Source organism: Orcinus orca, chromosome 10 (assembly GCF_937001465.1).
Source record: "Orcinus orca chromosome 10, mOrcOrc1.1, whole genome shotgun sequence".
In the NCBI taxonomy this organism is placed as follows: Eukaryota; Metazoa; Chordata; class Mammalia; order Artiodactyla; family Delphinidae; genus Orcinus; species Orcinus orca.
Genome location: NC_064568.1, coordinates 14,868,260 through 14,940,348, shown reverse-complemented (window position 1 = coordinate 14,940,348; position 72,089 = coordinate 14,868,260). Strand labels below are relative to the sequence as shown.

Below are 72,089 nucleotides of genomic sequence, written 5' to 3'. Positions count from 1 at the left end.
AGATACATGCAATTTTAACACAATAATCTACTAAATTTATGCTAAGGATGATGGTGGAGAGAGAGGAAAGAAATTTAGCTTTTGAATAAGTCTGAGGGCTGTTGGAAAAAGGTGAAATTCATATGGTAACATGTCTGAACATATATATTCATTCAAAGGAAATAAAAATGATCTTCTCAGATAAAAGAAGCTAGGGTGTATGTTAATTGCTATGGATAAAGTAAGTGGAAGGACAAGAGAAGGATTTTTTTAAGAAATCGATGAACCAGGAGAAGAAAAGAGGCTGACATTAAGAAACCTCTGTCGTTGTGCATGAGGGATGCCTTTCTGACATTCCCAAGACTTGGGCATTGAAACTCTGTATAGTTGTATAGTGCCTAAAAATACATTAGTTAGACCCTTGCCACTCGAAGCATGATTTGCAAACCATCAGCATTAGCATCATCTGGGAATTCGTTAAAAATGAAGACTCTCAGGGCCCAACCCAAACGTATTAAATTGGAATCTGCATTTTAAGAAGTTCCCAGGCACATTAAAATTTGAGAAGCACTGGAGCTGGACTATAAAATGCAAAAACTTGGCCTAAGATACAGTACTCCTGACTCTCCTCATGATTTTAGCCTCTCAAGATACTGACTGTGGACAAAAGACAAACCCAAAAGCCTGGTTTACAGCAGCTTTTCATAAACAGCACACAGAGGGAAACGAGTACAGAAGAAAAGAAAACCAGGAGCTCTTGAACTTTCACCTCTTTTCAGAATTCTTAAAAATTCAGACAGCTGTCCTTTGAAAAGGCATTTTCTCTCTGGCAGTTGAATCCCTGTAGTGCGACTTGTGAGAGGATCTCAAAGACTCCCTCGTGCACAGTTAAACTGGGCGGTCTGTGTCAGGCAGCGACGGGTCAATTTCCCTGCCATCCCAGCCCACCTGCTTGACGAGCTTGTTCCCACATCTCCTTCAGCAGAGAAGCCTCAGAACCACAGAAGACAGTCAGTGGCTTGACACTGACCATAAAATCCTTACAGAAAGTCAACTTACTATTGCACTTCCACACGGAATTGCTATTTCTGAGGTAGGGCTAGGACAGCACTGGATATACCAAGAAGTTTCTTCCCAGAAGCAAAACGCTGTTCTGAAAGTAGTGTTGGGAGGAGGCCGTTCCTATTTCTTGTGGTCAGAATATTCAGATTGTGCCTCTATCTGCCCTGTTGAATACGTTTCCAAATCTCTCAGGCTTTTGTCTCTATCCTACGGCTAGAATTTACTTTACAAAGCAAAAAGTCCATTCAAACTCATTTTTCTCTCCCCTTTACGTGGATTAATTTTGTAATCAATTGAATGGCATGGCCATGCAATATCTATTTTAAATCTGTGTAGGCAGAAAGTCTAAATGGGCAGTGCTAATCTTTTAAAAGCAAAATGAAGTTTTCAGTTTGGAATTGATTAGATTGTTAGGGTATTAAGCCCTTTCTAGTAATTCCCTGCAGCAGGAGGCAGTTAGAAGGAGAGGATGGGGTTTCTGCTTTGTAAATAAATCTTTAAAGTGGACTTGCTATTTCTGTGGGAAATTACCATGGATTTGGTGGTTGGCAAGATTTGGCGTTTTTCTGCTTGGGAGAAGAGCAAGCTAGACCTCAAATCTATATCCTATTTTCCTCAGATTATCAACATGTTTTGAAAAATTAATTGATTCTTCAGCATAGTTAGAATGAAAACTTGGTAAATGTTATATAGGACAATAAAAGTAGATATTACAGTGCAAGGAGGCTGTGCAGATGATTATACAGAAAGAAAAATATGCCATTTAAAAAAATTTAGAATAGTTTTCATTTATAGAAAAATTGCAAAGATAGTACAGAGTTCCTCTTCCCTCCCAATTTCCCTTACTATTAATATCTTACATTACTATAGTACAATTAATAAGCCATTATGAGTGGCTAAATCTATAATTTATATTCATAGTTCTTTAGTTTTTATCTGGTGTCCTTTTTCTGTTTCCAGATACCACATTACATTTCTTTGTCATGTCTCCTTAAGCTCCTCTTGACTGGGACCATTTCTTAGGCTTTCCTTGTTTTTGATGATCTTAACATTTTTAAGTAGCACTGGTTAAGCATTTTGTGCAACATTGGTCATCTGAGGTATGTCTCCCGTTTTCCACATGATTAGACTGAGATACAGGTTTTTGAGAGGAAGACCACAAAAGTAAAATGCATTCCCATCACACCAGTCCAAGGGTGCACAGTATCCACATGACTTATCACTGCTGAGGTTGACTTTGATCGATTGGCTGAAGTAACGTTTGTCAGGTCCACTGTAAAGTTTCTCTTTCCTCCTTTGTGCACTGCACAGTTTGGAAGGAAATTACTAAACAGCCTGCATTTATGAAGCAGGGCATTATGCTCTGCCTTCCTGAGGTGAAAGGGGAGAGTATCTATATGATTTATTTGACATTCTTCTACACTGAAAACTTGTTTACTCTCCTTATTCATTGATTTATCTATTTATTAAATCATCACTTATTTCATTGTGGACTCATCAATGTTTACATTAGAATTTGACTTATAATCCAATACTTTCATTTCGTTACTCACATTGTACTGGCTTTGGCCATTTGGAGATCTTTTGGTTGGCTGCTGGAATACACCATTCCTAAAAGGAGAATGGAACAGAAATGAGAAATGAGAAGGCTGGAAAACAATAGTTGTTGTTGTTGTTGTTTTTAAAGCAAGCTTTTTTTTTTTAATATTTATTTATTTGGTTGTGCTGGGTCTTAGTTGTGGCAGGTGGGCTCCCTAGTTGTGGCATGCTTGCGGGATCTAGTTCCCCCACCAGGGATGGAACCTGGGCCCCCAGCACTGGGAGAGCAGAGTCTTAACCACTGTACCACCAGGGAATTCCCAGGACAACAATAGTTTTTAAGCCACAACGTGTAGTAAAAAGACCCTGAGATCTAGACAGAAGTTTAGTTTGGAGTTCCTGGTTGACTAGGCTTTGTCAACCACTAGCAATAGGATCATGCCTCAAGTTACTGGTCTGTACACCAGGAATAATATTAATGTTTGGGCTTCAGTCAAAAATGAGATAAAAAATACTTTAACCTTCTGTTAAAATGGAATATGAGTCACTGTTGAAACATACTAAGTGGGAATTCATCATGCAAATGTGATATTTTATAACGATATCCAAAAATTAGTAAGCATAACTGACACAGAAATGACTGTAAATCTCAGCATTGCTTTTCCACAGGATTGCTGATAGAAAAACAACAAAAAAGAATAAGAGTTAACTGAGCCAATAGATAGGGAGTCTTTCAGATATCTCAGAATCACGTTAGGCCTGGAGAGCGGCAGTTCAGATTAGCAAACTTCAGAATATCCCACTGTCAGGTCCGTAGAGCAAAGCTTTGCACTCAAAAGAGCTAGAGTTATTTGGTAGCAATTTGCAGTTTGTAAAGCCCTTTCATTATGTTTTGAAGATATGAATCTCAGCCTATTTACACTGATGTGCAAAAACATGTTATATATTTTTAAAGACTATTCATATTTTAATCCCACCAAGAATATGTAAAATTTAACCTCAGTTCTTTTCAAGGTTCCTCCAAACTTAAAATGTGTTGTGGGTACATATGGAATCTTAAGTAGTGCCAAGATGGAGTAAAGGTCAATGAGTCATCGGCACCAGTCAGTAATGAGACAATAATAGCATCAACGCTCATGGTTCTCTGAGTTGTCTATGCCTTTTGCCTCTGTTCATCTCTATGCACCATCTACCCTTTTTCTCAGGTCTTGATGCCTCTTCAGAAGCTCAGCCCTGGACCTACTATCCTCTCTACTTTCACCATTTCCCATCATCTTTGCTATGGTTCTATCTCTGAGGCAAGCACTTTCTTTATGTCCATTGCATTGTTTCTTTTACTGAGGCTAGAAAGAGCCAGGAAGCCCTTTCGGCTGTTTCAAGCTTGTTCCCTGATGTATCCAACCATTAAGCCAATAAGCACAATCTCAAGGAGTGGAAAAGTGCAATATACAGAGAGAGAAAAACAAAACATATCTAAAAATTGCTCAACATTGCTAATATTAGAGAAATACAAATCAAAACACCTCATACCAGTTGGAATGGCCATCATCAAAAAGTCTACAGATAATAAATGCTGGAGAGGGTGTGGAGAAAAAGGAAGCCTCCTACACTATTGGTGGGAATGTAAATTGGTGCAGTCACTATGGAAAACAGTATGGAGGTTCCTTAAAAAACTAAAAATAGAACTACCATATGATCCAGCAATTCCACTCCTCGGCATATATACGGACAAAACTCTAATTTGAAAAGACACATGCACCCCAATGTTCATAGCAGCATTACTTACAATAACCAAGACATGGAAGCAACCTAAATGTCCATCAACAGACGAATGGATAAAGAAGATGGGATACACACACACACACACACACATACTGGAATACTATACAGCCACAAAAAAGAATGAAATAATGCCATTTGCAGCAACATGGATGGACCTAGAGATGATCATACTAAGTGAAGTAAGTCAGAAAGAGAAAGACAAATACCTTTTTATCACCCTGAATCATTTACTCTTGAAGTAAATTTATTCACAATTCCATAAATGCTTATAATGGCCTTCCATATTAAAAGTAGTATGTTAGGCACTGTGGAGCAGAAGTAGGATCACACAGCTATTTTGATGAAGCACCTTCATTTTATAGATGACAAATTTGCATTCAGAATCATTAAGGATTTTAAATATGATCATAGAGATTGGTAGTGACAGTCAGCATTCATAGTCCAGTTCAAAACTCATTAAATTCTATCTGGTTTCTTTCCATCCGAACAAAACATACCCCTGCACTTCAAGGAAATTTGATGGTGGTTTGAAGAGATAAACAATTGTCAGTAATATCTACAAGATATTGGTATATGTGAAATATCTTATATGAGTGACATGACATGATGGTGAAGTTGAAGGACATATCCCTCCAGCTAGAGGGATCAAGGGCATGGTCAAAGTTGAAGTGAAATTTCATTTAAAACTGAGGAACATTTGGGATTTCAACAAGTGAATGTTTTAGCCAAAGACACTCACAGAAGAAAAGGCAGGCGTAAGAATTCCACAAAATCACCCCAATGAGTCAGAGAGTTTGGGTACCATCAGTGGAAGCAGAGAAGGAAATTAAATGCTTCAGTTCAGGGTGAATATCTAAAAGAACATTAAGTAGTTACAGTGGGATGTATGTGGCTGCACAGCATCAAGGACAAGGGGGTTGTAATGGTCTTTAGGGACTTCTAGCAGTTCTTGTTGGTCTCAGATGAACTTGGAGATCTGGAATAAGTACTTTGTCCTGCCTCTGGCTTGTTAGATCTACTTTTATCTTTTCAAAGCCTCTCTGTATATCTCTTTCTTCCTGACATAGTCTCCATCTTCTCAAGGCTTAGTTACATATTTTTGCATCTCTTAGTACAGTTGAAAGAAACACAAGGAAAGGATTTCTCATGAATTACCTATCCCTCTAGAGATGGAGGGGAGACTTCTGACAAACTACAACTTTCAGAGAAATTATATAGTCCCAAGTATAATTATTTTCCTCTTGGGAGGAAAAACCTGAATATGTTCATCAAGTAAAATAAAAAATTGAGATCCTTTGTCATCTGATTAATGCTGTTTTAAAAATGCAAATGATATGTGCTTAGTATTTGAACATGGGCTCCATTTGCCCCCCGTTTTCTCTTTTATTGTCATGCTTTTGCAAAACCAAAATTACTAGAATGGAAGCTCCATGAAGGAAGGTGCATTATCTATTTATCTACCTTGTTAACCACTATATCCCTGTGGCCAAAAATATACCTTGCACACAAGGCCAAGTGATAATTAAGCTGGCTGTTTTTAGCTCAGTCTGTATTATATTTAATGCTTTTTTTTTTTTTTTTTGCGGTATGCGGGTCTCTCACTGTTGTGGCCTCTCCTGTTGCGGAGCACAGGCTCCGGACGTGCAGGCTTAGCGGCCATGGCTCACAGGTCCAGCCGCTCTGCGGCATGCGAGATCTTCCCGTACCGGGGCACAAACCCGTGTCCCTTGCATCGGCAGGCGGACTCTCAACCACTGCGCCACCAGGGAAGCCCTATTTAATGCTTTTTTGTGAAAGTCTGAATCTAATGGTCTAATCAATTGTTCAGACAAGAGATGCATAAATTAATTGAATTAGATAATCCCAGTGATCTCTCAAAGATTAAATAACAAAACTATAAATGTACTCCATTAGAGATTCCTTCATACAACAGCATATTACAGCGACTCTGGAATTCAGTTAAATGAAGAAGCAAAACGTGGTATTTGATGGCTGTACAAGTCCTTTATTGTTTCAAATACACGCCAACACCAAGCACATCATTTTGATTTTATGACAAGATGCAATATCCAGCCACCTGTGAAAATAAAATATATTTTTCAAATTAAATTTCTTTCTAGCAAGGTTTATTATGCATATTCCCTTTGTTGTCTTATACTAGCCACAGATGTTACATGTCAGGCATGATGAAGAGAATATCTTTAGATTTTTTTTAAAGGGAGTTTGACAAGGCAGACTGTATCACAAAGAAAGGATTTATGATGAATAATTATGAAATGTACTGACTATTCTGATTCATTTATATCAGGACTGAGGTTATAGACAACTAAGAGAGTAGTATAATTAAATGATCAATCAGAATTAGTCTAATTGCATATACAAAAATCAAAATAAGGTGCTTCTGTTGGTTGGGCTGAAGTTTTTCAGGTCAAATTGACATTTAACATAATTAATTTCAATTCCTTAAATCATGGCATGCTTAAGATAAACACTAGTTACAAAACTAATGGCTACAGAGGGGTTTGAAATAAAATAAAAGTAATGGTAACCCCAGTCTCTCTCCCACCTTTTTCCTCTCCAGAAATAAAGTCTTCTGTTTCTGATTTTAGGTTGTTATGAGGGCTATCTCTATAAAAGGGTGGGCAAACAAGAGATTATTTTTTTTCTACTTGGGTGTCTGAAAATGTCTTTTCTTTCTTCCCTTTCTCCCTCCCTCCCTCCTTTACTTCCTTCTCAATCCTCCCAAATTTAAATTTATCTGTCCATAACTTTTAGCATTCACAATAGGTGATGAGACTTTGATGCTCTTCTCATTAGTAGTGAACTCACTTTTCTTTTCTCAGGACATTTTTGGGACTTTCTTTTTATTTTTAATGTTATGAAATTTCAAGGTAACATGTCTGGGTTCTTTCATTTTTTCTTTTTGCTGCATGCTCTGGGTTCAATTCTGAAGGTTTAGGTCTTTCTTCATCTCTGCAAAATTATCTTCTATTATTTCCTATTCTTTATTTCTAATGTTCTCTCTGCAATATTGAACTTTCTGAGTTTGTCCCATTTTTGTATTTTTTTCCTTTCCTCATATATCGTAAGAATTATTCAACTTTATTTAGAAGTTCTATTGTTAATTTTTGACAATTATATTCTTACTCTCTAAGAGAACTTTCTTGATTTAAAAATTTTATAGCATACCATTCATTTTTTATGGTTGTAATAGGTTTTAAAATCTTTATAGATTATAACTTTAAATTTTTTCCTATAAATTAGGTCTGTTTCCTTTGAAAAAAGCTTGTCTATTTATTTCTCTTGTTTCTACTCTTTCAAGTTGCTGCTTTTAGTGATCTTTGGTTGTCACTTCATACTTTAAAAGGACAGTGATACTGGCCACAGATTCCCTAAAATGCTCAGATAAGAAAAGAACCAGTGTCCTCATTAAAGACCTTACATTTTCCTAAGGAGATAATCCGGTTCTTTTAGAGAAGAGTCATTGGCTTTTGGGATATTGTTTCCTTCATGGTAAACATCTTTGCCGTTTACCCTCTATGCTCCTTTGGGCGAGAAAATATTGTCGAGCTGTGACAATTTATAGGACCTTCCAATTAATTTCTGGTTTCTCTCCCATTGTGTTCCCAAACTTTCAGTACCTGATTACTCTGAAGTCAAAGGCTGGAAAGGGGTTTTGTTGGGCAGATTCTCCCACTTCTAAGGAAAGTAATTTTTCTACCTGTTCTACCCATTTTACAACACCTAGAAATTTGTTGAAATGTTTCCTTTTTTTGGTATGCTTTCTTTTCCTTTGCATTTCTAAAGTTATTTCCATTATTACTTTTTTTTCCAGTGGACTCTCAGTAGTGAAGTAAATATGTAAGTCTAGTTTACCATATTGTATTCAAACTGGGATTATGCTTTTAAAAATAAATCCTGTATGACAACTGTTTACAGATCTAAGAATCTAATATCCGTCTCCTAATAACCCTCCATATTTACTCAAAAAGTTTGATTTTCTCTTATTTCCTAACCGAGTACTTTTAGACACTCATATTTGTAGGGTCAAGATTATCCTTATAAATAATGATGTATCTAGAATGGATCTATTTGGATTGACTGTATTTCTCAAGTTAGAATTGTTAAAATTTTATATGAAATCTCTGTAGCTTAAAATGGTAAGCTAGTTTGACACAGGCCAGTTCTCACACTAAAAATCAGTAGAAAAGAAACGCAAACTTACTCTCTCACAGTTTCCACTATCAGCACAGATTATATGGGCCCCTTGTTCAGGGTCTCCAATGTTGAAATCAAAGTGTCAGCCGTGACTGTGATCCCATCTGAGGCTGGGGGTCCTCTCTTAAGAATGTTCAGGTTTTGGTTCTGTGTGGCTACAGGACTGACGTTGCTGTTTTCTTACTGGCTATTGTCTGGGAGATACTACAGGTCCTTAACATATGTCCACAGTTTCTTCCCATGTGCCCCCCCTCATAGTCCTTCTCACAACATGGAAATTTGCTTTGTCTTCAAGGCCAGCAAAGAGCATCTCCCTTGCTTTAAATCTCTCTGACTTCCCTTGTCCTTGAGCTCTAAATCCAATTTTAAAGAGTTTGTATAATTAGGTCAAACAACCCTGACCTACTCATCTGATTTAGAATGAATAAGAATAAAACCTCTTTTGATTAATTTAAAATCAACTGATTAAGGACCTTAATTACATTTGTAAAATCCCTTTGTCATAGAAAATAATATAATCAGGGGAATAATACCCCATCATAGTCACAGTTCCCTCTCTCATTCAAGGGAGAAGATTACACAGGGCATATACACCAGGGGTCAGGAATCTTGGGAGCTGTCTTAGAATTCTGCCCATGGCACCAGTAGACAAGTCCATATAATCAAAACGAAGAGAAAGAAAAATAAAATAAAACAGATTCCCTGGATAACTTCCAGTTATTTGGATATACAGATTTTTAAATACCAGTGTTTTATATACTAAAAAATTGTGTAGTCATAAAAATGTTTAGTAGAGAACTGGAAATAGGATTGCCAGATTTAGCAAATAAAAATATAGAATTTCAAGTCAAATTTCAACTTCAGATAAACAGCAAATACTTTTTTAGTAAAAGTATGTCTCATAAAATATTTAGGACATACTCATACTAAAAATTATTTCTTGCTTATCTGAAATTTATATTTAACTGGGAACACTTTCTTTTATTTGGCAACACTAAATTTAAACTATAAAATAAATTAAAAATTTGAAATGTAAAATATAAAAAATATAATTAAGGACTCAGATTCAAAGAACAACATGTTAGATACAATTGACAACAGGATTAATGAACTGGTAAGTAGGTCAGAAGAGACATATACTGAAGCATTAAGAAGAAAATAAAAATAAGGAAAAATCCAGAAAAGAACATAAGAAACACAGGGCATGGGAATAAAAGTCTAAAATATTTATTATTGTGGTCCCAGATGGAGAACAGAGAGAGAATGGGGAGGAATACTTAGGCACTGTTTTCTACATACCAGGGACCATGCTAAGTGCTTTACATGTATTAACCCATTTAATCCTTACAACAGTCCAGCAACATTATTATGTCCATTTTACAAATGGAGATAAAGCAAATCCCACAAAGTCACCCAGGTAGTAAGTGGTAGAGCCAGACATTAATTCATTCTCTTAATCACTATGCTATATTGCTTACCTAAATCATGAGGAAACCAGTGTTAGAAAATAAATTTTTGGCCACTGTTGTTTTGTTTTTACTCATAGGAACTGTAGCAAAAGAATCTTGATCCCTACTGCAAAAATATAAGCAAGTAATTTCAATAAAAATTATAAGCATTGATGTATTTGGGTTACTAAGGGCACAAGGAGGAGGGAATTTGGTCAATAAGAAGGATTTGTTAGTAAGTTCCTGTAGGGGATGACCATGAGCTGAGCCTCTAAACCAAAAGTTACGTTGGTAATTCTAAGACTTGACCATGCATTAGAATTGACTGGAGGGCTTGTTAAAATGCTAAATGCTGGATCCCAACCTCAGAAATTCTGATTCTGAGGTCTAGGCTGGAGCCATAGAATTTGCATTTCTAAGCTCCCAGGTGGTGGTGATACTGTCAGACCTCATTACCAACCAGAGTTAGGTGGAAAAGAACAAAGTTCCAAACACAGGGCAAGAAGAAGGGTTCAGTGGAAGATTAAACACTATTAGTATAGTAAAGTCACACAAGAGAGGTGAAACAGAAGTCAGATTATAAAGTACCTTACAGTCACGCTTAGTGGTATGGATTTATAACATAAAAATGCAATGAGCCAGCCTATAATTCTTTTGAAACCTCAAAATTTTATTCAAATGTAATAATAACAAAAACAACAAGGCTTGATAAGAAAAAAATAGGGGTTCTGTGTGTGTATGAACATTTTGGAACAGAGGGTCAGAAGAAGCTAAAAAGCTTGCATTCCTAGACTCTTGCGTGTACAAATATCTGTACCTAACAATGGTTATGTCTTGCTTCTTTCCTCCCTTTTCCTTGAATACACACAAACTTACTCTGAGTGAAACTATATCTGCTGATCAGGTCCATCTGGCTCAAATAAAATGTTGAACATCCTTGCCAAAAGCTTGAAGAGAATAGTGTTGCCCTTCTAAGTCTGGTGACATATTTTTATTTATGAAGATGGAATCACTTTGCATGAAATGTGATCTGGACTTGAATACTAGATTATGAGACGGGGTGCCAACAAAAGCAGCATTCCATGTCTCAGGTAGAAATGTAACCTGCCACCCCCTTCCCCAACCATACTTTCTCAATCCCTATGTATGATGTGCAGGTGCATGTGCCCATGCACATACCACAAACTGAATTTGACTATTGTTCTTTCTGACTCTACTGATTGGGTATATGATTAAATTAGTAGACATGACTGATGTTTTCTTTTTTCCTTGAGTAGTTACAGATTTCTTATTGAGAGAACTTTGAGCAGACATTTAGAAACTACAGGGTTTTTTTCCCCCTGTCTTTTTCTTTGTGTCATTCTATCTTAATGTTTCAAAACTGCATTACACTAAACTATGCATTTTATACATACAAATGATTTGAATAAATTATGTGTATGCATTCTATTGTTTAATTAATTAATTCAGGAAAACCATTTCATTTAACATGAGAGCTAATCTCAAACCAATACAATCTGGTTTCTAACATTTTATCCCCTATAGTTGAGACTGGAAAGCGTTCCAGTACATTCCTTGGACTCTTCCAACATTTGCCTGCTAGAAATGGGAGGGTCTATTTAACATCTTATCTTGCAGTATTTACCACTCATAAACCAGAAACAACTTAAGCCCTATGAAGTATGGAGGTTTAAAGCAAACCTTTATTTAACACTTTCTGTGTCAACATTTTTCCAACTTGACCTGCCAAGCGGATTTCATAGCAGATGACCCTGGAACATGAACAAGTGTTTGCTCTTATGTCTCAGCCATTAGTGTTGAATTAAAGACTACAAGGTTTGGACCACATGGCAGGCTTTGGTGCCTTATGCTGCTAATGCTGGCCAAGAACAGGAGCATCTGAATATTTATATGTTTATTCCTGTGGAATACTAAGAAAGCTTTGGACAGTTGACAAATATATGCCTATACCACTAAACCTAAGGGAGCATCCAACTCACTTGCAGGCAGCTTTTCATGGATATGAAAACCATGTTGATGCTAAAACAATGTCATATGAACTGTTTAAAGATAACTATCCTGGAAACTCATTTTTCTGAAAAAAAAAATCCTTTCAACTAATATTTATGGCAAAATATAAGATTTGTCTGTGGAGTGGTGAGCACAGTGGCAGAATGCATTTAGATTTCCTGCACAGTCCCCATAAGTATAAATTACACCAGCCTCTTTACATGTGTTATCCCATTTTGTTCTTCTAATGACCCACTAAAGTGATAGCTAATACTACCTCCATCTTTAACCTTCACTGCAATCTAGCCACTCATGTGTACTCATATGGCTGTTCATGTTTATTGAGGGGGCTGGTGTGGCTTGCCCATAGTCTTATTCTACCTTCAAAATTAAGCTCAAAAATGTCTATTATTTCTTATCTTTACCAACAGCAATTTATCTTTAAATCAGTTTATCTTCTGTCCTTCCTTTGGCTACCACAAATACACTTGATTGTTCTCCCTGCTTCCAAATTTCACCCCCTCTCAACTTATTCTCCATTTTTAAGCTCTTGCTGATAAAACTGCAGAGACTTTTTGAACATAGAAACCTAGAATGACATCTGAACTACCTACCATGGTCTAAAAGGCTCTGCATGGTATCTCAGGTTGCCAGATTAAGAAAACAATTATATATGTAACAAATATATATATATATTTATATATGTTACAAAATTTTATGTTTTAGACATTTATAAATTATATAAAATATATAAGTATAAATAAATATAACACACACATAGATATATATTCAGTCCACTTGTGCGTGTGTATATCTATTTACATATATATGCTGGATATATAGTTGATTCTCATTATTCACAGTACTTATGTTCTATAAAATTGCCAACAACACTGAATTAGCAAATACAGAACCATTGTTCCTGGGGAAATGGAGGGTTAGGTTTCTGAGAGCCTCCAGTTGGAACATTTTCATCAACCAATCAATACATAATCTTGTGTTATGTGTGTTTCTGTTTAAATATACATAAATATATTTGATTCATTTAATATTTGAACTCATGATCAATAGCAATGTAACTCATGCCTGAAAGAAGTTTATCTAGCACACATATTTTCCTCCTAAGGCACATATGATCTTCTTGGGCTTAGGAACAATAGACAGCACTTCAGCTTGGGGACCACTTTGAACAGAAAAATCACCAGCAAAAGCACAAATATACAAGAAATATGTGGTGCTAAACAGCCTATGAAAAGGACACATATATAGTATAAGAACTTAAATAAGAAGGTAGAGCACTGCCTTGACTTCAGCTAGGACAGTACATGTTGGGTGAGTTAAACTTTCTGATTCTCTGCACATGTCCATGAATGACTGTGACAACATCATGTATATTGATTTGGGGGTTACAAATAAATGTTAACGAGGAGGCAAATTCATAAGTTCATAAATATGGAATCTATAAATAATGAGAGTCAACTGTATATATAAAATGCCTAGTTATATTTGAATTTCAGATAAACACCAATTAAGTTTTTAGTATAGCTCACAAAATATTTGGGACATACTTATACAAAAAAAAATTACTATTTATCTTAAATTCAACTGGTTGCCCTATATTTTATCAGGCAATCTTATCTGATAGTTTTCTACCTCTCCAAACTTACCATGCTTCACTTTCTTTATTGATCACTGTATTCCAGCCTCATTTTCTTCCTTTATGCTCCTCTGAAATCCCAAGACTGTCCCTTCTTGGAGTCTCTTACTGACCCCTGACCTCATTCCCAGGCTCTCATAAATCATTCATGTTCTCCATCCAAATCTTTCTTGACTCCCATGTCCTTCTTTATCCTATACATCAGTATCCAATTTGGCTACCATACGCTATTATTATAGTTTATGACTTTTATTTATGTGTGTTTCTTATTTTTGTCCTGCCTCCCTTAAAAGGCTGTTTTCCCCAAAGACTATGTTTATTTCCATTTTGCTACACAAAGCCTAATACAGTACCTGATACATAAAGCCTTTTTAAAGATATTTGTTGAAGAATAAGTAATGTAAAGAATAAAGGGAAAGGGTATGAGGATTTATAGAACAGAAGCCTTAGTTACATATCTGAACCTACTCTACTCATTAACCCGTTGACTCATTTTCCAAATATTTATGGAGCACCTTGAGCCTTGGCACTGTGCAAATCTCTGAAGTGAAAGATACGAAGGACAAGGTTCCTGTCCTCATGAACAGTATACTCTGCTGGGACAGACAGGAAGTAGACAAATAAGTAATTCAATTATAGCTTGCATCATTGCCAAGAAAGAAACAAGCACAGGAATTATATGGAGAATAACTGGGGAGTTATCATGGATAGAGTGACCAGGATTTCAAACCTTTTGCTAAGACAAGAATAAAGTCCTTATGCTATATGATCTCTGTGTTTAAAAACATTTGAAATGTATATCCTAACATTCTAAAGACTGCTGTAAAGAGATTATCTTCTTGACCTTACAAATTAATGTGTGGTGAGACAGGGCAATGAATAGAACACTGACATTTTGACCCCCTATGCTGCCACTGTTTCACAATATGATGAATAAATTACACACACACGTACACACATGTATACACTATATTCGGTTAATTTTCACCGCTTTATATGCAAAGAACTAACAGTGTAAATAACATAACCATTGACATAAAATGCAATTAAATTCAAAATAATCAGTATCTTCATAATCACACTTTTCAAAGGGTTTATGCAGTCATATTTTAATTTATTACATGGCACACAATTTTATTGAGCACTTATTTTAAGCCGGACACTGTTATAGGATACAACAACAAACAAAAGCAGAAAATCTAAAATTTTACTTTACGTATGTGAAAGGTTTCTAAACAAATTCCAATATCAGCATGTCTGATTTATAGCAGCAAGAACATAATATATTAACATGTTAGCAGTCTTTATCCTGAAAGTATTTGTGCAGCTTTAACTAATTAATCCTCATGATACTAACTAGTGGATAAAGCTTCTATATTAAACATTACACATTCTTTTTTTTAAGATATGACAATTCTTATATACAGTGTGTCCATTGCCAAAAATCCACACAAGCATTCTGGTTTTAAATGCTCTGAAGCTAAGAGAACTGCAATCCACTGCTGAAAGCTGACTTTTTCTCTGTTGCTCAGGACTTATGCATTTTGACAGTAGAGTTTCAGAAACTGTTTAGCTATTTTTAAACCATGAGGTACTCATTCTCATCTTAAAGTTTATCATGGATATTTCCACCAGGCTAGGCAGGGAAACCTGGATGAGAAGTTTGTGACTAAAGGGCTGTATAACTTTGGCAAGTTACCTAAGCTCTCTGCATCTTTTCATGCTCTAGTCCACCAACCATCATAATACTTGTCTTACTTATCTACCAGCACTGTTAAGAGTATTAAAATAATGATGCCCTTCTTTCCTGGAAACAATACACTGACTTCCTACTGAACCTAGAATAAAATGTAAACTCCTTTCATGACTGGCAATGCCTTCCTTCTTCTAGCCCCTGACCACATTTCCAACTTCTGACATCCTCTCGCTCATTATTTCCATTTTCATTGCAGTGGCAAACTTTCAGTTTTTCAAGCATATCAAACACTTTCCTTGCCACAAGTTCCTTTGGCCTGCAGTATTTTTTCTCCCACTTTTCATATACTTGGCCCTTTCCATTTTCTAGGTTTCTGCTTAAATTTCACATCATTAGAGAGACCTACACTTACTATTTGTCACCTCAAATAAGGCATACCCATATTCTTTGTCTAAGAGCACCCTGCTCATTTTTTATGACACTTGTCTTACATGTTTTGTTATTTTTTTAGACTTTTTTTGTTACTGTTTTCTCTATAGCCAGCTAGGCTCTAAGTCCCAATAAGGGAAGGACAATTTGTGTTTTATTCACCACTATACACCCAGTACTAGCATAGAGTGGATACAGGATGCGTTTCATTCTTTACTATTAACTGAATTAATAAATGAATATCGATGTAAGCGATTAGAGTTTATTAGTTAAAGGAAAGAGGAATGAAATCAGGTTGACAAGACCTGACTTCATTCTTGGTTTTCCATTGTCTCTTTAACGTAAGCCAAGTTGTTCCTCATCTCTGGATTTCATTCCTCATTTGCAAAATAAAAATAACGGAAATGTAATGCACGCCATGCATGTAATACATGTGGACATATACTGTATAATGCTAGCCATGTACAAATATAACATTATATACATCAATATCATTTTAAAACATTATATACATCAATAACATTTTAAAAAAGAAGATAATTCCATAGATACTTACATTTCTTTACAGACTTCTAGTCCTTCACCAAGAAAGTTCAAGACAGAATCAATGAAAGTAAATACAATCTTTGTGAGCTGTTTTGATTTTCCAGTTCCAATTCTCTTTTGCCTCCTGGCCTAGTCTTTCTTGTCTTTCTTGCCATTACTTCTAATTTTCACATTTCTCCAATAGTGTAAGTAATATAAAATTGCAATATAGGGCTTCCCTGGTGGCACAGTGGTTGAGAGTCCGCCTGCCGATGCAGGGGACACAGGTTCGTGCCCCAGTCTGGGAAGATCCCACGTGCCACGGAGCGGCTGGGCCTGTGAGCCGTGGCCGCTGAGCCTGCGCGTCCGGAGCCTGGGCTCTGCAACGTGAGAGGCCACAGCAGTGAGAGGCTCACGTACCGCAAAAAAAAAAAAAAATTGCAATATAAACTTGGTAAACTTGGTTAATGAGAAAACTTATGAAAAGAGTGAAAATAAAAGTGATGAAGAAAAAAATTTTTCTCATTTCTTTCACCACTTCTGAAGACTGTTAGTTAGTAGAAAGATGGAGTTGTCCCTAGAGCAGGGTCATTTTATTCACTGTCCAATCACAATGTCTAACCAATGGGATCACTAATATGTAATTACTATTATAAGTAATTACTTATATTTGCATCACAGTTTTTGAACTCTGCAATCTAATGATATTTTGAAGAAGAGAAAAGAGATGAAATATCTGCCTTCCCAAATTGCACTATTCTCTATATCAACCAGGTATTGAGTCAGGGAGAAGTCTTGGGGAAAACTATTAAAAATTAGAGGAATGAGGCTCTTTCAGGAAAATTAATTTACCTCTCCCCGCTATCCTTTTAGAAGGATAATTGACTTAGAGGCACAGGACATGCCAATCCTATTAAATGTGCGAGCCTATAATGTGCAGGACTGCAGATCTAAATGTCGCCTTTTAAGCTCCCTTATGGCACATACTTGGATGCCACCGAGTCCTGACTGTGGTGGGATGTGCTTCTTGAAGGAGGCTTGGAGGCCATCTGTTTATTCTGGCATGAGTTTCACTTATGAAGTTTGAAGACTTGGTAGCAATTAGTTTCTGGTTTGTTTTACAGTAATTAAAAATGAAAATAAGCTTGAATTTCTATGTGCCTCACACACATAACGATTATTCCCATTTAAAATACAGAAGCTCTATGGGGTAATTAGGTCTTATACACTGTTTGTATAGGTTGAGTCTTAATCATTTTGGGGCTGCTATAACAAAGATACCGTAGACTGGGTGGCTTAAACAACAAACATCTATTTCTAACATTTCTCAAACCTGGAAAGTCCAAAATGAAGGCTTGGGCAGATGTGGTGTCTGATAAAGTCACTTCCTGTTTGGCAGACAACCATGTTCTCTTTCCATTCTCCTAGCAAACTCTTGCCAGTCTCTTCTAAGGGCACTAATCCCATTCATTAAGAGCTCTACCTTCATGACCTATTTAGCTCCCACTTCCTAATGCCATCATACTAGAGGTCAGGAAACAAACATATGCATTTTGGGGAAACACATTTAATTCATAGTAAGTTATCAGGATCCTGATGGGAGTTGCAAAGCCCAAATAGAGATAAAAACAGGGATCACTACTGAGAAAAGATGAGCCGACTGCCCCAACCCTGCTTGGGAAGCCAAATGGAGTTAGGGTCAGGGAAAAGGTCTGCATCAGTAGCCAATGGGAAGTGGCATATTTGGACAACACAAGAAGGGAACCTTGATTCCACGGGCCAATTGTAAGTCAAAAATCCAGGCACTGAGTAAGAATAAAACTGTCGTGAGAGTAGGCATCTGATTAAACCTCATTCCAGACAGATTTTCATAGTTCAGATTTTTTTTTAAGGTTCAAGGTCCCCTTTATATTGAAAATACTCCAGTTAACTATGAAGAGTCAGTGCTTTGACTCCTAGTTCATATACTGGTTTCAGAGTTTCTTTCTGTACCTGTTTCTAGCAATAGCCCACAATGGTTGGAATAGCGGGATTTTAACATGGAAACTTCAGTATTAAGACATCTCAAAGGAATCCCTGTAATGGTCTCCAGATACGAAGGTCAGGAGACTAACAGTCCAACGCTCTCACATTCTTTAAAAAAAAAAAAAAAAGGTCTTGATTTGTAGGATTTGCTTATTACTTTGTAGTAAGTACTCACAGCATGGCCAATTTCAACTTATCAGAAGTTAAAATTCCTGGATATCTTACACTGGTGCTCTCTAGCTGATTCAAATGGACTCTAGCACACCACTAACTATTAAATAAGGCTTCCAAAAGCAGAAAGAGAAGTGACTTATCTAAAATCTCCAGATTCTGAGACAAAGTCAGTCCTCACCCCCTTGTGTTCTGGATTTGAGCCCATCTTTCCTTGTTGCAACATTGAATTCTTACATGTATTCTTTTTCTTCTGCCTACCTTGGTTCTTCCCTCTCCAATGACTCATTCCCAAAAACTAATAAACATGTTCTATCATCATTCATTCTTAAATGAAAAGCCATCACTTTAGCTCATATTTCACTGTGACCCAAATTTTCTACTCCCCTACCCAGACAAACTTTGTAAAACAATTGTCTTTTATTGCTATGTCCACTTCTCACATTTCACAGAAATTCAACTATTAGTCATCAAAATATCCTCCGCATTGCTAAATCAAATAGCCTCATTTTTAGCCTTAACTTAATCTTCTAGCAGCTTTCAACATGACTTCTGGAAATCACTTCTTCTCTTTGCTTCATTGACACTAAATTATGATGATTTTTCCTCCTGTCTCTCTGACTGCTCCTTTTTTACCTCAAAAGGCCAAATATTGGAGTGTTTCAATACATTATCCTTGAGTCTCCTTTTTTTCTTTGTCTTTACACTCAACAATATGGCTCAAATTCAACACATTCTAAATGCTGAAAAATCCCAAATCTCAACCTGAAGTCTTGACCTCTCCAGTAGTATTTATTTACTACTGGAGTAGAACTCCAGTAGTAAATATCCAACTTGGTACTTTCATTTGGATGTCTGAGACACATTTTAAACTTAACAGGACCTGGACAAAATTTTTTGTCTACACCATCTGTTGGCAAACTACAACTAAAATCTAACCCTCCACATAATTTTGTTAAGTAAAATTTGATTGGAGCACAACCACATCATATTTTTTTTTTTTTTTACATTTTGTCTATAGCTTATTTCTCTCTGCAGTGGTAGATCTGAGTAGTTACAACAGAGGCTGTACAGTCTTCAAATACTAAAATGCTTACTATCTGGTGCTTTAGAGAAAGTTTGTCTTCTTTTCCTTACCTACTACATCCAATGTATCAGGAGTTCCTCTGGACCTTACCTTTAAAATAAACCCTAACTCCTTCTATTTTTAAAATCTCCACGGTAACCACCATTGTCTGGTGTATGAAGCACTGACACAACTTCTTAATGCTTTCCGTTCTTTTTTTTTTTTTTTGCCCTTTTATAATCTTTACAGTCATCTTAAATTTTAGAATGTTCTTCCTAAATTACATATCAGAAAGCCGTTCCCCTGCTTAAAAACTTCCAATCGCTATCCATTTCACCTAGAATAAAATTCAACTCCCTATTTTATCTTACAAAGTCCTAGATGATTTGAATTCTTCCTCTTTCTGCTGTAAGCTCTTTTCTCCTGCTTACTCACTGCATTCCAGCCTCACTGAGTTTTCTGTTCCTCCCACATGCGAAGTTCCCATTTCTGGACCTTTGCATTAATCACTGCCTCTGCCTGGGATTCTCTTCCTCCATGAGTGCCTGCCATGAAAAGCTCCTTCTCATCAATCAGCTTTCAGTTCAAATGTCACTTCCTTCAAGAGGCTTCTTCTTAATCACGCAACCTAATACCATCGCCAAGGCATATACTATCATATTATCACTTACCCAGTTTTTAATTTCCTGCAAAGCACTTTTCACTATAAGACAGTTCTACTTATTTATGTATTCATTTATTTTCTAGGTAATTGTCTCTCCAAAGTAGAGTATAAATTTCTTGAGAATAGGGATCTTTTATGTTCATTGAAGCATCCCCAGTATTAGGAACAGTGCTGAATAGTGGTGTTTGAATGAATAAAAACCTCAGCTTTAGTATGTCAGAGAGGTTCACAAGGCTGTCTTAAAGAATGCAGACCAAGTTGGCTTTCTTAGACTAAATATGAAGGCAGAAGGGAAAACAATAAACTGTATCAAGTAATATATCTATCCCTGTTAAAAAATTTGTTTTATTATGTTTTTCTTAAATATTTATAAGCATAAAATTGGTTATAATTAGTCATGTAACTGTACAACAAAAACAAATTAAGTAAATTAATGAAATTAAGCATTTACTTGGATGGTTTTGTTAATTTCTGTCCCACTCAAGCTCTTTGAGGGTATGGTCCATGTATAAATTTTGCTCTTTAATGCACTGTCTATGCTTATACAGTGCCTGAGACATAGATGTAGCTCAACAAATACTGGTTGTCAACTAGTGCTGAAGAATAAATAAAAGCATTGCTTTTGCCATCAAAGGACCTGTGTCTAGTGGGGTAGACTTACAGAGACAAATCAGCTGTCCATTCATCTTCTAGAAAACACCTCTAACCAACTCCGAGCTTCAATATTAATAGTTGACATTTGTTGGTGCTTACTGTGCCACACTCCTACTGCACATATTATAGTAACTCATTCAACCCCTCAATCAAGCTTAGAAAGTATATACTATTTATTACTACTTAATACAAAATGAGGATAAAGAGGAACAGAGAGATCATCTGGCCACAGCTAGTAAGTAGCAAGCGCTGAGATTTAAAGTCAGTCTGTTCGTATCTAGTCTGAGTTCCATTGCCTCCAGCTGATCAAGGAGTGAATGATCCTTTGTAATTAACAGTGGCCAGGATCTCAGAATCAGAAGTTATATCCCACTACAGTAGAATAGATTTGACTTATTAAGCTTGCATTTTCATAAACTAATCCCCGCCTGCTCCTTGATGCAGTGGCTTTACATAATCTCCTTTATCTAAATTACAAAAATTTGAAAGTAAAAGGAACTTTGTCAGTACTCTTGTTCTACTCCTTCATTTTACAACTGAGGAATACAAAGTTCTAGGGAGATTAAGCTCATATGGCCAGATAGTGGCAAAACCAGGAGAAACTAGAATCTTTTTCCTTTGTAGCACAAGCTACAGAGGAAATTCTGCTCACACTTAATGTCAGGGAGGAAAAATGTTTTCTTTCCCTTAGGAAAGAAGTAAAAGCAGATACCTAAATATTTCTCTTTTTTGTCCTACTTTTCCTTCCCGTTAGAACTATTGCTGAAATGTGGCAACCTGCTTAAGTCTGATGTTGAAAATATAATCTTTCTGCATCTTTCAGATGATCCAGGATGCTTTTCATTTATGCACGCATACTTCCAGTCATCTTTCCATTCCATTATTTATTTATTCACTAAGGATTACTTGTATGTGAACTATGTGCAAAGCACTGGACTAGGTAAGGGGGGAAATGTTAATTAAATGTGACTTTATTCATATTGACTCTATGCTCCCTTAAGTTTTTTTTTTTGTTTTTTTTTGTTTTTGTAATTTGTCTAAGGTCCTTTCAAAGGGAGACAGGCTGTAATTCCTAAATGAAATGAATATAAAGCACTCACAAACAAAATCTTATAACATTAATATGGCAATATGCTGCTGCTTGTAACACCTAGCAATTCTTGTCTTAAATTTGCTTTGTTTTTACTTCTATCAATATTACTAGCTAATTTTATTGCATGCCTAATACACACCAAGCATTCTATTAAATGCTTCAAATATATTACCTAATTTAATCCCCTCAACAGTTTATCAGGGAGGGAAAATTTTCCTCTACCCTTCCCAGTTCTTCTGGCTGGCCTAATAATTAAACTGACATGATACAGATTAACAGGAGAAAATAAAATTTAATTTTCAAGTTACAAGGAATCCACATAAAATGAGAGATTCCAAAGACAGTGAAGTAAAAGGAGGTATACATGTCATCCTGGATTACGGAAAAGTGGATAGGGGTCGAGGACTTAAAAGGGAAGGGGAGTTAGCTTCAAGATGGCGGAAGAGTATGACGTGGAGATCACCTTCCTCCCCACAGATACATCAGAAATACATCTACATGTAGAACAACTCCTACAGAACACCTACTGAACGCTGGCAGAAGACCTCAGACCTCCCAAAAGGCAAGAAACTCCCCACCTACCTGGGTAGGGCAAAAGAAAAAAGAAAAAACACAGACCAAAGAATAAGGACGGTACCTGCACCAATGGGAGGGAGCTGTGAAGCAGGAACGGTTTCCACATACTAGGAAGCCCCTTCGCGGGCGGAGACTTCGGGTGGCGGACGCGGGGGGAGCTTCGAAGCCACGGAGGAGAGTGCAGCAACAGGGGTGCGCAGGGGAAAGCAGAGAGATTCCCGCACAGAGGATCGGTGCCGACTAGCACTCACCAGCCAGAGGCTTGTCTGCTCACCTGCCGGGACAGGCGGGGGCTGAGAGCTGAGGCTCAGGCTTCGGTCGGAGCGCAGAGAGAGGACTGGCAGCGTGAACACAGCCTGAGAGGGGCTAGTGCGCCACAGCTGGCCGGGAGGAGTCCGGGAAAAGGTCTGGAGCTGTCGAAGAGGCAAGAGACTTTTTCTTCCCTCTTTGTTTCCTGGTGAGTGAGGAGGGGGGATTAAAAGCGCAGTTTAAAGGAGCTCCAGAGACGGGCGCGACTCGCGGCTATCAGCGCCGACCCCAGAAACAGGCATGAGACGCTAAGGCCTCTGCTGCCGCCACCAAGAAGCCTGTGTGTGAGCAGGCTCCTCCCCTCCCAGGAGCCTGTGCAGCCCGCCACTGCCAAGGTCCCGTGATCCAGGGACAACTTCCCCGGGAGAATGCACGGCTCGCCTGAGGCTGGTGAAACGTCACGCCGGCCTCTGCCGCCGCAGGCTCACCCGCACTCCGTGCCCTTCCCTCCCCCCGGCCTGAGGGAGCCAGAGCCCACGAAACACATGCTGCTTTAACCCCATCCTGTCTGAGCAAAGAACAGACGCCCTCAGGGGACCTACACGCAGAGGCGGGTCCAAATCCAAAGCTGAGCCCCGGGAGCTGTGCGAACAAAGAGAAGGGAAATCTCTCCCAGCAGCCTCAGGCGCAGCGGATTAAATCGCCACAATCAACTTGATGCACCCTGCATCTGTGGAATACCTGAATAAACAACGAATCATCCCAAATTGAGGAGGTGGACTTTGGGAGCAATGATATATATATATATATATATATATATATATATATATATCCTTTTTAATCTTTTTCTGAGTGTGTATGATTTTGTCTGTATAGCTTTGCTTTTATCATTTGTCCTAGGGTTCTGTCTGTTTTTTGTTTTTAAGTATACTTTTTAGCACTTGTTATCATTGGATTTGTGTTTTGGTTTGGTTGCTCTCTTCTTTCTTTCTTTTTTTTTAATTATTTAAAAAAAATAATAATTTTTTTCTTTTAATAACTTTATTTTATTTTACTTTATTTTATCTCCTTCCTTCCTTCCTTCCTTCCTTCCTTCCTTCCTTCCTTCCTTCTCCCTTTTATTCAAAGTCATGTGCATGACAGGCTCTTGGTGCTCCAGCCAGGTGTCAGGGCTGTGCCTCTGAGGCGGGAGGGCCAAGTTCAGGACACTGGTCCATAAGAGACCGCCCAGCTCCATGTAATATCAAATGTGAGATCTCCATCTCAACGCCAAGACCCAGCTCCACTCAACGACCAGCAAGCTACAGTGCTGGACACCCCATGCCAAACTACTAGCAAGACAGGAACACAACCCCATCCATTAGCAGAGAGGCTGCCTAAAATCATAATAAGCTCACAGACACCCCAAAACACACCACCAGATGTGGGCCTGGCCACCAGAAAGACAAGATCCAGCCTCATCCACCAGAACACAGGCACTAGTCCCCTCCACCAGGAAGCCTACACAACCCACTGAACCAACCTTAGCCACTGGGGACAGACACCAAAAACAACGGAAACTATGAAACTGCAGCCTGCGAAAAGGAGACCCCAAACACAGTAAGTTAAGCAAAATGAGAAGACAGAGAAACACACAGCAGACAAAGAAGCAAGGCAAAAGCCCACCATACCTAACAAATGAAGAGGAAATAGGCAGTCTACCTGAAAGATAATTCAGAATAATGATAGTAAAGATGATCCAAAATCTTGGAAATAGAATAGAGAAAATACAAGAAATGCTTAACAAGGACCTAGGAGAACGACAGAGCAAACAAACAGTGATGAACAACATAATAAATGAAATTAAAAATTCTCTAGAAGGAATCAATAGCAGAATAACTGAGTCAGAAGAATGGATAAATGACCCGGAAGATAAAATAGTGGAAATAACTACTGCAAAGCAGAATAAAGAAAAAAGAACGAAAACAATTGAGGACAGTCTCAGAGACCTCTGGGACAACATTAAACGCACCAACGTTCGAATTATAGGGGTTCCAGAAGAAGAAGAGAAGAAGAAAGGGACTGAGAAAATATTTGAAGAGATTATAGTGAAAACTTCTCTAATATGGGAAAGGAAATAGTTAATCAAGTCCAGGAAGCACAGAGAGTCCCATACAGGATAAATCCAAGGAAAAACATGCCAAGACACATATTAATCAAACTATCAAAAATTAAATACAAAGAACAAATATTAAAAGGAGCAAGGGAAAAACAAGTAACACAAAAGGGAATCCCCATAAGGTTAACAGCTGATCTTTCAGCAGAACGTCTGCAAGCCAGAAGGGAGTGGCAGGACATATTTAAAGTCATGAAAGGGAAAAACCTACAGCCAAGATTACTCTCGCAGCAAGGATCTCATTCAGATTTGACAGAGAAATTGAAAGCTTTACAGACAAGCAAAAACTAGGAGAATTCATCACCACCAAACCAGCTTTACAACAAATGCTAAAGGAACTTCTCTAGGCAGGAAACACAAGAGAAGGGAAAGACCTACAATAATAAACCCAAAACAATTAAGAAAATGGTAATAGGAACATACTGATCGATAATTAACTTAATTAACTTAAATTTAAATGGATTAAATGCTCCAACCAAAAGACATAGAGTGGCTGAATGGATACAAAAACAAGACCTCTATATGTGCTGTCTACAAGAGACCCACTTCAGACCTAGGGACACATACAGACTGAAAGTGAGGGGATGGAAAAAGATATTCCATGCAAATGGAAAACAAAAGAAAGCTGAAGTAGCAATTCTCATATCAGACAAAATAGACTTTAAAACAAAGACTATTACAAGAGACAAGGAAGGACACTACATAATGATGAAGGGATCAATCAAATAAGAACATATAACATTGTAAATATTTATTCACCCAACATAGGAGCACCTCAATACATAAGGCAAATACTAACAGCTATAAAAGGGGAAACCGACAGTAACACAATAATAGTAGTGGACTTTAACACCCCACTTTCACCAATGGACAGACCATCCTAAATGAAAATAAATAAGGAAACACAAGCTTTAAATGATACATTAAACAAGATGGACTTAATTGATATTTATAGACATTCCATCCAAAGTAACAGCGTACACATTCTTCTCAAGTGCTCATGGAACATTCTGCAGGAAAGATCATAGCTTGGGTCACAAATCAAGCCCTGGTAAATTTAAGAAAATTGAAATCGTATCAAGTATCTTTACTGACCGCAACACTATGAGACTAGATATCAATTACAGGAAAAAATCTGTAAAAAATACAGACACATGGAAGCTAAACAATACACTACTTAATAACCAAGAAATCACTGAAGGAATCAAAGAGGAAATCAAAAAATACCTAGAAACAAATGACAATGAAAACGCGACAAGCCAAAAACTATGGGATGCAGAAAAAGCAGTTCTAAGAGGGAAGGTTATAGCAATACAATCGTCCCTTAAGAAACAAGAAACATCTCAGATAAACAACCTAACCTTACAGCTTAAGTAATTAGAGAAACAGAACAAAACAACCACAAAGTTAGCAGAAGGAAAGAATCATAAAGATCAGATCAGAAATAAATGAAAAAGAAATGAAGGAAATGATAGTAAAGGTCAATAAAACTAAAAGCAGTTTCCTTGAGAAGATAAACAAAATTGATAAACCATTAGCCAGACTAATCAAGAAAAAAAGGGACAATACTCAAATCAATAGAACTAGAAATGAAAAAGGAGAAGTAACAACTGACACTGCAGAAATACAAAGGATCATGAGAGATTATTACAAGAAACTATATGCCAATAAAATGGACAACCTGGAAGAAATGGACAAATTCTTAGAAATGCACAACCTTCCGAGACTGAACCAGGAAGAACTAGAAAATATGAACAGACCAATCACAAGCACTGAAATTGAAACTGTGATTAAAAATCTTCCAACAAACAAAAGCCCAGAACCAGGTGGCTTCACAGGTGAATTCTATCAAACATTTAGAGAAGAGCTAATACCTATCCTTCTCAAACTCTTTCAAAATGTAGCAGTGTGAGGAACATTCCCAAACTCATTCTATGAGGCCACCATCACCCTGATACCAAAACCAGACAAACATGTCACAAAAAAGAAAACTACAGGCCAATATCACTGATGAACATAGATGCAAAAATCCTCAACAAAATACTAGCAAACAGAATCCAACCGCACATTAAAAGGATCATACAGCATGATCAAGTGGGGTTTATCCCAGGAATGCAAGGATTCTTCAATATAAGCAAATCAATCAATGTGATACACCATATTAACAAATTGAAGGAGAAAAACCATATGATCATCTCAATAGATGCAGAAAAAGCTTTTGACAAAATTCAACACCCATTTATGATAAAAACCCTCCAGAAAGTACGCATAGAGGGAACTTACTTCAACATAATAAAGGCCATATATGACAAACCCACAGCCAACATCGTCCTCAGTGGTGAAAAACAGAAACCATTTCCACTAATATCAGGAAAAAGGCAAGGTTGCCCACTCTCACCACTATTATTCAACATAGTTTTGGAAGTTTTAGCCAGAGCAATCAGAGAAGAAAAAGAAATAAAAGGATTCCAAATCGGAAAAGAAGAAGTAAATCTGTCACTGTTTGCAGATGACATGATACTGTACACAGAGAATCCTAAATATGCTACCAGAAAACTACTAGAGCTAATCAATAAATTTGGTAAAGTAGCAGGATACAAAACTAATGCACAGAAATCTCTTGCATTCCTACACACTAAAGATGAAACATCTGGAGGTGAAGTTAAGAAAACACTCTGATTTACCATTGCAACAAAAAGAATAAAATATGTAGGAATAAACCTACCTAAGGAGACAAAAGACCTGTATGCAGAAAATTATAAGACACTGATGAAAGAAATTAAAGATGATACAAATAGATGGAGAGATATACCATGTTCTTGGATTGGAAGAATCAACATTGTGAAAATGACTCTACTACCCAAAGCAATCTACAGATTCAATGCAATCCCTATCAAAGTACCACTGGCATTTTTCACAGAAATAGAACAAAAAATTTCACAATTTGTATGGAAACACAAAAGACCCTGAATAGCCTAAGCAATCTTGAGAAAGAAAAACAGAGCTGGAGGAATCAGGCTCCCTGACTTCAGACTATACTACAAAGCTACAGTAGTCAAGACAGTATGGTACTGGCACAAAAACAGAAATATAGGTCAATGGAACAGGATAGAAAGCCCAGAGATAAGGTGACAATATGTGCGTGGCTTTATCTTTGATAAAGGAGACAAGAATACACAGTGGAGAAAAGACAGCCTCTTCAATAAGTGGTGCTGGGAAAACTGGACAGCTACATGTAAAAGAATGAAATTAGAACACTCCCTAACACCATACACAAAAATAAATGCAAAATGGATTAAAGACCTAAATGTAAGGCCAGACACTATCAAACTCTTAGAGGAAAACATAGGCAGAACATTCTATGACATAAATCACAGCAAGATCCTTTTTGACCCACCTCCTAGAGAAATGGAAATAAAACCAAAAATAAACAAATGGGACCTAATGAAACTTAAAACCTTTTGCACAGCAAAGGAAATCATAAACAAGATGAAAAGAATACCCTCAGAATGGGAGAAAAGATTTGCAAATGAAGCAACTGATAAAGGATTAATCTCCAAAGTTTACAAGCAGCTCACACAGCTCAATATCAAAAAAAAACTCAATCCAAAAATAGAAGACCTAAATAGATATTTCTCCAAAGAAGATATACAGATTGCCAACAAACACATGAAAGAATGCTCAACATCATTCATTATTAGAGGAATGCAAATCAAAACTACAATGAGATATCATCTCACACTGGTCAGAATGGCCATCATCAAAAAATCTACAAACAATAAATGCTGGAGAGGATGTGGAGAAAAGGGAACAATCTTGCACTGCTGCTGGGAATGTATGGTACAGCCTCTATGGAGAACAGTATGGAGGTTCCTTAAAAAACTAAAAATAGAACTACCATATGACCCAGCACTCCCACTCCTGGGCATATACCCTGAGAAAACCATAATGCAAAAAGAGTCATGTACCACGATATTCATTGCATCTCTTTTTACAATAGCCGGGACATGGAAGCAACCTAAGTGTCCATCAACAGATGAATGGATAAAGAAGATGTGGCACATATATACAATGGAATATTACTCAGCCATAAAAAGAAACAAAATTTAGTTATTTGAAGTGAGGTGGATGGACCCAGGATCTGTCATACAGAGTGAAGTCAGAAAGAGAAACACAATACCGTATGCTAACACATATATGTGGAATCTAAAACAAAAAAAGAAAGGTCATGAAAAACCTAGGGGCAAGATGGGAATAAAGACACAGACATACTAGAGAATAGATCTGAGGATACGGGGAGGGGGAAGGATAAGCTGGGACAAAGTGAGAGAGTGGTATGGACATATATACACTACCAAATGTAAAACAGATAGATAGTGGGAAGCAGCCGCATAGCACAGGGCAATCAGCTTGGTGCTTTTTGACCACCTAGAGGGGTGGGATAGGGAGGGTGGGAGGGAGGGAGACAAAAGAGGGAAGAATATGGGTACATGTGTATATGTATAACTGATTCACTTTGTTATAAAGCAGAAACTATCACACCATGGTAAAGCAATTATTCTCCAATAAAGATGTTTAAAAAAAAATAGGACAGCAAAATGGCTAATCCATCATAAAATTTATAAGTTCCTCACCCCCCAAAATTTCAACTTAAGATGATTTCATTCATCTGAACAATTCAGCCCTGCAGTAAAGAAGACAACTAATGTGAGCTAAAGCCCCATATTTACATTAGCATCGGTCAATAGAAGAAAACAACATAACCTATTTTTAATTACATTCATGGTGTTCATCCTGTTAACCTGAAAATTAAACATGCAAAAATGAAAAAAAAAATAAAAGGGAAGGGAGGGAATTCATAGGAAGGTGAAAAAGAGCTAATATTTGGTACACACAAAGAGGAATTTTAAGAAACAGACTTTTCTAGGTTCCTCCTGGTCTATCACACCTAATTCATATTACACTATAGTCATCTTCAGTGATGGCTCCCTCCGTGGAATAGGTCCTCCATCCAAATTCTTTTAGGCAGTGAGAATGGAGAGACGAAAGCTCTACGTGAGCATTTTTTTCTTAAAACAACCTGCCTAAAATAATCCTCAGGCCAAAGAGACACATTTTGAGGTGGGACATTTTGCCCTCTTGCAAGTTCCACAAACAAATGTTTTATTATCCGTATTTACAGCTTTAGATTACAGTCCTAGTAATTGGTGGAGCCAGGATTCAAAACAAAACAATTTCCTTCAGAGAGTACATGCTTAATATATCATCAAACTGTCTGTTAATTGATAGCTTATACAGAATACATCCCAGAACTTTGGGCAAGAATGTTTAGGAGTCTGTAAATTATTCCACACTGAAAGTAGGAGAACATATCTCTTCTCATTTTCTTCTAACATATACACCTCACTTCCCCTTTGTATGATTTTTCCACAGAATTCAACCCCATTAGAAATGTTGCCATGATTTTATTCAATCCACTAATAAGCAATGATAACAAATTTGGAAATCATGGAACTTATGCATTGTAAATTTTGTTTTTTTTCTTAAATGTGATCCTCTTTTAGAAAATGGTTGTTTTAAAGTTGTACTCATTCAGATTCTGTATCATTTTTTCAGAGTTCTATTTTGTAAGGGCATTAACAACTCAAAAAATGGTATGAGTAAACATGGCTGTTCTGAGCTTGGCTGACGATTGCAGAAGGCATAAACAGCAGTTTGCTCCCTGATTTATTCTGAGCTCTGACACAACTGAGGCCCAAGTATATTATAAAGTGGTTGGCTCCAGTGGTGTTATTAAATTCCTTATAGGCTGCAAACATTGCTCATTAGATACTCTTGGGCTTGAGTTTCATTTAAATGGTATAAGGATATATATTTATGTATCATTTCAACTTCATGAGTAAGACTCGGAGCAAGCAACTTCCACTAAACCTCACAGACATAGTCTGACGTAAGCTGGATCTACCCTGTTTATCAAAATATTGGTAAATTGACCTACATATTTTAAGCCCAAAATATAAACTTTATTTTATATGGGGAGACATATACTGTCAGTTACCTATGCATTTCTCAGTGCTAAGTAGTTGTATTATGAAAGATGAGTGATTCTCTATAAACACAAGATAAATGTGACTACATTTGGACTTTCTAAAAGAATAATAGGTAATGCATACTCAGAAACTCCCTGTCTCTTTGGAAATAGAACACCCTTTGAAGTTAGTTGATGGTAAAACATTGTAGATGTTTTCTAAGGCAACATAGATGTAACCCCGATTTGGCTGAGGATAAGGACATCTTCCTACACCACCACCAACTGCTTTCTAAATACTTATTCTACTTATATACAGTATTCATACAATACGTGAGAAGTAATTTGATGCCCTTTTAGTTGCACTGCGCGTTTAACATGAACTCCAAAATAAAAAACACAACTAAACTTCACGATCTTTCCACTTACTGGTTAAAGAGTCAGAGTTGAGAAGACTCGTGTGGGATTTTTGAGCTCATTTTCATTCTTGTGTTTCATAACTTCTGGCCTTCAGTTCCTCATCTGCATAGATGTTAGTGCCTAGTCATCAATCAACATGTTGTAAATTCTATAATGACCATGTAATTAGCATTCCCTCTGCATTTTTTCTGATTCCCTACAGAAAGCACAGAGATGCTGATCACACTGAACATAAGACATAGGACTGCAGGAACACTGTAGGGCAAACTGAAAAGTAACTGTTCATACTGGCTCCTAGATTTACTGTTTCTGTTTAAGGAAAGATAGACTTAATTCCCTATTAGTTGTTGGAATGTTCACTTATTTTTCAAAGCTCTTTGAAATTAGAAAGGTATTTCGCTGTTCACTAAATCTTACCTGATTATTTTTTTTACTGGAGGGAAAGTAGTATAGATTTGGAATCCATTAAATAATACTTAATTTATTCTTTTATCTGTATGTAGAATTAAATGTCACTTTTAGTTTTTATCCATATTTATCATATCTTAGAGCATTTTCTCAAATACCTTAGTTACCTTCAGATAAGCTCCTTCCTAAGGGGTACTTATTAACTCCTTCAAAATCACTGATATTATTTGGTAGCTGCCTTAAGGGCATCTCTGAAGTACCTAATGCATTTATAAGGATTGATTTAGATGAAGCATGAAGACTCATACAAAATACCAATTTTGACTATTCCTTGCTTTAGGATGCGGATATTTACCATGACATACCCTTGCTCCCTTCATTGCTGGAGGTATTGGCACAGACAGTAAAATAAGTGAAATCAGAATTTGTTCCTACTTCCAATTTCCATCATCTATCATCTCAAGTGCACTTGTTTTTTGTCATATTTTGCTATGAAATTATTAATGTGGCTTTGACTGAATAAAATATGTCATTTATATCTGAAATAGAAAAATGAAATCCCAGAAGAATGATGAGTTGCTGGAAAGATAATTGGAATGAGTGGAATACCTTAATTTATCATATTAAGAAATTTATTTCTAGGCTTTCAGTCTCTATCCCTATATACTGGCTCCACAAGTCATGACATATCCACCCTTAGCATTAGAAATTATGATTTCTTTGAAAAGAATACATGTTTATCTAACTCTTGTTTTATGACTACAGGAAGAATGAAAAAGTGTGTATTGATAGAGACTGAAACTAAACCAAAAAATAGTTCAAAAACATCATCCATGCTATATAATTAATTCTAAATGATATGTACATAGAAAATGGAGACCACGTGTGGTAGGCACATTCCCCCCAAGACTCCCATCCTTTGCTTATTTAAACAAACACTGATCTACTTACCGCTGTGGGAGGGCTTTTATAGTTAGAATTAAGATTACTGATCAGCTCATGTTAATTTAAGGAGACTATTTTAGATTATCTGGGTCGGTTCGAATCACATGGGTCCTTGAAAGCAGAAGATCAAGGCAGAATATTGAGGCAGAAGAGATGCATTGGAGAGATAAGGCAGAAAGAGAAGCATGTGAGAGATATAAAGACACCATTATCGGCTTTGAAAGGGGCCAAAAACCTGGAAATATGGGCTCTAGCAAATGAGAATGAATGACCCATCAGACAGCCAGCAATGAAATGGCAACCCTGTTCTACAATTGTGTAGCACTAATGGAACCAGACTAGCCACAATTTTCATGGACTTCAGACCTACAGAACCATAAGATAATAAATTTCAGTTGTTTTAAGCTGCTAACTGCGTGGTAATTTGTTATGATAGCAATGGGAAAATAATGCACTATGTTTACCACAACTGAGATGCTTAAGCAGGCAAACCTCACATTTCTAACCTCTTTGGAGAAGTTAAACCTCTTTGCCTTACTAACACAGTTCTGCCTTTATAGTGATATATCAGGCAGTAAGCTGACTTGTGGAAAAGATAAGGATTCCAAGTAGATTCCAAATGACCATTTTTATTTCACTCTTGAGATCAAGTCTTTTCAATATTTTTAACAAATAGGCTATAGCTGGAGTGGCCTCTTCAGCATCCACATCTCATCCATCATCCCATCGTCTGTCCCCCTTGCTTAAACCCTTTCAATGACTTGCTTTTGCCCTGAGGAAAATAGGACATATTTTAAAAAGCCCTTGCCTGGTTTGGAATTTACTTGCCTCTCCAGGCTCATGTTCATTTCTCTTTGATTTCTCCACATGGCATGTTTTCTTTGTATCTGCACCCTTTTACTTATTTGATGCCTAGAAGCTCTGTAAATGATTAATAGGATGGGCTCTGGAATCATATATGCTAAATTCAGATCCTGGCCCTTTTACCTCCTAGTTCTAGGACCTCAGGCAGAACACCTAACTTCTCTGTGCCTCGATTTCCTCATCAGTATAACGGAGACAATTAAGAGTACCAAACATACTAGTCGTGTAGGCTGACATAACAAAATATCATAGACTGGGGGCCTTAAACAACAGACATTTCTTTCTCACAGTTATGGAGTCTGTCCATTGTTTTGGTTCCTGGAGAGACATCTCTTGCTGGCTTGCAGACAACCACCTTCTTGCTGGGTTCTCAAGTGGTCTTTCGTGGGTTGATGTGTGGAAAGAGAGAAAGAGATGGCTCTCTCTTCTTCTTATAAGGACAAAAATCCTACGGGATTACACACCTACTCTTACTATCTCATTTATTCCTACAAGCCCTATCTCCAAACACAATCAGTTTGGAGGTTCAGGATTTAACGTTTGAATGTGGGGGGGCACAATTTAGTCAATAGCACCTACTATAGATGGTTGTCATTCACAGAATTTACTTATTTGCATCCCTTCTATTTTCTCTGAACTGTATTTTCACTAACATATTTAATGAATATTTGGGTCCATAAATAAGTGTCTATGCAGAGCTCTGATCCCAGACATAAGCAGTAGGCACAAATGCAATTTGGTATTATATTTCTCATAGGACCTAGTTAACTATACCTGTAGCTGCAAACATAAACTAATATAGCTACTATTTCATTCATTAAACAGACATTTATTACATACCTACTGAATTTCAGAAATCAAGGATACTTCCATAAATGAAATATATTTGCTTTTAAAATATATTTGCTATTACTAACAGTATGTTTGATCAGATTTAGCAGGAAATGTAGTAAATTTGGCCGAATAGCCATTTATTGATAAATCAGTCCTTGGAAATATTTCAACCAGTAGAGTTGGGTAGATTTAACTGGAATTCAAGCACACCCTTAAACTGGAAGCATATTTTATTTTAACAAAATTAGTTTTATTGAGTGTTTATTATAAGCTAAACCTATTGAAAAATTATAAGAAAAATACATATAAAGCACCTTGGATTGTGCCTGGCACGTAAGTGCTTATTTTTTCAAAAAATATTGTTTGAGCCCTACAAACTGCTAGTCATTTTTCATAGAAACAAGAACATAATCAGAAACATGACAAGATTTAGTTCTAATGAAGGAAAGGGATGTTTAAGAAATAAAAAGTGCATAATTTAATATCAACTAGGATGGCTACTCTTAAGAATGAAGGATAAGAGGAAAGAAAGTGGTGGAAACATGGCAGGGCTGAGGTACTTTTGATGGTGGGGCAGTGGTTGAGGGGTTGTGGAGGAGAAAGGGAAGATTTGGTTGAGGGAACAAGTAGCTTAACTCTTGGGGTGCAGGGATCTAAAAGAAGCTTGCTTGAAGCCAGGGGCCTTAGCATGACTCCTCCCTTTTTCTTAAAAAAAAACCTTTTCCCTCTGCAATCCATTGTAGTAAGTCTTCCTTCTCAACTGAAGGTATGTCAGAAAGCTGGACTTAATCTTTTGATTCACTATTAAGTATACCAACTGATCAATTAGTATTATAAATATTTATGTTATTTTGTCCACCAAAAGGGACAATTAAAAAATTTTCCAGGGACTTCCCTGATGATCCAGCGGTTAAGACTCCGCACTTCCAGTGCAGGGGGCACGGGTTCGATCCTTGATCGGGGAACTAAGATCCCGCACGCCGCACAGCACAGCCAAAAATAAACAAATCAATAAAATAAAATAAAATTAGGAGTTTATTTTTTTAAAAAAATGGGGGACTTTCCCGGCAGCCCAGTGGTTAGGAGTCTGCGCATCCAAGGCAGGGGGTGAGGGTTTGATCCCTGGTCTGGGAACTAAGATCCCACAAGCCACACGCGCAGCCAAAGAAAAAAAGTTTTCCTCTGGTTGTGGTAATATCACACAAAAAACAGAATCTCAATATGTATTCTTTTTAAATTTTTTTCAATATGTATTCTTTACTTCTCTATTCTTTGGCATGAATTGCCTATTTACTGTAAAACCCTAGCTAATTTTCACAGTACAAAATTTTGCAAGTGGTGTTTTATGTGTTTAATTACATCAATTAATTATTTGCATGATTTAACAGCCCATAGGCCACCAAAGAAATCATCATTTTAAAAGCTTGAAGTTGCTGACTATTTCTGAGGCAAAAGTGGAAAAGATTCAACCTGGAAAATGATTGATTTCTTAGTGATGTCTTTCTGTCATAAACCCAAGATATTTGAGAAAGACATGCTATCATTTTCCCACAGCATAGTGTACTGCCCAATACCAAAATTTTAAAAACTTGAAGATATGGTAGAATTGTGTACCAACAGTAAAACTTCACAAGTGTCCTACAATTTCTATTTTAGATAAAATAACTTGGAGAGGTCCTGGCAGTCAATGGGAATTTGGAGCTATTTTATTTAGTAGTTCAGATAACAAAGAGAGAATTGTGTAAATCATAGGCACACTATATTTATGCAGGAAGGTTTTTTCTAAAAAATTTTATTGTGCTGAGCATTCTAATGAAGGCTGTCCAAATACTAAACAACATCTACAAATATGTTTCTGTTTTCTTTTCAATATTGAATGTTTACATTCTTAAAACATTCCTGATTGATAGCTTTTACTGACTTTGTGTTCTCCTTTCTCAGCTATTTCTTTACTTGTTTTGCCTTACGTATTTCTTCACATGGTGTTTTATTTATATAGTTCATTGTTGATATGGGGGAAAACGTTGCACTCTTTTTATTAACAGCTTGAATTATCAGCAGACACTGAGGCTTAGGGCCAAGCAAGGAAGCCACAGACAAGCAAATTTTTTCGAGTACCACTTTCAACCTTGAATGCAGACCTCTGGGTAATGTCACACTGGATTCTTGCTGACTATTTGCTGAGGTCTCCTTTTATGCTTGTCTCAGCATTGGTTTAAAACAAGATCAGGACCAAGTAGAGCCAAGTTGCTTTCGCAAAGGTCTTTCTTCATTTGCCCTTTCTCTCCCAGTCTTTGTATGTGTGTAAGGACTTGGTGATATAAAAATTTTGAACATGACACATGAGCTCAGCAAGCCTCGATTCAACCTATAATATCTATACACAAGCCTTCAAACCTGGTCTCCTCCAGAGTAATCTTGCCAGGGAACAAGGAAACCACCACTATCCATAGCTTGTACAATACAAGCCAGAAACCCCAGAATCATCCTTGACACCCTTCCTTTTCTCTCTCTCACTGTAAAGTTCAACAAAAAATTCTGTTGCTCTTTATTCTTAAATTCCTATATATATATACTCACTTCACTTCATCTCCGTGGCCATTACCACTTCTTAAGACTAAGTGTTCACTATTTCTTGTCTGGAGGTGGAAGCTCTCTAACTGATTAATCAACAACACTTTTCCAAATCTTTCAATTGTTCCCATGCTGCACTTATCTAAATAAATATGTAATGATGTCACATGCTTCACCCCATGAAACACTTCAGTGGATTCTGATCACATTTCATATGACCTATGAAATCCTAAATGTTTTAGCTTCTTTATACAGGCTCAACTCACCCCACACTCTCCCACCTGTTTGGTTTCTCAATTAGACCATGTCCCTCCTATTATAAGACCTTAGCATATGCTGTTCCTTCTACCTAAACAACACTCTTCCATTCAGCCATACTTTCAAGAACACACACATATACACATGCACTAAATGATTATTTTGCTAAGTTAATTCCTTCTTATTGATTCATATTCCAGATTCCAGTTCAATGGTTTCTTCCCCAGGAAACAATTTCTGACCTCTCTAACTAGATTAATTTCTCTCCTACAAAGAACTTATCATACATTTATTTCTAGGATTTATTAGGTTCTGGCCAAAAATTTCTATAAATGTGGGTGCTATATTTCTTATGCTCAATATGTGATCTATGGCATCTAAATTATGGTCTGACATATAACATCTACTCAGTAAATATTTACAGAAGAAATGAGTAGACTTCCTTTAGTCTACATAAAAGAATTGTAACTGAATTTCTACCTAATGTTTCTTTGGATATTTGAGGAAAAGCATCATGCTCCTTACTCTGACTTGGAGGTCCTCATTCCAAGAATAATGACCTTCATTTATTCAATCAACCTTTACGTTAAATGTTTTCTGACCCCAGAAAACCCTAATCACTCCTCCTTGAACAGGGATTTCATTCTCTAGGTAAATACAAAAAACTCTGAAAATGATGTGACCAGAAATAAACCCAATACTCTAAGTAAAAAAAAATATTTTTCTCTATACATATCACTCAACTCCCCTGTTCATTCAATTTTGTAGAGAGTAGATTAGCTAATAAAATAGCCATCATGGAAACATTGCTAATAATTATAAGACCACTACTCTAATCTGTTTTACCAGGCAACTTATTACATTATTTGACATAATTCTCAATATGTTTTAGTGTATAATACAGCACTTCTATTTTATCCATTTGACTCGATTTCAACTATAGTAAAAATAGAATTATAAATCTCATCACAGAATATCTGAATATAGAGGTCTTTTATTTTGATCTTTTTGGTTTTGAGGTGAGGAAATGGAGTCCCAAGAAACCAAAGTTATTTGCCTAAATCTCTGGCAAAGATCAAAGTTAGAACTAAAACATAGCACTCCTGAGTCCAAGGCCAGAAATTTTTTTTTTTTTTTTTTTTTTTGCGGTACGCGGGCCTCTCACTGCCGTGGCTTCTCCCGTTGCAGAGCACAGGCTCCGGACGCGCAGGCCCACTGGCCATGGCCCACGGTCCCAGCCGCTCCGCGGCACGTGGGATCCTCCTGGACCGGGTCACGAACCCGCGTCCCCTGCATTGGCAGGGGGACTCTCAACCACTGCGCCATCAGGGAAGCCCCAGAATTTTTTATAAATATACCAAATTTGGTTAATGGTTAGAATAAATCTAGGGAGGGTTTTTTTTTAAAAAAAAAAAAACCTACTCCAGGGTTTCCCTGGTGGTGCAGTGGTTGGGAGTCCGCCTGCCGATGCGGGGGGTGCGGGTTTGTGCCCTGGTCCAGGAGGATCCCACGTGCCGCAGAGCGGCTGGGCCCGTGGGCCATGGCCACTGGGCCTGCGCATCCAGAACCTGTGCTCCGTGGCAGGAGAGGCCACAGCAGTGAAAGGCCTGCGTACCACACACACAAAAAAAAACTACTCCATTTTTCACCCTATTTTGTACCTCTTCTGTACTCACTCTCGAAGATTCTGTTTCAGTTTGTCTGAGTTGGAATCTGGCTATCAGCAGGAAGGAATAAAAATTCCCTAAGTGATTCTTTTAATCTTACAATTTATGGAACTACTGTACTAAACAACTAGTATTTGATTATGCTGCTAATATAGTAGCTATTAAAATAATGATGATAATATTAAAAAGAAGAAAGTCATTCATTAGTTATATAAAAGTGGAAGTATCTCTAAAGCTTAAAAATTCTGCCTTAATTGAAAATTTAGGAAACCCATGCTTCCTTTTAAAATTAGGATCCTTCCACATTGGTACCCCTTTCAAATTCCTTTTTTGTTGTTGTTTATTTGATTAAGAGGAGTCAAACCTCCACTTTCTATTTCCGATCTTCCCAGCCGCCAAGTGTGAGAATGTATGCCACACCACCCATATGTTCATCTCCAGATGGCTAGCCTGCTTCTCTCAGCTCCTCCACCTGCCTGGGCCAAAGGCATGCTGTGCTCAGAACCCTGGGTATAACATGGAAGATGCTGGTGCCTGCTGTCATCCATACACTCACATGTCCACAGTTTCACTAGAGGACAAGAGAGGAAGGAAAGAAAGAAGGGAAGCAAAAAGAGAGTTGAGGAGGGGGCCGGGGTGACAGGAGAGAAGAAAAGGAAGAAAAGGAAGAAAAGGAAATGAGGAACGATGTGAGGAAGAGAAGATTATAATTCAGTAAGAAAAGTATAGATATTTTATGATAGCCAACCATTAATTTGGTAAGTTTAAGAAAATTAAAACTTCACCCTCAAATATAAAAATGTGTCCCTTAAATACAGGCACATGAAGTCGAGCACAGATTCATTCTTGATCTGATGTGAGAACTGATGCTGTATTAAACAGGCGTGGAAGCAGATGATGGTAGATGAAAAGCTGCAGGTGGTCGTCTGTTCTTTTCTGGCAAAGACACCCTGTGGATTTGTGGGAGGTGTCTCACATTCATTACTAAGCAATAACAGCCAAGATGCAAAACACATGTTGCTGATGTTTATTGGCATCATGTGTTTCTATCGAAACTCAAGCAGAAACCCTAGGATAAAGTGAAATGACCAAAGAAGTCACAAAAGGGATTTTCCCCTCTTTCTATCTTTCTTCCCTATCCTTATCTCACTGTTTCAGCAAGTACCATCTTCAAGTACCCTGCATCAGAATCACCTTGAGCAGTCCAAGAGACACACGACATAAATAATTAATCAGCCATCAAAGGTCTATCAGGCAACCTCTAAAGAGTAGCCCATTCTTTCATTCATTAAAAAAAAATATTTATTGAGTCAATTATGGGAGTTTCCACAGTGGGAGCTACTTCAAGGAGGCAGCCCTGAGAGAGCACTGTGGTGTTCACACCATCTGGATACAGTACACGTGACTCAAGGCAGAAATGACTTAAACTCATTTCTTAAAGGGAAAAATAACAAATAACATACAAAGGAACTCCCATAAGGTTATCAGCTGATTTCTCAGCAGAAACTCTACAAGCCAGAGGGAGTGGCACGATATATTTAAAGTGATGAAAGGCAAGAACTTACAACCAAGACTACTCTACCAGCAAGGAGCTCATTCACATTTGATGGAGAAATTAAATGCTTTACAGACAAGTAAAAGCTAAGAGAATTCAGCACCACCAAACCAGTTTTACAACAAATGCTAAAGAACCTTCTGTAAGTGGGAAACCCAAGAGTAGAAAAAGACCCACAAAAACAAATACAAAACCTTTAAGAAAATGGTAATAGGAACATACATATTGATAATTACCTTAAATGTAAATGGATTAAATGCTCCAACCAAAAGACATAGAATGGCTGAATGGATACAAAAACAAGACCCATATATATGCTCTCTACCGGAGACCCACTTCAGACCAAGGGACACATACAAACTGAAAGTGAGGGGATGGAAAAACATATTCCATGCAAATGGAAATCAAACGAAAGCTGGAGTAGCAATTCTCATATCAGACAACATAGACTTTAAAATAAAGACTATTACAAGAGACAAAGAAGGACAATATACATAATGACCAAGGGATCAATCCAAGAAGAAGATAACAACAATTGTAAATATTCTTGCACCCAACATAGGAGCACCTCAATACATAAGGCAAATGCTAAAACCATAAAAGGGGAAATCAACAGTAACACAATCATAGTAGGGGACTTTAACACCCCACTTTCACCAATGAACAGATCATCCAAAAGGAAAATAAATAAGGAAACACAAGCTTTAATTATACATTAAACAAGATGGACTTAATTGGACTTAATGGACTTAATACAGGCCATTCCATCCAAAAACAACAGAATACATTTTCTTCTCAAGTGCTCAAGGAATATTCTCCAGGATAGGTCACATCTTGGGTCACAAATCAAGCCTTGGTAAATTTAAGACAATCGTATCAAGTATCTTTTCTGACCACAATGCTATGAGACTAGATATCAGTTACAGGAAAAAAACTGTAAAAATAAAAACACGTGGAGGCTAAACAGTACACTACTAAATAACCAAGAGATCACTGAAGAAATCAAGGAGGAAAGAAAAAAATACCTAGAAACAAATGACAATAAAAACACAACGACCCAAAATCTATGGGACGCAGCAAAAGCAGTTCTAAGAGGGAAGTTTATAGCAATACAATCCTACCTCCAGAAACAAGAAATATCTCAAATAAACTACCTAACCTTACACCTAAAGCAATTAGAGAAAGAAGAACAAAAGAACACCAAAGTTAGCAGAAGGAAAGAAATCATAAAGATCAGATCAGAAATAAATGAAAAAGAAATGAAGCAAACAATAGCAAAGATCAATAAAACAAAAAGTTGGTTATTTCAGAAGATAAACAAAATTGATAAAACACTAGCCAGACTCATCAAGAAAAAAAGGGAGAATACTCAAATCAACAGAATTAGAAATGAAAAAGGAGAAGTCACAACTGACACTACAGAAATAAAAGAATCATGAGGGATTACTACAAGTAACTCTATGCCAATAAAATAGACAACCTGGAAGAAATGGACAAATTCTTAGAAAAGCACAACCTCTGAGACTGAACCAGGAAGAAATAGAAAATATAAAGAGACCAATCACAAGCACTGAGAAACTGTGATTAAAAATCTTCCAACAAACAAAAGCCCAGGACCAGGTGGCTTCACAGGCAAGTTCTATCAAACTTTCAGAGAAGAGCTAACACCTATCCTTCACAAACTCTTCCAAAATATACCAGAGAGAGGAACACTCCCAAACTCATTCTGTGAGGCCACCATCACTCTGATACCAAAACCAGACAAACATGTCACAAAAAAAGAAAAGTACAGGCCAATATCATGAATGGACATAGATGTAAAAATCCTCAACAAAATACGAGCAAACAGAATTCAACAGCACATTAAAAGGATCCTACACCATGATCAAGTGGGGTTTATCCCAGGAATGCAAGAATTCTTCAATATAAGCAAATCAATGTGATACACCATATTAACAAACTGAAGGAGAAAAACCATACGATCATCTCCATAGATGCAGAAAAAGCTTTTGACAAAATTCAACACCCATTTATGATTAAAAAATCTCCAGAAAGCAGGCATAGAGGGAACTTACCTCAACATAATAAAGGCCATATATGACAAACCCACAGCCAACATCATTCTTAATGGTGAAACACTGAAACCATTTTCTATAAGATCAGGAACAAGACAAGGATGTCCAATCTTACCACTTTTATTCAACACAGTTTTGGAAGTTTTACCCATGGCAATCAGAGAAGAAAAAAAATAAAAGGAATCCAAATTGGAAAAGAAGTACAACTGTCACTGTTTGCAGATGACATGATACTATACATAGAGAATCCTAAATATGCTACCAGAAAACTACTAGAGCTAATCAATAAATTTGGTAAAGTAGCAGGATACAAAACTAATGCACAGAAATCTCTTGCATTCCTACACACTAAAGATGAAACATCTGGAGGTGAAGTTAAGAAAACACTCCCATTTACCACTGCAACAAAAAGAATAAAATACCTAGGAATAAACCTACCTAAGGAGACAAAAGACCTATATTCAGAAAACTATAAGACACTGATGAAAGAAATTAAAGATGATACAAACAGATGGAGAGATATACCATGTTCTTGAATTGGAAGAATCAACATTGTGATAATGACTCTACTACCCAAAGCAATCTACAGATTCCATGCAATCCCTATCAAAGTACCACAGGCATTTTTCACAGAACTAGAACAGAAAGTTTCACAATTTGTATGGAAACACAAAAGACCCCCAATAGCCAAAGCAAACTGTTTCTCTTTTTAATTAATTAATTTATTTACTTTTTAAAATTTTTCATTTATTTTTTTACCATCTTTATTGGAGTATAATTGGATTATAATGGTGTGTTAGTTTCTGCTGTATCACAAAGTGAATCACCTATACATATACATATATGCGATATCTCTTCCCTCTTGCGTCTCCCTCCCTCCCACACTCCCTATCCCACTCCTCTAGTGGGTCACAAAGCACCGAGCTGATCTCCCTGTGCTGTGCAGCTGCTTCCCACTAGCTATCTATTTTACATTTGGTAGTGTATATATGTCAATGCTACTCTCTCACTTTGTCCCAGCTTACCCTTCCTCTCCCCGTGTCCTCAGGTCCATTCTCTAGTTCTGCATCGTTATTCCTGTCCTGCCCCTAGATTCATAAGAACATTTTTTCTTTTTTTTTTTTAGATTCCATATATACGTGTTAGCATATGGTATTTGTTTTTCTCTTTCTGACTTACTTCACTCTGTATGACAGACTCTAGGTCTATCTACTTTACTACATATAACTCAATTTCCTTTGTTCTAATGGCTGAATAATATTCCATAATATATATGTGCCACATCTTCTTTATCCATTCATCTGTTGATGGACACTTAGGTTGTTTCCATGTCTTGACTATTGTAAATAGAGCTGCAATGAACATTGTGTTACATGACTCTTTTTGAATTACGGTTTTCTCAGGGTATATGCCCAGGAGTGGGATTTCTGGGTCGTATGATAGTTCTATTTTTAGTTTTCTAAGGAACCTCCATACTGTTCTCCATAGTGGCTGTATCAGTTTACATTCCCACCAACAGTGCAAGAGGGTTCCTTTTTCTCCACACCCTCTGCAGCATTTATTGTTTGTAGATTTTTTTATGATAGCCATTCTGACTGGTGTGAGATGATACCTCATTGTAGTTTTGATTTGCATTTCTCTAATGATTAGTGATGTTGAGCATTCTCTCATGAGTTTGTTGGCAATCTATATATCTTCTGCCAAAGCAGTCTTGAGAAAGAAAAATGGAGCTGGAGAAAACAGGCTCCCTGACTTCAGACTATACTACAAACCTACAGTAATCAAGACAGTCTGGCACTGGCACAAAAACAGAAATATAGATCAATGGAACAGGACAAAAAGCCCAGAGATAGACCCATGCACATATGGTCACCTTATCTTTAACAAAGGAGGCAAGAATATACAATGGAGAAAAGATACCCTCTTCAATAAGTGGTGCTGGGAAAACTGGGCAGCTATATGTAAAAGAATGAAATTAAAACACTCCCTAGCACTGTACACAAAAATATCCTCAAAATGGATTAAAGACCTCAAAATGGATTAAAGAAAGAAGACGAAAAGACAACCTGCAGAATGGGAGAAAATATTTGCAAATGAAGTAACTGACCAAGGATTTATCTCCAAAATATACAAGCAGCTCATGCAGCTGAATATCAAAAAAACAAACAACCCAATCCAAAAATGGGCAGAAGATCTAAATAGACATTTCTTCAACAAAGATACACAGATTGCCAACAAACACACGAAAGGATGCTCAACATCGCTAATCATTAGAGAAATGAAAATCAAAACTACAATGAGGTATCACTTCACACCAGTCAGAATGGCCATCATCAAAAAATGTACAAACAATAAATGCTTGAGAGGGTGTGGAGAAAAGGGAACACTCTTGCACTGTTGGTGGGAATGTAAACTGATACAGCCACTATGGAGAACAGTATGGAGGTTACTTAAAAACTACAAATAGAACTACTATACGACCCAGCATTCCCACTACTGGGCATATACCCTGAGAAAACCATAATGCAAAAAGAGTCATGTATCACAATGTTCATTGCAGCTCTATTTATAATAGTCTGGACATGGGAACACCCTAAGTGTCCATCGACAGATGAATGGATAAAGAAGATATGGCACATATATAAAATGGAATATTATTCAGCCATAAAAGCAAACAAAATTGAGTTATTTGTAGTGAAGTAGATGGACCTAGAGTCTGTCATACAGAGTGAAGTAAGTCAGAAAGAGAACAAATACCATATGCTAACACGTATATATGGAATCTAAAAAAAAAATAGAAAAAATGTTCTTATGAATTTAGGGGCAGTACAGGAATAACGATGCAGAACTAGAGAATGGACCTGAGGACACGGGGAGGGGGAAGGGTAAGCTGGGACGAAGTGAGAGAGTAGCATTGACATATATACACTACCAAATGTAAAATAGATAGCTAGTGGGAAGCAGCTGTATCACAAGGGGAGATCAGCTCAGTGTTTTGTGATCACCTACAGGGGTGTGAGGGGAGCGGGGGAGGTAGATGAGAGAGGGAGGGGATATGGGTATACGTATAGCTGATTCACTTTGTGATACAGCAGAAACTAACACAACATTGTAAAGCAATTATATCCAATAAAGATGTTAAAGAAAAAAAGAGTCTATTATGGGTCATATGCTAAGTTCAGCACTTGGGATAGATAATTATGGAGTAAAACATAGTTTTGGATGTAAAAAACATGGCAAGTAGAAAGACAGTGTGTTCACCTCCTTTCGCAGGCACACCCAAATCACAACTGTTTGCAGAATAACCACTGATGGAAAAGACCAGAACCTAACAGAAGAGATCTTCTACAACTAAAGATATAAATAAGAAACCACAATGAGACATGTAGGATGGGCGGACTCGTGATATAGTCAAGTCCCATATCCCCGAGTAGGCAACCCACAAACTGAGAGTAATTACATTGTAGACATTCTCCTACAGGAGTGAGAGGTCTGAGCCACACGCCGGACTCCCCCGCCTGGGGGTCCTGAACCAGAAGACAAGCCCCCAGAGCATTCAGCTCTGAAGGACAGCTGGACTTAATTTTGTGAGTCCCAAAGGATGGGAGAAATAGACTTCACTCTTAAAGGGCACACACAAAATTTCACACCCTCCGGAGCCCAGGGCAAAAGGAGTAATTTGATAGGAGGCTTGGCTAGACCTACCTGCTGGTCTTAGAGTTTCCTGAAGGAACAGGGGTCGGTGCCAGGGCTCCTCTTGCAGATGTGGACCCCGGCAGCAGACGTTCTTGGAATTTCCTTTTACTTGGTGCAGGTGCTATGGATTCCTGCCTCTACCTCCTTAGCACCGAGACCTGGCCCCACCCAACAGCCTGCAGGTGCCAGTGCTGGGACGCCTCACGCCAAGCAACTAACTGGATGGGGACACAGCCCCACCCATCAGCAGACAGGCTGCCTTAAGTCCTCCTGTGCACACAGCCTCCTCTAGACACAGCCCTGCCCACCAGAGGGCCCAGGACCCAGCTCTACCCACCAATGGGCAGGCAACAGTCCCAGAATCCCCTAGGCCCTGTCACTGCCTTCCAGGGAGCCTACTCTAGCCTCTGGATCAGCCTCAACCACCAGGGGGCAGACATCACGTTCAGGAAAACCACAGTCCTGACTCGGGCTCACAGCAGGCCAGATACTGTCCTGAGACCAGCTGGACTGGGGCCCTGCCCACGAGCAGGCCAACACAAGCTTCGGGACACACTGGACCCTGCGCAACCCCCCTGCCCCGCCCACCCAGAAGCTTGACACCAGCTCTGGGATCCCAGGGCCCTGCAACCAGACTCCAGGACCCAGCTTTGCCTGCTAGTAGTCTGACACTAACCCTAAGACCTGGCTTCACCCACAGGTGGGCGGACAACAGCCCCAGACTTTTCTGGACCCTGAGTCTACCCACCAATGAGCCAGAACTAGCCTGGATGGGTTGGTCGGGGCCTGTGGTTCCCCAAGTCAGTGGTTTCATGACCCAGTCCCACCAACCAGCAGGTGGCAGCCTCTGCACAAGGCAGGGCCTGGCAACCAGCTGGACGAAGCCTACCAGACACCCACATAGTCAGCCTTCCACAGAAAGAGGACTCGCAAAGCCCTCATGGGGGAACCCCTAGAGCATAGAGCTCGGGTGACGTGACGAGAGGGGAGTGCACTGCTGGGACGCATAGGATGTCTCCTACAGAAGGTCACTTCTCCAGCTTTGGGAAACGTAACCAACCTACCACATACATAAAAATAAAAACAGCAACTTAGGCAAAATGAGATGCATAGAGCAAGAAGTTAGAAGGTTTTAACACAGAGAAAGTATAAAGAACAACCGGAGATGAAGAATATACTAAATGAAATGAAAAATACTAGAGGGAATCAACAGTAGACTAAATGGTACAGAGGAATGGAAGACAGAATAGTGGAAATCACTGATGGTGAACAGAAAAAAAAAAGATAAAAGAATAAAAAGAAAACAGGACAGTTTAAGAGACCTCTGGGACAACATCAAGCACACTAATATTTGCATTATAAGGGTCCCAGAAGGAGAAGAGAGAGAGAAAGGGGCTGAGAAAATATTTGAAGATTTAACAGTTAAAAACTTCCCTAACCTGAGAAAGGAAACAGTCATCCAAGTCCAGCTATCCCAGAGAGTCCCATATAGGATACAGCCAAAGAGGAACACACCAAGACACACTGTAATTAAAATGGAAAAAATTATAGATAAGGAGAGAATATTAAAAGCAGCAAGGGAAAGGCAACAAATAACGTACAAAGAAACTCCCATAAGGTCACCTCTGGCTTTTCAGGAGAAATTCTGCAGGCCAGAAGGAAGTGGCACAATATGTTTAAAGTGATGAAAGGGAAAAACCTACAACCAAGAATACTCTACCCAGCAAGGCTTTGTTCATATTTGGTGGAGAGATCAAAGTTTTACAGACAAGCAAAAGCTAAAAGAATTCAGAACTACCAAACCAGCTTTAAAAGAAATGTTAAAGGAATTTCTCTAAGCAAAAAGAAAAGGCCACAATTAGATATGTGAAAATTACAAAATGAAAAGGCTCATCAGTACAGGCCAACACACAGCAAAGTTATACCCCATCTTATTGCACTTCACAGATGCTGCATGTTTTACAAATTGAAGCTTTGTGGCAACCCTGCATACAGCAAGTCTATTGGCATCATTTTTCCAACAACATTTGCTCACTTTGTGTCTCTGTGTCAATAACAACAACAACTACAACATAGTTCTGGCTTTTTTTTAAAACTGAACTAGTATTTATTGGACAGCTACTGTGTACAAAGTTGTTTTAAGCTCTAAGTTGTAAAAAACACGCAAAGATCCCTATTTGTATGGAACTTACATTCTTGTTATGGAGAATCATAAGAAAAAATAAATAAGTAATCTGTACATTATATAAAAAGACAAAATGTGCTAGAAAGGAAATAAAGCAGAGAAGGGAGTGTCAGGACCTGGAGGTATTCAATTTTTTGAAACGTGACCAATAAAGGCTTTCCTGAGATGGTTATACTTGAGGAACAACTTGAAGGCGGTGAGGGAGTGAGCCACGTAGCTCTCTGACAGATTTCTGGCAGAAGAAGTAGCCAGTGCACAGGCCTCAGTTTGGAGGATGCCTGGTGGTTCAATGGTAAATTGAGCAAGAGAGATACCGGTAGCAGATGAGACCAGAGAGTGATAGGGAACCAGAGTTTTTGGGTTCTTAGAAGCCATTGTAAAGGCTTTGTCTTAATACCCCAAAGCCTCCCTTTCTCAAGCAGAGTAAAAGCCAAATTCTGTTATATAGAGAAGAACCTGAAATGGAGTAAAGAGGAAGAAGGGAAACCAGTTAGAAGACAACTGCAATAATCCAAGTGAGATGTGATAAAGGACTGGACCAGGACAGCAATGATGGAGTTGGGGAGATGTGGGTGCATTCTACATAGTTTGAAGATACAGCTGATGGGATTGGCTTATCAATAGGACCTGGAATAAGAGAGCAAGAGATAAATCAGGGTTAACTCAAAATGATTTGGCCTGAATAGCTGGACAAATAGATGTACGTTTAATTGAGATGGGAGAGAGTACGGATGGAGAAGGCTTTGGAGGAGAGAGGGGAGTGGAAACAGATCAGGAGTTTTGTTTGAACATGCTGCTTTTCAGTTCCCAGTGAAGATATCCATTAGGCTATAGTTGGAAGTACAAGTCTGGGCTGTTGTCATCATAGATATTATTTAAACAAATTAGATTGCATGAGATCCCAAAGGGACTGAGTGATGTATCAAGAAATGGAGAGATATAATGACTATGCAGTGGGACACACTGATGTTAAGAGATTAAGGAGCTGATATGGATTCATCAAAGGGGGTTGAGAAGGAGGAGCCAGTGAATAATAAGAAATTATGTGGTGCTTCCTGGAAGTTTCTAAGTTTAAAATTTATTTCAGGGATGAGAGAGTCATAAATAAGTTAAGATATTAGTTAAGTAAAAATGCAGTTAGTCATACTATTAATAAAAGGAATAAAAGATTATTAATAAAAATAATAAAGTCAGATATTATTAATTAATAATTATACAAATGAATGTAAAATATAAAACTGAGATAAATGCTACAGAAGAAAAGACACTGTTTCCGAACAATAAATAATAACAAATAAGGATAGGGGAGACATGGGGTTGGGAATGCTTCTCTAAGGAAGTGATCTTGAGATGAAAGATTTGTACAGTTTAACACTGATGGTGAAATGAGGAGGGTTTGGAAGTGTTACAGCCAGAGTGGCTGACCTTTGCAATGGCCCAAGAAAAGAGTATAATCGAGTAAAAAGAATGGTGTGGCTTGAAGCCCACATGCGCACACACATACACACACACAAGACATCAATGTGGCAACGTAGGTACGGAATCATGTATGTTTAGGAGGAGCTTTCTTGAGATGCACTCAAGAAATGAGTTAATAGGAATTAATAAATCTCAAAAAGAAATAGAGAGAGAGGTAATTCCAAGGATGGTTTTAGTGACTTTTTCATATCAGAGCTCCAGATAACTTCTATATGACTCTCTTAATCTTCCCCTCATCGTCACAAAATGGCTGCTGCAGCTCATAGCATATAACTTCTAAAAAAATATTTAAGGCAGGACAGAAGAGGCAGGGACTTTCTTCTCATACAACTCTACCTTTCTGCCCGTTAATAAAATACTTCTCAGAGGCCTTCAAACAAGTTCACTTTACTGTAATTGGGCAGAACTGGGATAAATGGCCATTCCTAGTTGCAATGGGAACTGGGAATACAACTTTCTGTTGATTTTACATTCAATTTTGAAGGGTGGTAATGCTGGTAAATGTTTAACAAATGGCTTTCTGAAGGGAGGGCACATGTTTATACATATATAAGTGTATCATAAATTTCATTGATATAAAGGATGTATAGTACACTATTTACAAATAATTGATAATAATCTATACAGTATTCTTTACTGTAAATTCCATATACCTAATTGATACACACAAAATGTGTCCACTGACTTTTTCGAAACATTATATCTGTAGCCAAACTGCGGTTGCAGCTCCTGAGAGTAGTTCACCTTGAATGTTAATTGCTAATTTCATTTGAGTTAAAGAATGATGCGAAAGTGAAACCACACAGATGATGTACGTCAGAACGTAATGGCAGGGCAGGGATAAAGACACAGATATAGAGAATGGACTTGAGGACGGTGGGTGGGAGGAAGCTGGGGCGAAGTGAGAGTAGCATCGACATATATACACTACCAAATGTAAAATAGTTAGCTAGTGGGAAGCTGCTGCATAGCACAGGGAGATCAGCTCGGTGCTTTGCGATGACCTAGAGGGGTGGGATAGGGAGGGTGGGAGGGAGGCTCAAGAGGGAGGGGATATGGGGATATATGTATGCATATGGCTGATTCACTTTGTTGTACAACAGAAACTAACACAGCATTGTGAAGCAATTATACTCTAATAAAGATGTATTAAAAAAAAAGTTCACCTGTTTATCAGTGATGTGAGGACATCTTTGCTGAACCTTTGAATACCAGCAAGATTTCCACAATGTTTTACAGTTTTCACAGTATAATTGCTATTGACATGACATTTTAAAATTTAATTTACATTATTAACATTTTTCCATCACTCTCTTAGGTCTAGACAATCAAAAAACTTATTAATTCTTGATTTATAGCATTTGCCTATTTCCTTGGTGTAAATACTCCCAGCTTAGCTAAGTTCATGCTACCAACATGGCATCCTCCATATGGGACCAAGAAGCGATGTGCAGTAGTAAGTAGCATACCACTATATATAATTTCCACTATACGGATGCAATAAATGTAGAAAAACACAGGAGCAAAGATAATAGGACAAGGTAGTAAGATACTTGGAAATGATGAGTTTTGACCTTTTATTCCCTTGTTTTTAATGTAATTAATTGTGAGTTTATGTAACTTGGTTTTTAACAATGTCTATGTTTAAAAAATGGTTTGCAAAACTCCTGGAAACTGAGCAATTGGCTCTCACAGACCTCTTTGGATCAGGTCCACCAGCAAGGCATAATATCAGCAAGGAAGGAGAAAAGGGATGGCTGTTGGGTTTATAGACTTTAAATATTTTAATTCAGTAACATACAACAGCAAGAATTTTTCCTCTCCCAATTGTGTATAATAATTAGAGATCTGTTAATTACATGGGCCCCATGGTATTTCTGGATTCATGAAGGAAAAAGGCATCTTTGAATCTTTTTTCTTTTTCTCACCAACTTTTGCCACCTCTTCCTTACTTCCCTCTCTAGCTTCTAATATTCCTATATCAAGAGCAAAAATAATATTGATTTCCATCACAGACAAAATGTCCAATGAAAGGTAAAATAAAACTGCAGTGAATTGAATATTCTCTATTTAATGCCTGACTGATTTTAAGGCTCCCAGATAATGAATGGTATAAAAGAATTTAAAGCTGTCCTGAAAGGAGATAATTCAGTTCAAGCCCCTCATTCTATAGATGTGAAAATGGAGACACATCATGTTCAAATGTCCAGCCTAAAGTTACCAAGCTAGGTGGTGGCAGAGAAAAGATGAGAACTTTAGCCTCCTGATCGTAAAGGGCATACCTTTTACACTGCTCTACACCAAACCTTAATTTCTGGGCCATCTTTGTCAGGAGAACTGTTAGCATATTCTTTGGGTGTAAAAAGAAAGGACTGTCCCATCAATCAGATTTCCATGCCCAGCCTGTTAAACCCACCACTGGCACAATTACAGCGAAGTGCTGCTCCAGTTCCAGTGCTGGAAATAAACTGAGGTCTCATAGCAGCCATTATAGTCTAATTATATTTGACAGCTAACCTGACAGGTTTTGTTTATTTGTTTTTTTATTCTTTCAGTGCCTATGGCTTGAAAAAATGAATCACACTATCAAAACCATCTTAGCCTTCAGGAGTTCTCTCTTTGCTTCATTGAAAAGCTTACAAAAGCATCTATTTTCAGCATGCCTGGTGAAAATAATAAAGGAAATAATTTTACTGAGAAGTCTGTTTAGAAATGCATGACTCATGTGATACCCAGTGATGGTCAGCTGCCACTGGTGCCCTGTGGTACCCTGAATAAGGGCATGAGAATCAGGAGTATCATACAAGAAATCACATATGACGTCTTTCGTGAACAATGTGAGGTAGGGTATTATTTTTTTAATTGAACTATAGTTAATTTACAATGTGTGTTTATTATTTTTAATCCTCCAAGGATGAGGCAACAAATATGTCTAGAAAACGTGGGCAAAGTAGCACATAAAATTGAATGAAGTTCATAATGTCATTATTACTAGTCGATGATTAACAGATTACATTTGACTCTACCTTAATTTGTTTTTCCCCAGATCACTTCCCTCGTAGAAATATCAACAGTATATACTCAGATTTGATGTAATAAATAGAAATTGATCATTTTAGAACAGAGTCCCTAGCTAAAAATCTCTGGTTTCTTTCCGATCTCATCCTAATTTTACCAGTGCTTTGGCTGAGACCATTGACATCCTGAGTGGCTCAAAGCAAAATAATAAAAAAAACACTTTGACTCGTAGTGTTGAGATCCAATTCCACACCAATATGTTGAAATAATAATTTGATCCTAATAAAATGAAGTATAGTAAGGATCAACATATTTGAATTAAGAAGGAAAAAAAATCAAAGCAAAAGAAAAGAAAAAAAAGCCAATAAGGAGAAGATAGACTCAAACAGCGATAGCAGTCTGTGCAAGAAAAGGTTGTAGTTGGCTGCAAACGCATCATAAGGCAATGTTGTAACAAGACTGTAAAGAGCATGTATGTGTGCATATTGAATCTTCCCTTCCTCTGAGAAGTACAAATGCAAGCTCATACTAGCTCCTCTCCAGCCCAGACTTGAGAGATCATACCTGGAGTGCAATCACCTTCAGCAATACTTGTTTTCATTTCCCATGGCTTTGTATAAGTTAAGCTTCACTTGCATACCACTGGAACTCAATTTTGAGGGTTTGGGCACCATTGCATTTGCTCATTCATCATGTGCTTATAGAGTTCCCTCTTCTAAGTTATGCTTCTAACTCCCTGTTCTAATGTGACTGTTGCTGTTTTTGCCAATGTGAGAAATATATTTTATACCTCCATTTTATACACTGTTGTATACAGAGTGATTTCAAGAACTGAAGCTTTCTAGCTTAATGAGAGTAGACTGCACTATGTTTAGCTGTAGGCAGGACACAAGAGGAAGAAACACAAAGGGGAAGAAACACAAAAGGGGAAGAAACACAAAAGGGAAGAAACACAAAAGGGGAAGAAACACAAATATACGGACGGTTTTATAAATGGGAGTAATTTATCAGATAGAAGCTTCCAATAAGTAAGTTATAATATTTCTTTTAACTCAAAGAGTCTATGATTCAGTGTTGAATCATTGCTTTCTTCACCATTTATATCTAAAATCGCCTGACTGTACATAATTTTACTCAAGATGATGGAGAACTCCATAAACTTCATTTAGGTTTCTATTAATTTGTAATCTCTCTCTCTCTCTTTTTTTTGGCAGGTGGCATGTGGGATCTTAGTTCCCTGACCAGGGATCGGAGTCTGCACCCTCTGCAGTAGAAGCACGGAGTCTTAACCACTGGACTGCCAGGGAAGTCCCTGTAATCTCTCATTTAAAACACAGCAATGACTGAAAAGTTTTGCTCAAGTACTATTCCTTCCACTTGTTAGCATTAATCACTCAACCTGGAAGAATGAGTAGTGGCTATTTACAAATGTATACCTATTCTTTGATCTTAATTTTCCTACCTAGGTTTTCATACATTTAATTAGCTTACAGATAATTCACTTATTAGATCATAAAATTTATGTGTGGATTTAATATTGCATAGTCTGTACATAGGGCTGTTTAATAATGGAGAATTCTGTTTAATCAACATGTTGAATGTGAAGCCAATTCATAATTTGAAATGTCGACAACAAAGTCCATCATCCATCCTGATTTAATCAGTCATATTTTATTAAGAGCTACTCAAAAGCAGGTGAGAATATCCGCAAAAGGATCAGTTCATAATATTTAAGTTAGCATTCTACAACCATCACTAACCATAGTGTTCTGATATTAATTATACAGAAGTATGCCATTTTCTAAAGGAGCACCACAACTCCTTAAAAATTAACACTAAGATTAGTCATTAGAAATGTAAAATCAAATGGAAGTGTGTATGAAATCCATCCTTCTTTATGAGGATGTCAAAATGATAGGAGAAAACCCCCTAAAAGATAGACATTGCGTCATTGATCTCCAAATAAAATATCTCAGATTGTAAGTCCCTTAGGACACTCCATTATTTTGAGGTGAAGCGATTAAATGTTCTCTTTTATTTTCCAAGTTGCACTGACTGCCAAAGAAAACTTCTGAAGGTCCCCTTCAAGCCAAAATATGTTTCTTGTGTTAAATCATTCTTTCAACCACCACTATGTCTATTCTACCCATTATATAGGGTTCATATTTGATTGATAAGTAGGGGAATGATGTCAGCGTTATACAAAATTTTATTGGTTCATATGTGATATTTCTCAAGCAAAATGAGCCAGACAAAAGTAAACAGATCATACCCTATAGCAGAAAAGAAAAAAAGCCATCATCTCAGCTACTGCCCTGGCAGTGAGAACCCTTCTAGATCATTCCAACTGAATGCAAGCAGACAGGGCTTCCTCCCTAGACAGGCTTACCGTCAGCTTTATTCAACCAGCACAAGTTGTGCTTCCTTCCAAGTCCACCTTATCAGCCTCACTGACTGAGATCTCCGTTTCCATGTGCTTTGTTTCAGTACTTATCACAACTCCTTACTTAAAGTTTTTGGACATTATTAAAATATTCTATGGCACCATTCAGCTACACTAAGCTGTCTGCCTAGTTAACTCCACAGGCAATTGTTATTTTTTTTCTGTTTGTGCTTTGGTTAAAAAAAATATTTACTTAAAATTGGCTTTGTCATCCCCTGCTACTATGCAGAACATGAGGTCTTTTGGTAACATGTGTCATTATAGACAAATATTCTACTATGATAGGCACAGGAGGTCTAGAATTGAATAATACACAGTCTATGGCATCATACGGCCCAGAGTTTAGGGAGAAGGGCATGCAAATTATGAGTTTTAACACAATGTGATAAGTGCTATTGCTATCCTAGTTAATTTGTGCTTTCAGAGGTTAAAAGGGCCAAATATGATGGGATTTACTACTTTCTAAATGGCGCATTCCATGATAAAGTTAGGTGATTTTCAGAAACTTGCTATATTGAACTAGAATTCTTATTCATTTACTCAATCAGCAAGCATTAATGGATAGCTTCTGTGAGTCAGAAACTTTTCTGGACAACTGGAGTTGAAGCGGTGAGCGAAACTGGACCTGGCCTTACTGTTATAAAGTTTAGATTTTAGAGGCAAAAATAGACAGTCAACAAATACACAAGAAAATGAATGAATCTGGGAATAAATAAATTCATGTCATAAGTTTCCCTGAAGTTAAACGGGGCAATAGGACAGAGAGTGACTGTACAGGTTAATTCTCTATAGGGTAGTAAATGAACACTTATGTGGTGGACTGGGGTTCAGCAAATAGAAGATAAGGGGGAGAGTTTTGTAGGCTGAAGAAACTAAATATCAAAGCCTTGAGGCAGTCAACAGTACGTTTGGGGAACAGAAAAGGTGACAGGGATGCTGGTGGGGAAGGTAAACAGAGGTCAGGCAACATATTGGTCCTCGGGAATTTGGATTTGATTCTGGGGGAGACGGGAGGATACTGGAATGCTTTATGAAGGCAAGGGATATGAGATGGTTTATGTTCTGAAAATGTCGGTTTGACTGCCATGTGAAGAGCCAATTGCTGGACTGCAAATATGGAAGCAAGGAGACAATTATAGCATGCTAGGTGAGGTATGACAGTGGCCTGATGAGCATAGAGGGGGCCATGAGCAATGGAGATGAAGTAAATAGACCAGGATATGGTTTGGTGTTAGGATATGTAGAACTTGCTAGTGGATGGAATGTGTTGGTGATGAATCAACAACAACAAAGAAAGCCATCAAGTAAATATGGACCATTCTCTATATCCCTCCTCTGTTTGTTCCTTCACTCTTCATTACTGGAGATTTTCAAGTTAGGTTGGATGACAACTTTTTCTGGCTATTATACAAGTTTTTCTACCTCACTTTCTGTATTGGAGCAATTTCATCTGTAAAGAGGCATACATCAAATGATTTGTAAGTGGGACATTTTTAGAGAATATTATTCATTTAACAGAATGAACTGTTAGGGAAGAAGTGTGTATCAATGACATTCTTTCTGTAATCCAAAAGGCCAAGTCAAAAGCTTTCCATTATATACCTGTAGATATCCTCTATACTTCATGTCCCCTCTTTCAAACATACATCCCATACTTGTACATGTACGCTCTTCAACCTTCAACCTCCCTCCAGAAAAATAAAATGATCAGTAAGCACTCTGATCCAAAAGAAAGAGGCAAGGAAAAAGCATTGATTTATATTAAATCACTGAATGCAAATGTGGTGTGAGAGGATAAGAATGTTTGGCTAGAGCTACAGTATAATAAAATAAATTATATGCTAGTCATTGAAAGCTCTTGTCCATGTAAGTGAGCAGAAATATATAGTATTTACTTATTATCTCCAACCCAAGTAGTAAATTATCACCGAAATGGCAAAGGCTGAAGTGGACATAAATTTGGAGTTTGTTGTGCTGAGAAGTTTGGAGCTTGGTACATATTTCAAAAGCCTTTGGAGGCTACCGATCATCATGATATGCAGCCCAATGCTGCAGATAAAGTATAAAGGTGATTTCTAGTTTGAAACTTAACCAAGGCTCTCCTGACTTACAGTGAGAAGATTCTTTTTCTTTGGTAGAGTTTACAGATTACGTTTTCTTTCTTTTCAGCTTCAGATCTATTGCTAAACTACCAAACTATTTATATTTCACTATCCTCTGGGAAAGAGTTTAAAAATATTAATCTATCCACCATTTATTTTTATTTTGGTTACAGATTGATTGATTCAACAATTATCTATTAACTCACCGTACAGCAGACACTGTTCCAGGCACTAGAGAGTGATGAACAAAAGTGATGTAGACGCTACCTCCAGAGAGTTTATAACCTAGTGAGGGTCAGAAAGAGAATAAAACAAGTAAATATGTATGAAATCAATAAACTAAAGAAAATAGGAGTGGTAAAAGAGGAGAAAAATTTGAACTATTTTTCATGAAAGTTTGCTTAAAGTAAGTTATACATGTATACTGGAGTTATAAATTAGCTTAGTCTATTGGGCAGCTGACTTTAAAGAGAACACAGTTGTGAGTTTAATCTTTGAATAGTCTAGTTAGCATTTTACTCAGTGGTGGTTATTTGCTTGCAAACAGTTGTTTAGCATAATGGCGAAAGGACACATTGTTCGCATGGATGAGTCCAGACTTATCACCACTTCTGATAAGGACATGTCAAGTATATGGCTGACTGTTGGTGGCTTAGTAGTATCATTTTACCAAGTAAAACAAGTTCTGTTTTCTTCCATTGGTACTCTATTATAGATTCAGCACTATATGTTTGCAGTCTTATATCAAGGCTGCTCTACTTATGTTCCGTGTATGTGAAAAGCAATTTGTTTTCTTTTAATGTTGGCGGTAGTTAATGGCTTCTTCCATTGTGGCAATGCCATATGGTGCCATTTTCTCATCCTTTTGCTCCCACAGCTACCTCCTGCCCCATGCAGAGTTTCTCAAAAAGCAGACTTACGTAATTACCTCAGGAAGCCAGCTCCAGTAATGTCACAGAAATATAATACTCTGTTAAACTAAGACAATCTAAAGCACATGGGAATGAAAAATGACTGGAAACTACATTGCCTGGTTGCTCTTCAGACTCACGGAGTTTTCAATATCTTTCTCGTGATGTTACAGAGCTTTTTTGGATAACTTGTATTTCTCTGTTCTAGTACCCTTCCCAAAGAGAGATGCGCAGAGAATCCTGATTCTTTTGCAAACATTAAAACGAAAATTTATTTTGCTGAAATATAGTACATTATATCTAGGCTGACACTGAACTGCTTTTTAAATTTTTTTAACATTTCAACCCATTTTCATGTGTGTACTATCATTCATTTATGAGCCTGTGAATTCTCTTTAGCCTTCTAATTTCTATTCTAGGGAACAAATTGCAGATCCTTTTTGTGTTAATCATCAATTATCCTACTCGATTGCCTTAAGGACTCTGCAAACTACACCTGGTGTGTGTCTTGCCAGGTTTAATTATTGAAGAGTTTTTGAAAGCACCAGGATTTCATTAGTGATCAGTATAGACTGGGCCAGTCTTCAACTACTTTGTGTTCATTATTAAAGCCTGAGGTTCCAATGTTAACTTGGAGACAGAGAACTGATGAAACTGGTTAAACAAATGTCTAATGAGGCAAGTAGATGCTGCCTCCGATTTTAACCTGCCTCTGGGCTTTGAAAAATTTAAATGGCCCCAGTGACAGGTTATCACACTACGTACTGCCACTATCCATCTAATGACTATTTCAAGCTGAGTTGAGAGGCATAAAATAATATAAGTTAGGAATTCCAGGAAATATATAGTGTTACAGGTAATTGTGCCTACCAACCATTAATATGCTGAGTCTCAATCCTACTGTTTTGACCTATCACAAAAAACAAAGATCAGAGGCAACCAAAACCTTCAGCAAAAAACCATTCATAGGGTGTGAACATTGTGAGATTCAACAATAAATGACCTGAAATTCCAACAACACAGAATGACACTCTAAAACCTTTATAACAATTACAAGGTATCTTGGGGACATAACTCTCCTAGCAAAAGGTACTCATTAGCCTCCTCATTAACATGGATAGAAGATGTAGGGGGATGTATACCACTGGAGTTAGGCCAAGAATGGGACAAGTTGGCTTTTGCTGGTTGTAGAGTGTTCAAGGAGAAGATGGTCTCTTTGGTCTAGTGTGGGTGAGTGCTACAGAAATTATTCCAAATAAGAAGTAGACACCTGGCCAGGGAGAAATTTAGCAACATAAGTAATCCCACTTCTGTTAAAGGAGAAAACTTGACCGTTGCCCTTAATTAAAGGAAGACATTGTGAATGTCTTTTTAAGTTCTCTGCTACTGGAGCTTTTGTGTCATAAATCCATGATAAGTGGTTATGTGTGTAGAGAGTTACATAATCTTATTGTATATCAGTTTCATAATCACTAAATTGAGCTGCGAGAGAAGATCTGGTGAGAATTAAGATTCTTTTCTGTTCTCAAAGTCTGTTGGTCTAGAAATCCATGGAAAAATGATAATATAAAGAGTTTTAATAATATTTTGAGATATGGTAGGTCTCCCTCAACACAGAAACAAAGAGCTTGCCTTGAAACCAGGTTTGAGCTTGTAAGTAATGTAATTTCAATAGCCATTTTTTATACTGTGTTGGTTACTACTGAAGTTAATTTGCCCAGTACTGTTAGCTTTTGGGGATCTTTCTTGCCCAATCACTATAATTAGATGGACAAGACCTGGAGAAGAAAAAAGAAGAAGAAGAAGAAACTGGGAGAGACATGCATTTTCATCTTCATTGATTTCAATCTCTTAAGTTTGTATGAGACTATTTCCCCAAGAGTCTTACCATCAGGTGATGGGTAAGTAGATTTTTGAGTATGCAGAAAAATTAACTTAGCAAGTTCAACACAGCAATATTTTCTTGATGTAAAAAAATATATTCATCAATAAAATTCAATTTCATACACATTTATTGAGTACCTACTAACAGCAAGGGATTATGCTAGATTCTGTTGAAAAGACTAACGCAGAAATAAGTACTTTACCTCAAGGAGCTTTTAACTAGTGGAAGGTACAGAAATACAAAATAATGTAGATTGTGAGAAAAACATGTTATGTGGAAGACATTAATTGCAAATGTAAGAAATGAGCAGAATTTAAGGAAAAAAGGAGTCTTTCAGTGGCTATTGAAGGATGGATGTGATTTCAACAGGAGATTAATACACACAAAAGAGAACATCACTTTTTAGTAATGTACACATAGAGCTCAGTGTAAATAATTCAGTGTTCAAAGAGTACATTTATGCTTAAAAACTCACCAAAAATTTAAAAGGAATAGAAAAGGTTTCTTTTCAATTAGTAGTCTTGGTCTTTATTCAAGTTCAATAAAAATAAAAACTATGGATGGTGAAGAAACCTAGCTGAACTGTTCTGATGGAAATTCAAGCAACGAACTTGTTCTATGTCAACTCAAAACCAGAAAGTACTGATGAAGCTCTCCTAGCTCTTGGAAGTAGGTGTTTCAGAAGTGCAAGTAACGGGAGCAACCTCATTTTCTGCCAGCTGGCTTTTTGTTTTGCTTACTGTATTTATTCAGTTTCATTTTTTTAAACTAGGCTTGGATATTAATTTTCCATTAAAAGCTCTTTTCTGAGTCCCAAGGGTAGACACACATTTATAGATTATGTAAAAGTCTAGGTTTGGTTTCAGAATTGTCCTCTCCAAGGCTCCAGCACAGAAGAAAGGGGTATGTCTAAATCCAGAATCCAACACAAATAACAGGACAGATCTCAGATGGGCAACTGGCAGGGAGAATTACATGAATTCCCAGCTCCTTTCCTTTGACTTCAGCCTTCTGAAAGAAAGGCTGCCCTAACCATGGCTTGCCTCACTGCATTCAATTTTTCTTCTTTTGTCATTTACTGAAAATTATTTTCTACATATTTCCAATAACTATCTAACAGTCAGATCCTCAGTCTTCATCTTCTCAGTTACCCTGAAGCATGGAACCTATTGACCTTCCCAACCTCCTTAGTTCCTAAAACATGGAATTCTCTTTTCTCCTTTTCCTAATAACTATGGCAGATAACATTTATTGATGGGCCACACAGTTAGTAAGGGCTTTACACAGATTATCTCATTTCATCCTCATAACTCACCACAGGAGTAGATGCTACTTTAATCTGCATTGTACAAAAGACAAAACAAAATAAAAAATAAACCAGGAAGGGTTTGCAGACGTTAGGCAGTTTTCTGAAGGTTACCTTCTCATTACTTTCGTTCTTTTTTTCCATAAAAATGAGTGTTTTTCACAGTTTCTCTACTTTTGTTCTCTTTTTTTTGTTGTTGTTCTTGCTTCTTCTGTGATTTTACCTATTCTCAAAACCTTACATAGTAATCATGGGCAAATGATTTCTGAATCAATGTCTCTAATCTCCCAAATGCCTAATATCTTCTAAGAATGCCAGCCAAGCTCAGATTTCCAAAAGTGTCATATCATTAAATCAGGAAAATTGTGGCCTTCTTTCCATATGGTAGTCAGCATGCATCCCTTCACCTTTAGGCAATAGCTCCAGATTTGAGGAAACTAACCCTGCCTCCACTGGCTACAGTCTGGTGGGATGTCAGTCAAGGTAGCCTGCCCTGTAGTGGCCAGATGTATGGTGCATGAACGCCATTTAATCCCTCTTGATCTGATTAACACAAAGTTTAGAAATAGTAGTTTATTCATTCCAAATACTTAACCTAAAAAAGACAGCACATCAAGTCATATAACCCAGACCCCTAGAGTTATACTGGTCCTTGTCTTTTCTAAGCCTACTTTTTCAGTCTCCTCTCTGAGTCTACAAACTCTCATATTTTTCTAATTCATCTCTTTCCTCTTATGCTAGGTAGAGTCAGTCTCTGTTGCTTACAAAAACAGACAAACACACACACACAACTAATATCTTCAACAATTATTTATTTAGTATCTACCATGGGAGAGGCACTCTGTTAGAGATAAGGGTGCAAAGATGAACTCTTTAGAGTTCAAATAATAAATCCTAATAATAAACAAATTTTACTTTTGTAGGATAGACACACATAAAAGATGTAATTATAATACACTGTGTTGGTGCCATATCCTATAGGCAACCATGAGGCACCTCCGTAAAACTTCAACTTCCTAAGTTCCTTTCTGAGATTTAAAACTAGAACTTAAGACACACTAGCACAGGTATGCAGCCTCGTAGATAGATACAAGACATAACGGAAGCCTAAAGAACGTATTTATCAGAAGATGTCTTGATCAATGTCGGAAGAATAGATTCTAAAAGAAAAGGTTGGAAGTGTCCATATAAGCATTGATCAGCGGAGAGAGAATACCTTCACCAATGGGCTTCCAATAGCAGAGTGAGGTGGTAAAGTTGAAGAACCTGGAGATGAAGGAAGGAAGGAAGGAAGGAAGGAAAGGAGGGAGGGAGGAAGGGAGGGAGGGGGGAAGGGAAGAAGGGAGGAAGCGGGAGAGAGAGAGAAAGAAAGAGGGAGAGAGAAAGGAGGAAGGAAGGAAGGAGGGAGGGAAGGAAAGAGGGAAGGAGGATGGGAGGGAGAGAGGAAGGAACACAGACTCCAGTTGGTCCTACCTGTGTCAGATGATCACCTGGACCAATCACTTTGTCCAGGGATTTGGGAAATCGATTGGCTAGTCTGAATAACCCTGGGGGTGGTATGGCTTTTTGATTGACAGCCCTGCCAGGAACAAATGAAGTGAAGGGGCATTTATAAAACAATAGGAAGAGAAAACAAAAAAGCAATAAATACCCAGAATAATACCCTTCCAAGGGCACTAAATTGAACCTTATAATTCCCATTGTAATTTAACTTTGCCCATGGTTCTTAAGTAACCCTACCTTATGTTATTAGCCTTAGAGTACTTATCCAATCTTATTTTGTCAACTCCTTGAGTATTCTCCTCATCTTTGTGTCTTTAGCATCTTTCACAGTCCTGGAACTATGGGTGCTTGATATGTATTTGCTGGGCTGAATTATAAATAAGCCACTAGAGAATTATTTGATAAGATGAAAAAGATGATGCTTGGCTTGGTGCAGACACCACCCTTGACTATACCTATGATCACCTCGCTGTTACCACTTCCAGCCCAGGAGTGGTTGAGAATCTGGTAGATTAGTCAGCGGTAGAAGCAGACACAACAGTCTAAACACCACCATATAAGCACGTGCTAGATTGTTTACTGGCCACATATGTCTCCCATTCCTACACACATGCCCCTTTATAGTGTGACTTTACTAAGCCTTCATTAAGAAAAATTTCTACCCTTTTGAGTCTGGGCTAAAAGTGTGACTAGCTTTGAACAACACAATGTGCAAGAAGTGGCAATGTGTGCGTTCCAGAGCCTAGACCTCCAGACGCCTTGCACATTCTGTCTTTGAGTTCCTAGGATGCTGCCCTGATACTACCATGCCTTGGAGGGAAGAACCACATAGAAAGATTCAGCTGTCCCAGTAGTCCCAGTTGAGCCTATTCCTTAGGCAACCCACCTGCTAATGCTCCATCATTTGTGAGTACAGGTAAGTCCAGCAGAAAAACCACTCAGTTAACTCACAAAACCATGAGAAATGATCACTGGTTATTATTTCAGACCACTAAGTTTCAGAGTAGTTTTTAACACAGCAATAGAGAACTTAAGTGGAATAAGACCAAGCTAACTTTCCCAGGTGAGCCTTGAGGGATAGTCTCTAAAATATTCTAGCTACTGATGTTACTAGTATGTTGTGCAAATAAATCCAAATGAGAATAAGCAAAGGCTATTTATTCAGAACTTTGTATAGCAAGGGAGTCAGCCACCATCACTTGCGGTTTGGCAGAATCAAAGGCAGGCAGAGGAGTAGGGAAGCTCTATAGTGGAAAGGTATGTGCTGATTGGAAGCTGTTGACATTGGGAAGCTGTATACAGGTAACTAGGATCCAGGCAATCTATGTGATTGGTTAAAGGTACATAATTGGCTATCTCCTTTTGGTTCTAAGTTGAGGTGAGGATAAAAATTAGGGAATTGATAAAAATTTGTGGTCCATTTGAGCCAACAGTTATAAGAGTTCTTGTTTGGCTTCCTGGACTGGTTACTGTAAATAGTACATTGAGCTGGTTGCAATAGATTGTGGGCCAGAGTTCTGTTTTTATAGATGGTCTAATTATTATCCATTTGGAATATTCAGTTCCTCAAAGTTTTACTTTTTTTTTTTCATAAAGAAAATATCTCTCTAAATTGTTCAGAACAGGAGGCCCAGGCTGAGTTTAACCAATATCAACTAAACTGTAGGACGAAGACCTTTGTAAAGAATTTTTTAAGAGGAAAAGATATGGGTAAACGGAGCTTGGGGTATGAATCCCCTGAGGGTAAAGGGGTCCCGGTATTTCATGGGAAAAGCAGTTAAGACAAATCCTCTAAGCTCAATGCTATCAAAAGTCAGCAGAGCAAGAGTAATAGGTATTGCTGTCCATCTTATAAAGCTGTCAAAGCCCCAAGGCAGTGCCAAGAAGTCTCTTTCTAAATGAAGACTCCTAGAATGAGAATAACTCATTAATTCATTTACCTCTATGATCATAAACCAGTTTATTGATTTATTAAGAAAGAAAAGAGCTCAATAAGGGAATGAAACTTGTGACAAACAAGTTTTGATGATTTCCACAGAATTGAAAAATGAAACACTCCTCTTATTTCACTTAGCAAAATCCTATCAAGCACCTGACACATGTAAATCACTATTTATCAGTGAGAGGGCAAAATGGACAAGCTGTGGCTTTTCTTCCCAAGGAATTGGTAGCCTAGCAGGTTCACGGACACTAAAGCATGCATATCCATCCCTAGGATATCATGTAAAGGTGCTAAGTGTGGTAATAGCAATAGGCTGTGGGAGTATGAAAGACCAGAAAGTTCTCTTCTATACTTAAAGGATGGGGAATGATGTCATAGAGTATGTGTTGGTGAAGGAGAGGCTTGAAGGAGGATAGCATTCATATCTTCAAAAATTAAGCTGTGGGCAAGTTCAAGAGGAAGAAAGGGTCCTTGGGATCCTGAAACAAATGACTAAAGCTGCAGGATAAAGACTATTTGTCTGAAGTGTAGAATTTGATTAAAGAACAACAACCCAAAAAAAAGTGAGGAAGGAAATTTTCATCCAGAAGGTGGAGGATCTTGAATGCTTACATAAGAAATTTGACATTTATTCTATAGGATAAGATTCATGAAACTTTCGAGCAGTAGAATGACCTATTCAGAGCATCACTCTCAAATGAGTAATCCAGCAGTGGATTTTTCAATGAAGAAATAAGTTTGGATACAAAGGTACCAGATTGGAAACCACTGGCAAGATCTAATTGGAGTATCAGGATGAAAGTGAGGGGGCAACATAGATTGCCCCAAATTTATTTATAAGTATATAACTAGATGGGGGCTGGGAATTGAAAAGAGAAAAGGAGAAAAAAGAAAAGGAAGTATTCTAAATATAAAATTAGAATACTAAAATTTGCCTATTGCTAACTCTACAAAAGAGTTATCACCCTGTACAATTTCAAATGCCCACTTTACCCTGTGAAATCATAAAGGGGCACACAGAAATACATTTTAAAATGACATATGACCGTATGATTTATCATCATACTTGGAAATTAGGACTCAGATTCGATTTTTTTCCTTATCATTGCTATTTCTTTGAAGAGCTTCCCATAACCCAAATGTTCTCTCAGTGTATCAATGTATTTATGAAATGGTGATGATTTTGGCCACTGTCTCACAGATTTAGAGAAGAAACAAATTGAATTCATTTCTGCAATGCACATTGAGAATTTCAGTGGTTTTCTTTTATTTCAGGAAAAATATATGCTTTTAAAATACTCATAACAGCCAAGGTTAGGCAACTGAAATTGCCTTCTGCTCTATAGAGACTGCATAATACGAACTGGAGGAAAAAAATGATCCTGAAACATGAGGTTTCATATTAAAAAAGGAAAAAAAAATCTAGAACATAAATTATAGTTTTCTTGCAGAATATATAACAGCTCACTGTGGTGCTCCTGTCTCTTGCTGAACAGGGCCAATGGAAAATATTTCTCGATTCAGCATTTTGTTTGATCCCTTACTACACAGTGATTGATCACAGCAATTTCTTTCACATAAACAGAATCCTCCAGATAAGCTTGTTGGAGACACTCAGGGCTATGAATACACTGCAGACCCAAAACTAATATTTTGCTTGCAGTGTTTAAACTCAGTGCCAATAGGGCTCAAACTACTTGTATCATAAAAGCAAAACTCTTTTAAGCATCCTGATTTAATCAGGTTCTAGGAAAAGGGCACTGCCTAAACATGCTTCTCCTGTAGTGGGGTATCTGTCTTTTCACTAGAGCCCCAACGTACAAGCAACAAAACGTATGGTGTAACGCTGGCAGCATCTTTAATCATTAGGAAACGATCCAGCAAGTACTCAGCTATCTCATTTTGGAGAGCAGAAAGCTGTATCAGGAAGGAAGAGAAATGGAGAACAGCATTTCCTGTGATCCTGTACATTTTCTCATATTGATGATGGTCATTTCTGCCACTGGAGCAGCCAGAATTGTAATTTGAGAGGAGTGTCATTTTCTGCAGGTACAAGTTTTGTGTAATCCTCCCATTTAAATGACGTGATCCTGCAGGCTGAGGATTTCATGGCCCACAATTTGTCACTTCTCCACCGCCTGAGAGTGAAACAGTAACTAAATGACAATCAATAGACTGATTTTATTATGTCTGCCTGTTCACCTTGTTTGAACCAATTTTTAGTTTGTTAATTATGTTTTAATATGCCACCAAACATAGAGGTGATCATGATTTTCCAACAAAAGGAAAGAGATCATCAAATGAGGAGAGGTTTAATTAAAATGGACAGAAATCTATAACCGCCCCCCCACTACCATAGTACAATATCTGTATGAGAAATAGACTATTTGCATTTAAAAAATCTTTTGAACTCAACTTTATTTTTCATCTAGATTTAAATGACTAAAATCTTTTAAATACCTACATAGATGTAAAGAATATATTTTTGCACTTTTGATGTAGATAAATAACTTTTTAGAAGTATGGAGCAAATAGATACTATCCCTTGAGTTAAGTGTTTGGAGCCATGCCTGGTAAGATACCCCCTTTTCTATTTAATAATCTGTAAGAAAGTTTGGAAAGAAAAATTTTACAGTTTTAGAACATCAGAGTTTTGGGACAAGGACAGGTATTTAATATAAATAGACTTTAGGAAAATCTTGGGACCCATGAGTGAATGCCATTTTCAAGATGTAGCAATGATGTAAATCTGGGTGTGGGTAACTGGAGTCACCTGGAATGAATGCTGCGTTTAGTACTCTGAATTCTCCATTGTAAACATTAATAGGTAGTGGCCTTGGAAGATGGACTCACCGTGACGTGTCCTCTTTGAAACTCTTTCCTCTTCTCTTGGCATCTGGACTTCAACGTTTTTAGGGTGACTTTAACATTCTTCATCCAAACTGAAAGGCTTTTGAGAATGAAAGGGGGGTTTATTAATAGATACATGAGGAATATTGACAAAAACCAGGGTCGTCCTACAAACTGACATGTATGGTCAACCTCAACATCTGGACTCTGGACTCTTAGGTGGTGTGGTATGAAAATTCCTCTTATATCCCTTCATAAATATGTAATTATGAAGAGATTATGTAATTGTTGGAAAGAATGTTTGCATACATAGCATAAAGTAGGAGAGGTGAGACAGGAGAAAAGAGAAGGTGAAGAAAGTAGCATGAGAAATCCTTTGCATAAAGATGCCATCTAGATGTTAATCACCTTGATGATAACATATTAATACTTTCCTAAAACTGGATAAATTTAATCACCCTTTATAGAGAATTCATCTCTCCCCATTGTTTTTGGTTCTGTGTACCATTTTCTCAGGATACTTTTTAATTTCTTCCTAAATTTCAAATGATGAAATGAGGCAAAAATATGGTCTGACTTTGGCTCACCCAATTATTAGGATTGTTGGTATTGTTTTTGACATAAGCTTGTTTTGTGTTCACCCCCATGAGTGGTTCTACCTCTGGATCCAATTCAAATGCTAGTTAAATAATTTTAATATCTTCCTTTGTCCCTCCAAGAGCAAATCTGTGATGGAGTTGATGAAGCAAGATGGTTATCTTGCCCTGAACTAGGTATAAGAGGTGATAGGTTCTAGGTAGGCTCTTCCAGTTAGTCAGTGGACTAGAGAGAGCTGACTCTCTCTGCTCTGTAGGTTCCACTTCTGAGGAAGGTGATTACTGGATATCTGTGGCCCCTATTTACAGAAAATTGCTTCTATAAAATAAAAGAATACAAAAACAAAATGTGTCAGAACAAGCACCCCTGGCCTATTCATGTCCTCAATGTTATGCTTATTTCAAATATATAATTAAAGCTATTTTTTTCTTCTTTTGAGGAAATGTTTACTATTAAAAGCTCTAAATTTGTTGTTATAGTTTAAGCTACAAAAGGTTAATGAACTATTCATGGAGCAAGAACATTTTCATCATTTTCATAATGTTACTATTCCCTTAAAATATTTTAAACCTTACAAGTGATGCACTCATTTTTCCTTTCCCTTCCCTTCTTCTTTTTTTTTTTTGAAAGAACAATTGTATTTGCTTCCATTCTTTATTTTCTTCTTCCTCCTTTCATTTAACAAATATTTATATAGTGTTTTCTGTATTCCAGGCACTATTCTTGGCACTTGGGATATACTAGAGGAAAATACTGACATAAATCTCTGTCCTTGAGGAGCTGATATTCTAGTGGAAAGAGAAATAATTTAAATGGAATAAATACTCAGGTTAGGGAATTAATGTCATGGAAAAAAAAAAGGGCTGGAAGTACTGGGTCAAGATAGGGGAGTATGGATATGAATTTTAAATGAGATAAGCCTTATTGAGAAAGTGACATTTGAGCTACATGGTACTGTATAAACAACACTGGGAGTTATTTTTTTTAATAAGTTGTATTATTTCATATAAAGATTAAACTCTGTAGCACTTCGGCATGCTTGATATAATAAAATAATAAAATAAAAAATATAATATTGCATGCTCTGATAATGACTTAGTATAGGTCATTTCATTTAACCTTCATGACAACTCTATGCAACAGGTGCTACTATTATCTCTCCTTGGGGAAAGTTAGACCAACAATGATCAATTTGCTCTGGCACACAGCTAGTAAGTGGCGAGGTTGGCATTGATACCCAGGTAGTCTGATTCCAGATTCCATTACCTAAACCACTAGTCATATTCTCTTGAATTCTTTCACACCAAAGAAAATGTTGCTCTTTTTCTTGATGGATCCTCATTGGTCTCAATAATAATTTGCACTACATAAGGCAGTTGAGAGGGAGGAGGACAACTCTTAACTTTCCAATAGAAATGTTGGTGGTTGGTGAAATGAGTTAGGTGTGTGGAATAAAGAAGGCATGAGACTCTCTCTTCCCACTAAAAATGGGTTATGGGTGATGAGGTGCTTCTTAGGAGAGCATGCATGATTAGTATGAATGGGAATTTAAATGTATATATCAAAGGGAGGAAACATCACGTTGAATTTTAAAGATTGCAAATAAATATAGTTGAATCTGTTATACGTATTCATATTAGCAATAACTACTTCAAAATTAATGTCGACTAATGCTAAGATTGGTGGATGATGTCTCTGAAGCTTTACTGCAGGCTATTCTCACAGAAATTCATTAATGCCTTTATGGTTAATTTCCTGAGGCTTAGTTTTTGGTCTTTCCTGATGAGATATTAACCTCTCTTTTTAAAAAAGAGATTTATTTGAAAAAAAGAAAAAGAAAAGTCTCGTTCAACCCAATACATAGATTTTTCTTTACGATAGGCTGAGGCATTGCATAAAAACTGGAAAGACTGCAGAGGTCTGGGTAACACTTGAGTATCTGTGGAAGTTTTTTTCTTCTTGAACTTGACCTCTTCCTCTTCAGAACACTCTAAGTAAGGATGTTAATATCATCTCCAAAATATATTTTATTGCTTCAAATATTGAGAAGACTGTTAATCTTCTACTTACAAAATCTCCAAAGGCGGAAAATAATTGGAGAATTTGGTACTCAACAATTTTAAGCTCTAATTTAACTACTCATCCCTTTCTGATATTAAGGGTTATATCAAAATTAAAGATTAGAATTTTTAAAAAGAGAAAGACAACTGTCTTGTGCTGTGGTTATTCTTTCCTCCTCTCTCTGAAAGATGGCAATGTTCCTTAAAGAGCAATACAGAAGTATCATCTTTAGTTTAACTTTTCTTTGCTTTTGGTAACAACATTTGTTTTTTTAATCCAAATTTGAATATTTTCCCCAAAATAGTGTTCAGTGATATTTCTAATCAATCAAATCTCTCAACTTTCCTCCTCTTTGCATAAAAAGTCTTAAAGCTTTTCTTCATCCTCTTCTATTACCTCTGTGTCTGAAGAGAAGATTATGTTTGCATCTTTATAGATATTAGATTTAAATCCTATTAATTGTCTTTGAGGGTTTGTTATATATCTATAAACTGGACTGCATACTGAATTCTTCTAGCTTCCTCAAATATCTGGCTACGAATCTTCAAACTAACATTTCCAATTTTCTCCCAACTTTCTGATTTGGGATCACTAAGAACAAAGACTATCCTTGAATCTTTCTGGAAGGGACTATACCAGATCCTCTTCACTACCAGATGGCAGCCAAACTGCAGGAACCTGAATCTTGGGTCCATATAGCCCAATTAAAAAGGGCTCCCTCAGGCCCTAGGAACTGCTCACCAGCTGGAGACCGTAAGATCAAACTAACTACGAAAAGAGGTAGCCGACATCGAGGTAAACTGCTTCCTCTCAATTTGTCAGATCAAGAGGATCAAGAATGTTTCTTTCCTTTCCTCCTTCCTTCACTGACCATTCTTTTGCTAATTCTTATATCACGAAGGCATTTACAATTCTTTTGTCCACCTTTTGCCTTGTTCTGGCTTGGAAAGATAATGCCAATGCTCATATATCTCATATTACTCATTGTTGGGTAATACAACCGCCAAACAACTGTTGGATTTACCACAATGCCAGTGATCATAAAGTTCTGCTCATCACAAACTTTTTCCTGATTTCCGATGCCTCAATTTCTCTGGAGAAACACATCCTCTCTATATTGTGTCAGACTCCCCAACCCTGGGGGTCCATTTTCCTGTCTCTGGTTAACAACTCCAAATCTGCAGAAACTTACATCCAGGCTCTATACAAAGAAAGGGACACAAGGCAAGGGTAACCAGAATAAAACCTCCTGTGTGGTCTACAGATCTTTACATTTTACTGTCCCCCATGGCTGTCACCTTTCCAGTTCTGAGCCACTCACTCAAACTGGAGTTACCAGGAGTCATTCATGATTCAAAATTTGCCTCCTTTGGCAGATCCCTACTGCCCTGGTTAGGAGTAAGTACAAATGAGACTATGATCAGGAATCTTGCCTTAGCTCTTGAAGATATTGCAGAATGTGCTGCTAAAGCAATAGCTGCCCAA

At 37.4% G+C, this 72,089-nt stretch overlaps 1 long non-coding RNA gene across 1 annotated transcript; it reads right to left on the bottom strand.

Moving 5' to 3' along the window:
• Positions 1-31,487: 31,487 nt before the first annotated feature.
• LOC125965538 (uncharacterized) lies at positions 31,488-68,049 on the bottom strand. The gene is made up of 3 exons (XR_007479546.1): positions 67,950-68,049; positions 57,756-57,834; positions 31,488-31,566 (listed from the first exon to the last, which is right to left on the bottom strand). It is a non-coding gene; the product is annotated as an uncharacterized LOC125965538 (long non-coding RNA).
• Between the last annotated feature and the right edge of the window lie 4,040 nt (positions 68,050-72,089).